The sequence below is a fragment of the Lepidochelys olivacea genome (assembly GCF_965140295.1).
Source record: "Lepidochelys olivacea isolate rLepOli2 genome assembly, chromosome: 28".
NCBI lineage: Eukaryota > Metazoa > Chordata > Testudines > Cheloniidae > Lepidochelys > Lepidochelys olivacea.
Genome location: NC_140438.1, coordinates 4,026,027 through 4,097,294, shown reverse-complemented (window position 1 = coordinate 4,097,294; position 71,268 = coordinate 4,026,027). Strand labels below are relative to the sequence as shown.

Here is a 71,268-nt window from a genome sequence, read left to right as displayed (position 1 = left end):
CCCAGGAGTTCTGATTCCCAGCCCCCCGCCCGCTCTAACCGCTAGCCCCCACTCTCCTCGCAGAGCTGAGTGGGGAACCCAGGAGTCTTGATTCCCATCCCCCGCTGCTGTGACCTGCTAGACTCCCCTCCCTTCCCAGATCTGGGGAAAGAACCCAGGAGTTCTGGCTCCCAGGACTTGCTTTGTTCTAACCACTTTGCCAGGCAGGGACCGGAGTCAGAACTCCTGGGTTCCACATCTGGCTCCACCACTGACTTGCTGGGCAACCTAGGTCAAGTCCCTGCCCTGTTCGGTGCCTCAGTTTCCCCATCTGTACAATGTGGGTGACAGGGAGCCTCCTTGTCCTCTTCCTCGCTCTGCCATCCCCCTTAGTTGATGCAGCATTTGGCGTCTCTCCCACAGGACATCTCTCCGGAGGAGCTGAAGAGCGAGTTGCCAGAGCGCCAGCCCCGATATCCTTCTGCCGTGGGGCGGGGAGGGGGCATCCGAGCCAGCTGGCAGGGCACGGGCCTCGCACATGGTGGCAGGATGCCAGGAGTATGCATGAGGGATGTGTGTGGGGGGGGTGTCCCCTGGGATCATCCTCGCCCCCGGGAGAGGAGGGGTGCCTGGGCTGTGGGCAGGGGAAAATGTCCCTTGTCCCCAGCTTGGATCAGATTTGAGATCAGAGGGGGCTGCAGGGAGCAGCCAGGGGATCAGAGCAGCAGGGGGCAGCGCAGAGAGGGAGAGAAAAATGAGCCCCTCTTGTGCGGGGGTGTACCCCACAGCCCCCCTGCTTGTGGCTCTGCAGTGTGGTGGGAGGCTGGGCAGGTGCCCCAGAGCTTCAGGCTTTGGGCCAACCCGCCCCGGGCCCTGCAGGGCTGGGGTCCTGGGAGATCCCAATGTGTCTGACAGCTGGCAGGGCTTACATGGGTGGGGGCAGCCCAGAGCAGGTATCAGGGCGGGGGCAGGACCAGCCAGGAGGGTGAAGAGATGGAGAAGGATAGAGACAGGAGCATTTCAGTGTGGCCCAGCTCAGCCGAGAAGCAGCTGCCTCCTTGACTGGGGCTACCTTTGTGGTGTACAGTTATAAATACGTCCATGATGATGGGCGCATCTCCTACCCGCTCTGCTTCATCTTCTCCAGCCCCGTCGGTGAGAACCAGGGGGAGTGGGGTCTAGTGGTTAGAGCAGGGGGGCTGGGAGCCAGGACTCCTAGGTTCTCTCCCTAGCTCTGGGAGGGGAGTGGGGTCTAGTGGTTAGAGCGGGGTGGGGATGGGAGCCAGGACGCCTGGGTTCTATCCCAGCTCTGATAGGGGAGTGGGGTCTAGTGGTTAGAGCAGGGGGGCTGGGAGTCAGGACTCCTGGGTTCAATCCCAGTGCTGGGAGGGGAGGGAAGTCTAGTGGTTAGAGCTGGGCACCAGGACTCCTGGGTTCTATCTCTGTCTCTCCCCATGGGGCAGGGTGCAAGCCGGAGCAGCAGATGATGTATGCTGGGAGCAAGAACAGGCTGGTGCAGGCAGCTGAGCTCACCAAGGTACCAGGGCAGTGATGCCCTTTCGGGCTCTTCCCATGGGCAGCACCGGCACCCCATAGCCCCCTCACCCAAGCTGCCGGCCACATACCCATGCTGGGGCTGGGTGGGCTACCCAACCCCTCCCCTCTGGCCCACGTTGGAAGGGGCTGTCGCTTTCCCCTCCCCTGCACCCTGCTCTGCCTTGTCCCAGGGCTGGGGGGCTGCCCTAGGGCATGGGGGTCTTATCGCTTCCTCGCCCCCGGGGCCTCCCACCCATCTGACGGGGACCTGCCCTCATACCTGGGACCTAGCCAGGACCATCCCTGGGTTGCCCCGTAGATGGGATCCCCCAGCCCCTATAGCTGGGATCGGTACCCCCCCCCCAAAGCTGGGATTTACTGCTCCCCCATTCAGCATCCACACCCCTGGATCGAGGCTCCGCTCTGGAACGAACAATGGAACGTGCATGATCAGCAGGAATGTGAAACTGCCGGGCCAAAACAGAGGCAGACTGATGAAAAAAGGCATGGCTTTCAATGGGGTCAGAAAAAAGGGAATTTACCTGACCATGCAACGCGCGATCGGCGCGTGCATTGCCCTCAGTGAGTGGCCCAGGCAGAGGGGTATGACTGCGAATATGAGCAACAAAGTAAGGGAAATGACGAGTGGCAATAAGATGCTGCAAAGACAAAAACAGGCGAAGGAGGTCTGCATCAACCTGAGGGGTAATGAGGGCAAGGGGTAAATGATCAATTACCTGATAAACATAATGGGTATCCACAATTAAATTAAAGGGACAATCAGCAAAAAGTTGAAAGGCCAAAATAACAGCAGCCAATTCTGAACGCTGTGCAGAACACTGAGGCAGTGTAAAACGAGAATGCCAACGAGGGGGGTCACCCAACTGTAAGTGACTACACCTCGGTGGGGAGAGCCATCAGTAAAAAGAGTGACAGCGGAAACAACGGGTTGAGAGCGGCTAAGACGATGAACAACTAGGGGCACCTTTTGGGTAATGACCAACCGAGGATCTTTTGGAGGATTGTAAGAAATCTCTCCCACATAATCACAAAGAGCAACCTGCCAGGCCAAGGAGGTGTGGCACAAAGAGTCAAATTCAGTACGGGACAAGGGGAGCACAATGGCAACTAAATCAGTGCCAGTGAGTTGCACTGCACGGTGGCGGGCTTTACGAACAAGATCAGATAGGGCATCTAAATACGGATAAATATTTCGAGGAGGGGTGGATGAAAGGTATAGCCATTCTATAATAGAGACGGCTGTGTCTGTACGGGGTAGAAACAGAGCCGCAGTTGGCGTATGAGGGGTGGCAAGAAGAACCAATCGTAAGGGACGGACCTCTGGGAGTCTGTCCACAAACTGCTGACTCAATGCTGCATTGATTTGTCGAATGCAGGCAGTATGCTTTTCAGTGATGGCAATAACCGCACCCGGTGCCCGGGCTCCATGCAGGGGCTCAAACAACGGCTGCAGCATTGAAGTGGGGAGACGAAAGTAGGGCTGAATCCAATTTAAATGACCCAAAATCTGTTGTAATTTAACAAGGGTTAGGGGTTGAGGTAGAATTAATTCCGGACGAACCGGAGCAGCATAGGTTTGTAAAACCTTATATCCGAGGTAGTAGTAGGGATAAGAGCATTGGATTTTTTCTGGTGCCACTAACAGGCCATTTTGGCCGAGAATCTGAGATAAAGATTCAAGCTGTTGTGCCGTAACCCGGGGACCACTTAGCAAAATGTCATCCATGTAATGGAAAAGGGGAAAGGGGCAAGGGCCCGATCCACAAAAAGCTGACACAAGCTTGGACTATTTTGCATTCCCTGGGGCAAGACCTTCCACTGATACCTTTGAGAGGGTTGCTGATTATTATATTGTGGCACCATAAATGCAAATTTTTCGCGATCTTGTGGGCAAAGGGGGATGGTGAAAAAACAATCTTTTAAATCTAACACACAAAGTTGATCGGTTTGAGGAATTAAATTTGGATTTGGTAAGCCAAATTGCAAGGGGCCCATAGGTTGGATGCGTTTATTTATTTCCCTTAAATCATGTAACAGCCGCCAAGCACCCGATTTTTTCTTAATAACGAACACCGGGGTGTTCCAGGGACTGGTGGAGCTCTCCAATCGCTGTGCTTGCAAATGCTGCTGCACAAGCGAATGAAGTGCTTTTAGCTTTTCTAGAGGGAGGGGCCACTGGTCAATCCATACGGGCTCTAAGGATTGCCATACCAAGGGTAATGCGGAGGGCACGGTGGGTGAGGGAGGGTTTTGGGCCATCAGATGTTAATATCGAGGGTGGTGTCTAACTTTGTAAGTAAATCACGGCCCCAAATATTGAGGTGGACAGGGAGTACAAAAGGGCGGATAGTAGCAAGGGTACGGCCTCCCGGTTTAGAGACTGTGACCCAAGACAAACTGTGGCGCGGGGGTTTACTACCCCCGATTCCCCACAATTCTTTAGAAGGAACCGTAGGCCAACTAACCGGCCACTCCAGATCACGAATCACCGTAACGTCAGCTCCAGTGTCCACCAGCCCTGTAAAAGGAACATCATTTAAGAGAAGTGTTAACTGAGGTTTCGAGGGGCGGACTGACATTGTCAGAGCAACAAGTGGAGAAGACGCGCTGTGAGACGGCGAGCGAGACAACGTCAATCCAAAGCCTCCTCCGCCCCGAGTTCGATCCTCGGCAGCTGGCACCTGATAGGGGACTAAAATCAATTGTGCAATTGACCGTCCACGCGGGAGCGACTGTGGAAGATGAGCCCACACCTGAACCTTAATAATGCCAGTGTAATCAGCATCAGTGACCCCTGGAATGACAAAAAAGCCCTGTTTCCCAGCATGTGAGCGAGGGAGAACAAGACCTACAAAGCCGGCAGGGAGAGGTCCCGTCACCTGTGTAGGTATGGCACAGACCTCCCCTGGCAGCCGAAAGTCAGTGTCCTCCTGCATGATCAAATCAAGCCCTGCACTTCCAGCAGTCACCGCCCTCATAGAGTCTACGGATTTTAAGGCAGAGGAGCGGTTGTCTGAGTGGGAAACACCCCCGTTTGGCCCTGGGTTCGGGGGGGACCGGTCGCGCGGTTTCCCGACCCACTACAACACTGATTAGCCCAATGATAACCTTTGCCACACTTGGGGCACTTCTTTGAGGGTCAGGCTGGTGCCTTAGATGAGCGGCACTCCCGCTGAAAATGACCCTCCTTACCACAGCAGTAACAACGCTTCCCCTCCTTCCCGGTTTTTCTCAGGGCGGCAGCCAGAACTCCAGCCTTGTGGGCTTGTGTGCCAATGTTCTGGCACGCCCGCAGCATGTCTGAGAGCTCTAAAATACCAGAGGCTTGCGCTGCCTGGAGAGCACGGCGGCAATCCTCGTTTGCATTTTCAACTGCCAATTTTAACAGGAGCTCGTGAGCTGCCTCAGTGTTATCCACCTGTCAGAGGATAGCCTCATGCAATCTGTTGGTAAAATCCAAAAAGGACTCTGAGGCACCCTGACGGATACTGACAAAGCTTTTGGTAGGCTTGCCTGAATCCGGGACCTTCTTGAAAGCATGCTGGGCACAGGTGGAAATAATGGGGAAGACAGCCTGAGGGAGCTGAGACTGCATCTCAATAGTAGCAAACGGGCCCTCCCCTGCCAAATGCTCATAAATGATACCGTGCTCTCTATGTACCTGAGCTTGGCGTTCTGCCATCTGCCGATACTCACTACGCCAAATAACATACTGACTGGGTGATAACATCATGCGCAGCAGCGTTTTCCAATCCTCAGGGATTAGGGAGTACCCAGTACCTATCCCTTCAATGAGACCATGCACAAAGGTGCTAGTCAGGCCAAACTCATGAATTGCTTTCTTTACCTCTCTAACCACTGAGTATGGCAAAGTGGTCCAGGTGCCCACGGGGTTGCCCTGGTCATCATTCTGCCAGGTCACCGGGCAAACTGAGACCAGATCAGCCAGCTCCTCCGCTGTAAGATCTGATCAAGCTTTCGCTGCGTGAACCATTTGTTGCACCAGCGAAAGCTTCTGAGCAGATACAGATGACCCTCCGGGGGGCCCCGGAGCATGGGGCCCCACGGACGGAGGGTGATCACACACCGGCTCCGGTGGGGAAGGCAAGGGAGGCGGTGGTAATGAAGACACTGGGGGCAAAGCAGGGAGAGGGGGGGCTGTGGGTACGGGAGAGGGTCTTTCCGAAGCGACACGCTGGGTTGCATCGGTAGAAGGGGGGAGAGCTGCAACGGGGATGGCTACAGGAGCCGACGGGCGTGGCGAGATCACCAGCCTCGTGAAAGAGGACCTATCCGAGGTGACACACAGTATCGCGTCGCGACAGAGGTGCCAGGCATGTAAAGCCTGCACGGGCGCCCGAGGCTCTTCGTGCAATGTCTGGCCCAATCGCTCCCAGTCCGCTAGCTTAAGGCTTCCGGCTTCAGGATACCACGGGCACTGGGCACGCACCTCCTGTAGCAGGAGAGTAAGTGCTCGAACGGGGCAGTCATGCTGAGCCTTACGCAGCAAATACTGCAGCTCATTGCGGTGTTGCACTTGCAAAGCAGAGAGGGAGCTTCCCATACTTACCACAATGAATTTACCACAATGAAAAATACTCACCGGGATCCACGAAGCAGATGAGTGACGCGCCTGAAACCCTTGCCGGGCGAGGTGAGTGCTGAGGGCCCCACGTTTGGGCGCCAGTTGTGGCAGTTCAATGATGAGACAGAACACAGCTTTATGCAAGCAAGCAGGCTGGTCAGCTGAGATGGGCTGTTCTGCCCCCCGCCTTCCACCTTCTCCTTTTATTATATTTCTCCCCCTTAAGCATTACACACTGCTACCGCAAAAAGATACACAAAGGAATGTATGACGTTGATTAATATACTTATTTACCATCCTTTATCTACTACAATCCTGGTTCTCAGGCCTTGAGCCCAGGCTAAGAAAGCTTCCCACAGTCGCTGTCCCAACAATCAAGTTCTCATGGTTCATATCTAGCCCTTGTCCTTGGATAGAGCAATGTGTGCATTGCTTCTACAAAACAGTCAGGGTGTGCCCCGCCTGCTTCCAGGTGGAATAGCTAAACATGAACCCTTCAAAAGCCAATGGCATTTTGGGTTGTATAAGTAGGGGCATAGCCAGCAGATCAAGGGACGTGATCGTTCCCCTCTATTCAACATTGGTGAGGCCTCATCTGGAGTACTGTGTCCAGTTTTGGGCCCCACACTACAAGAAGGATGTGGATAAATTGGAGAGAGTCCAGCGAAGGGCAACAAAAATGATTAAGGGTCTGGAACACATGACTTATGAGGAGAGGCTGAGGGAACTGGGATTGTTTAGTCTGCAGAAGAGAAGAATGAGGGGGGATTTGATAGCTGCTTTCAACTACCTGAGAGGTGGTTCCAAAGAGGATGCTTCTAGACTATTCTCAGTGGTAGAAGATGACAGGACAAGGAGTAATGGTCTCAAGTTGCAGTGGGAGAGGTTTAGGTTGGATATTAGGAAATACTTTTTCACTAGGAGGGTGGTGAAACACTGGAATGCGTTACCTAGGGAGGTGGTGGAATCTCCTTCCTTAGAAGTTTTTAAGGTCAGGCTTGACAAAGCCCTGGCTGGGATGATTTAATTGGGGATGGGTCCTGCTTTTGAGAAGGGGGTTGGACTAGATGACCTCCTAAGGTCCCTTCCAACCCTGATATTCTATGATTCTATGCTTCCTGGATAAATACCATAAAATCAGTGTATTAGGTGTGGCAAGTTTCTCAGGCCTGAGACAGGAGTTGCTTGTTAACAGCAGTGACGCCTTTGCCAATTGGCACCAAAGAGTTTTTGTCGCACATGCACTGAGCTATATAGTCACACCCTGATATAATAGAAAGGCCAGCACAAAAAAGAGGGAAAGGAACAATAAGATACCGAAATGACAACAGTTGGAACTCTCCATTTCTCTCAGTCTTTGGATGGATGGGTACTAAGAGCTGTAGCTACAGTTGAGGAACCAGGCAATGGGACAGCTGGTTCAGCCCTCCATGATAGTAGCTTTCTCACATACAGGAAGAAAGGTCAAGATTGGAATTGATGTCATGACTTGCTTCCCATAGGGGATCAATCTGTCTAAGGCTATGTCTGCACTTCAAACACTGGAAGTATTCTTCTGACAACCTAACACTGTCCACACTGAGAGATGTGGCCATGTCAACATAGCTTTTCAGCGTAGACCAGCCTTTAGATGGTTTTTTGATATGAAAGGCAATGGACTTCAGCCTTTTCCTTGATATGGATGGTTGACGATTGCAGCTTTCCTACCTGCTGGACACATCCTATGACAGATGTCATGCCTCTCCTTTGCAAATTAGAGAAGTGGGGAAGTCAGTGACCCTTACAGTCTAAGTGGGTAAAAAGTTATACAACTTGTCTCCACAAGTCATTTTCACTAGACCAATATTCTCTTATACACTCTTTTTCACACACATTCTCTCACCCCAACCTTTGGAGTGAGGTTTTCTACCAGAATTCCTTACACTACAGGGGGTAAATTAAATCAAATGAACTTTTCAAGATTAGCCATCATTTCCTGTACAACTACCAAAACAAAAAACAGACAACTTTCAGTTTTCCAAAATAATTCAGATTATCACACGAGTCTCCTACTCTTTAACCAATAACTTCACCTATAATTTCGTTTTCATTGGTAACAACATATTCAAAGATCACAAATTCTTGTCATATATGTTAGTTTTCTTTTAATCCCCATTGCCAACAACTGAACTTGGCTCAAGTTGTGGTTTGGCCCAACGTGGGTCTCAACCACTTCTGTAAGTTCATATATCTTTGGTTCTTCTGCCATGTGCGTTGGTGGAAGGGGTCTCCTAGGTGGGAATGTTTGCATTATGAGGAAAAATACCTCTCTTTTTTCACTTTTTAATCTTTCAAGCAGGAGGAGGTAGAGGAGAAGTGATGTAAAAGCATAAAACACAAGAGAAAACTATCTGGTTCACACGAAAGACATCGATCAGTGTAACTCAGGGGTGTGAAAAATCCACACCGCTGAGCAGCGTAGTTACACAGCCCTAGCCCCCGTGTAGATGGCGCTACGTCAGCGGGAGCGCTTCTCCTGCCAACACAGCCACGGCCGCTTGCGGGGCCTGGACTAATCAAGTCCGACGGGAGAGCTCTCTCTCCTTGGCAGAGCGCGTCTGTAATAACAATGCTAGACCAGCACAGCTACAAATCGGTGCAGCTGCACCAACATCAGCTTTATTGTGTAGCCGTCGCGTCAGACACAAAACCAGAGAATCAGGACTGAAAATGTGTGTATCTGGAAATCTGAAATTGGAGCCTGACACATTCATTGCCTCATTGGTTACCATAATTTCTACAGCCTGAAAGTCCTTGTTACCCAATCAGGCAGCCAGTTTGGATTCAAAGAGACAGTGCTTCATAGGACATTCCTTCCCCTTGGATCCCAAAATGGTGAAGAATGATTGATCTCAATCGAACCCTGGCATCCTTTGGAACAGTAATCAGCGACACTGCACTAGTAAGTGCAGTTGTACAAACAATTTTCCTTGGGTCATTGGTCACCATCGCTTCCTTTACTGGGATGGAAACCAAGAACTGAGTGCGGACTCTTTCAACTCCAGTTCTTTCCAAACCCTTAGCCTTGGTTAGGGTAAATTTACACTTCTCTGAAGTAGAATCCTTTACAAAACCATTCAAAATCTCAGCAGTGTTAGTGAGGAATGGCTTCCAAAAACATGCCCAGTTTTTCTTTAATTTGGTGGCACAGTTCCCGGCAAGGGTCTGGATACAGGAATGGATCAGAATCTCTGTTAGTTACCGGAGCTGGAGTTTCTATTCAAAAATAGCTATTTTTCTGCAGCTATTAGATTTCCAACATTGATTCATTTTATACACATTTTTAGCACCTACAAAGGATAAATTCAACAAAACCTCCACTTCTATTTCCTCAACATCTGAATTGTGAAGGGCAGCATCTCCCATATCATAGGATTAGCTGAGAGAGCTCTTCTGTAGGGACTGGGTTACACATGCTTTGGGAACCAAATACATTGGGCATTTTGCCTACTTCAAAATCACTTAATGTGGAATTCTCTCCCCAAATAATCTGACACAATATTGACTTAAACAGTTGAACTACACTGTGATCATATGCACTTCCTCCAGTTAGTTCGGGTTCTGTTGTTGTTCTCCATTTCCAAGTGGAGATTTTAAATCACTGCTGTTTCTTTGTTAGCATGTCCAGTAAATTGGAGAGTTCTCTCCTGTTGACAGAACTGCACTTGAACTGTCTCCATGTCATCATGGAGGGATGGGGAAAAAGCAAAGCTGAAGTGAGAAATCATGACTTTAGCAAATGGTCATTGGTCTTAAATTCTCCAATAAATCTGAGCTACATCCTATCAAACAGAACTAATATCCAACTGGGTGACCAAACAGCCTTCAGAAAAGATAGAAACCCACATCACAGAGAGATAGAATACATGACTGTGAAAGATTTCAGAGTAGCAGCCATGTTAGTCTGTATCTGCAAAAACAACAGGAGTACTTGTGGCACCTTACAGACTAAGAAATTTATTAGAGCATAAGCTTTTGTGAGCTACAGCTCAATTCCGATGCATGAAGTGAGCTGCAGCTCACGAAAGCTTATGATCTAATAAATCTGTTAGTCTCTAAGGTGCCACAAGTACTCCTGTTCTTATCACAATGAAAGTGTCAAGTGAAATTCCAGAGCAGGTTACATCTGATTATTCAGAATCAGGACAAGAGATTCTCCCATCACATTCTCGTCTGAAACATTCAAACCAGCTTGTGATGTTATTGACTTGAACTGGGACCATATAGAACATTGTTGCAACCAAGGTCCTGTATTGGCACCAAATCTTGTATAAAGGGGATCAGATAAGGTGTCAAAGACAAGGTTATGGTTTGCTGGGTATGATTATTCTGTCTATATGCATGTATCATTTTTGTATTTAAAGTTATAAGTCTTGGCTCTATACGGTCTGTAGTTCAAATTCATGCTATGCTTCTGGGTGACACCCCAGACAAGTTGGTGTCAGCTCTGCTTTGCCTACTTGATGGCCCATTAAGGACCATCAGCGACACAATTGACCCATTGAGAGAAGGCAGACACTCCTTGCCACTCAGCAAGGTGTGAAGGGACCTGGCCATGGACAGAACCCTGAGGTGTTTCCAGGCCATGGGATGGACAGCTTGTCTTTGGGACAAAGAAAGAAAGAGCACATGGCAAGAGACTGTAAAAAGCTGCTGCAGCTCCATCATCTTGTCTTCAATCCTGCTTCTTACCTCTGGAGGGACTTTGCTGCACTGAAGCTTTGAACGAAGGACTGAAAGACCCATCCCAGCTGGGGATGTTCTCCAGAGACTTGATTTGAACCTGCAGTTTATGCCATCACTGCTACAAGCCTGAACCAAGAACTTTGCCATTCCTGTATGGAATTGATTCCATTTAACCAAATTCTAGCTCTCATCTGTATCTTTTTCCTTTTACGAATAAACCTTTAGATTTTAGATTCTAAAGGATTGGCAACAGCGCGATTTGTGGGTAAGATCTGATTTGTATATTGACCTGGGTCTGGGACTTGGTCCTTTGGGATTGAAAGAACCTTTTTTCTTTTACTGGGGTATTGGTTTTCATAACCAATCACTAGTGGTGATACTGAGAAACTGGAGTGTCTAAGGGAATTGCTTGTGTGACTTTGTGGTTAGCCAGTGGGGTAAAACCAAAGTCTTCTCTGGCTGGCTGGTTTGGTTTGCCTTGGTGTGCATAGAAACCCCAGCCTTGAGCTGTAACTGCCCTGCTTTAAGCAATTTGTCCTGAATTGGCACTCTCAGATTGGTCCCGCCAGAACCAGCATTGTTATACAGCTTCACTCAGCACTGTCTCAATAGTCAGTTATGCTATTTACAAAATTTTCAGTATCCTAGCATCCCCCTAATGGGGGACAAAACAGCCACCTTGCCAGAAGTAGCTTTACCAATAGATGGAACCTGGGATTTAAACGCCAAATAATCACACTGTGTTTCATTTTAATTCCCCTTCCAGGTCTTTGACACTTTCATCTCCAGTGATAGCAACTCTGGTATAGGGTTAAGGAAGTCAAAGCGTCATCTCCAAGCACAGACAACTGAGAATGCTTCATCACATGACACTTTGAGAAGTGGAGGGATAGAATGTGATGAAGATAAACTCTGCATGGCTCAGACAAAAGGTAACAGTTCTGCAGTGATGGGGAAGGAGGGAATCTCTGAGTCACCCCACCTCCTTCCAGTGGCAGAGGCTGAAAAAGAATTTGTTTTCTTGCCCCTGCTCCTCTTCATTTAAATATAACTTGAAAAGTTCCCAATATAACTGCTCTTCAGCATAACCCAGAGCAACGTGAGAACAACTGCAATGATACAATCTGTATCATTGGTGACAAACAATAACTTTGCAATAGGAGGAATGGTATAAATGTGATGCTCCCTGGCTCCTGATAGGAAGGGCACACTCAAATTACTCATGAGACAATGGAGTTGATAGAAAGGACAAATGGGTCCACCTCAAAACAGGGCAAACTTCAAAAGGCAAAAATGGGCCACTCATCCAGACAAGCTAAGGGATAATGGTGCTGCAAACAGTTCAAGCAGCTTTAAAAGTTACTATGTGGGAATCAGGAAAAGTAAAGTATTGATAGCCCTAGAGGTTTTTATGGTCTTGGTCTCCCTTGCAGATTCTCCTATGGCTAACATGGGCTGAGTGCCAAGAGAAGGTATTCCCACACTCACGTCATTCATAGGGCCCCTCCCCGTGTGGATTTTCTGATGCCTAATAAGGTGCAAGCTTTTAATGAAGGTTTTCCCACATTCACGGCATTCAAAGGGCCTCTCTCCTGTGTGGATTCTCTGATGTTCAGAAAGGCCTGATCAGTGAGTGAAGTTTTTCCCACACTCACTGCATTCATAGGGCCTGTTAGGGTTCCCTCCCCACTCTGAACTGTAGGGTACAGATGTGGGGACCCGCATGAAAGACCTCCTAAGCTTATTTCTATCAGTTTAGGGTAAAACTTCCCCAAGGCACAAAGTCTTTGCCCTTGGATTAGGTAAAACGCTGCCACCACCAAGTGATTTAACAAACAAACAATCACGGAAAGGACCACTTGGAGTTCCTATTTCCCCAAAATATCCTCCCAAGCCCTTATACCTTATAGGAGACTGCAACACGCCCCTATTGAAATGTCAGAGGAGGGCAGATTGATGATGAGACACTCTAAAGATGAGACAGGCACCTATCAATGGGGACAAGACAGCTGTGACCAAAACCAGTATGGGATAACTCCCTGAGGAACTTGATGAAAGAAAAAGATAAAGGATGAGATGGACAATTTAAGAAAACAAGCACTCCTCATACAATAATTGATTACTGCATGCTGGTGCAAAACTCATTGGTCCCAGTGAAGGAAAATCACTATATAAACAGGGTGCCTTGCCATGAAACTTTGGGTTCGTCCTGCCAAGACTTCCTCAGAGCATCATGTCATGACAGATCTCCTACCTGTGATCAATCTAGCGGGCCATTAGACTGATCCAGACTCTGGACTGGTAACTATAACATCGACTAGCGGGACAGTGTATGTGTGTGGTGTGAATGAATGCATATGCTAATTGATGTAGCTTCAATAAATGCGGCGTATTGCCTTTTCCCCTGAAAAAAGATCCTTTGTGCTTCTTATAAGCATAACACAAATAGGAGAGAGGAGGGGATCAATTTGGCTTTCACATCCCATCCAAATTTGCAGGGTGAAGGAAGGAAGATACTGTCTGGTGTCTGCTAGGATCTACAGGAAGCCATGAGCTATATTTACCCTGAGGATACGACCCCTGCTAGGTGTTAGAGAGCTTATTCCTTCACTCTCCCACTTCCCTGGTCCTTCTCGCATGAACAGAGAGCAACAATACCCAAAGTCCGAAGGTGCAAACAATTTGATGTTTATTGGGGTGAACTTCCAGTAAGCTTAAATACAAGTTCCTTTTTCCTTATTTTTGAATCCCAACTTACTTCCTGTTTGCCCCTAATTTATATAGTAATATTCTTAGCTATACCTTAACCAATCATTCTACTGAGATTTAACTAGCCAATCCTAACATCTTAACATGATTAGCTAACCAATTATATCCCACCACCTTAATTAGTTTACGCCCAGCAAAATTAATTATACAGCAGACAGAAACAATTACAGAACCAGACAGAGACCATGCCAATAAACAATAGCAAAGTGGGAACTACAATGACAAAACAATACAGAAGTGAGGATTTCACAACTACATCTATAAAGACATAAGAGTTTCCCAGCTGTGTCTATTGATAAGTGAGTTCTTACCAGACAGAAAACTATCAACCTCAGTTTCCTTTTACATCTTCTAGGCACTTCCCTTTCGCTGGAGGTGATAGGCACTATCAGGACAGGATTGTATTCCTAACAGCCCAATAGTACCTTCTTTCAATGGGACTACTTTGGAATGTGAGGATGTGACCGGTCGCTTCCCAGCTTATGGCTGCCTCTGTCGCTTAGCCAAAGGCCTTAGCCTAAGAACAGAGCCTCAGACTGTCACAGTAAGAGAAGGACCTTACAGTGGCAGACAATGATTTTGATTCTTTCTTTTATACCTCTAACTAGCCAAGTGATACGAATACACCTAAATTCTTAAAGTACAGGCCTTTGCAGACAGGCCTGAATATCTATATCCTAACACTAGGGACAACAATGAACTGAGAGACCTCCCAAGGGCTTTGTAGGGTGTCCCAGATGTTTCCTTCAGGCACTTACAGATTCTGAGTTAGTTTAAATGTTTCCTCTCAGGATCTCTCTTTCCTCTGAACCCTGGAGGTCTGGGACCCATGACTCTTCCCCTTGTTCCACCTGGGAGATCACATCAGGTTTGGATACTGAAAACCCTGCTCAGATGAAAGAAAACAAAGGAGTTCAGTTGCTTTCATAAGACTTTGTCATAAAAAAAAATTCTATTAATTTAACTTCAGTACTTAGTGTGACCTGGTGTGCCATGGGCAGTCCTCACTGAAAATGCCAAGGTCAGGGCAGGCTGAAAAAGGGAAAGCAGATGCTCCTAAAACTGGTGGTTAACACTGAAGTTAAACTCACTGACCAGTCACAAAGAGTGCTTCCGATCACCCACACTGGTTATTGAGAAGCTGAAAACAGAAATCATACAGCCCCCTTTATTGCATTCCAGTTCTCTGACTCCCAATCAACACCTAAGTCCAGTGCAGTGAGAGGTTATTTAAAAACTCTGCGCAAATAGACAAAACGTTCTTCTGACCCCAAAGGGTCAGCCACATTACCAGGTCAGAATAGGTTTGGATCTTACACAAAATACGATGCTGCCTGCCAATCCTTTAGCATCTAAACTAAAGGTTTATTATAAAAGAAACAAAGAAGAAGGGAGCTGTTAAATGGGAAAGCAGTCAAATACATTCATAAATCTATATATCAGGTTCTTAGGAGTACTGGTGAGTTGCTGGCTTGAAAGTCCATCTGGAACACAGCCACAGCTTGGATGGGTCCTTTAGTCCTTTGTTCAAGGCTTTAGTTTGTAGAAAAGTTGCTCCAGAGGTAGGAAGAGGGATTGAAGACAAAATGGAGTTGATTCAGCTGCCCTTTATATTCCTTTTGTCATGTGGCTTGTACTTCCTGTGTCCCAAACACAAGCTTCACAGCACATGGCATGGAAAAGCCTTGGAGTTCTCAGTACACAGGCATAACCCTGTATGTTTTGCTGACTCAATAGGTATTTCCCATTAGTACTTTCCATGGGTTCATTGTACAGATGATGACCCTGGATGGGCCATCGAACAGGCTAGGCAGTACTGATGCCAATATGTCTGGGTGTGTCACCCAGAAATGCTGCACAAGTCTGGAAATACATGTATACCCTACATTTCTATAATTTACAATACAAAGGTGATACAAACATAGAAACAAAATTATAATGCTTGGAAAATCATAACATTTTCACTGACACCTTACATGGCATATCTAGTGCGATTCATTGCAATTTTATCATATTGGTATTAATAAATAATAAAAATAAAGTATCTCACAATTCCATACGGTGTCACACTTAGTAAACCAGGACCAGCTCCACATGTCCTTGAAGATGCCAAACACTCTGCTTATGAGGGATTGAAATACCTGCTGGGAAGACACACAGACAGAGACTGTGTCAGTCTGTACCCCTATGTTCACTCTTCTAGAAAATTATGACCAATTTTGTACATATTCTGGCTTGTGAGGTATCATTTGAAAATGCATAATCTACTGACTATTATCCTCCTGTTAAAATGTGTAGCAACACTGTACGTAAAGTTATGAGGTTTTACTGTGTGATATTACTGAAAAAGTTACAATGCTGGAGAACACCACAGACCAGTTCCTCAGAGACAGCAAGGCAAACAGCTGGTCAAACAGCCATTCTCCGGCAGGGAGAAGGTGTGAAGAAGACATTTACATTCCATCACAGGGACCACTTGAAGCTCATATCTACAACAGACAGCCTGTCACCATTACTCAACTGAGAACTGAAGTTGTTTCTAGTACAAAGGACTGAATTATAAAAAGAGGGGAGGAAAATGCTTGAGACTCTCTCTCCCCCCTTTCCCTCTGCTCATGACAACTCCTGAAGAACTGAACTTGGGTGGCAGGGGTGGGTTAGGGGGAGTCCTGGCTGAAAGAAAAGTCAGCCTGTCTCAGCATATGGTGAGAAAAACATTGGCTTTGAATCAGTTTTACCTTGTTAAGTTAGATGTTAGTTCGTGTTTTATCTTGCATTCCTTTTGTAAACAATTCTGACTTTTATGCCTCATTACCTCAGGAGTGGCTGTTCTCACAGTAAAGCAGTGTAAAAGGCACCCCAACTTGGGGAACTGAGGGGACACAGCAGTTCACCAGTACAGATTGTACTGTGGTTAATGTCACAGACACTCAATTTCAAAGAGTCTCCTAAAACACAGAGAAAGTAAATCCATGTCCCAGAAATTGAAGACTCCAGATAGAGGGCAAGTTGCCCTGGCACTGCTTCTTGCTGACAGAGAGGTCCAGAGACAATGAGAAAGTCCTGGGGAAGCTGGGAACAGTAAGCATGGGCTGGTGGGGTTCAGTGGAGAAAGGGAACAGGAAGGGCAGAGATATTACTGAATGCAGGATCTCAGCAGTCCTAGATGTCAGGATAGCACATATTGCAGCCCATTGGGAAACATAATCTCAACTATACATATAAAATGATGGGATCTAAATTAGCTGTTTCCACTGAAGAGAGGGATCTTGGACTCACTGTGGATAGTTCTCTGAAAACATCCACTCAATGTGCAGAGGCAGTCAAAAAGCGAACAGAATGTTGGGAATCATTAAGAAAGGGATGGATAATAAGTCAGAAAATATCATATTGCCTCTATACAAGTCCATGGTACACCCACATCTTGAACACTGTGTGCAGACATGGTCAACCCATCTCAAAAAAGATATATTGGAATTGGAAAATGTTCAGAGAAGGGCCAACAAAACAAACAAACACACACAAAACTAGGAGTATGAAACAGGTTCTGTATGAGGAGAGATAAAAAAGACAGGGACTTTTCAGCTTGGAAAAGAGATGAAGGGGGCATATGAGAGAGGTCTATCAAATCATGATGGGTGTGGAGAAAGTAAAGAAGGAAGTGTTATTTACTCCTTCTCATATCACAAGGACTAGGTATCACACAATGAAATTAATAGGCAGCAGGTTTAAAACAAACAAAGGGAAGTATTTCTTCATACAACCCACGGTCAACCTGTGGAATTCTTTTCCAAAGGACGTTGTGAAGGCCAAGACTATAACAGGGTTCAAAAACAGAATATGATAAATTCACAGAGGATAGGTACATCAAAAGCTATTTTTGAGGATGGGCAGGGTTAGTGTCCCTAAACTCCATAAGCTGGGAATGGGTGACAGGAGATAGATCACCTGTTCTGTTCATTCCCTCTGGGGCACCTGGCATTGGTCACTGTTGGAAGACAGGACACTAGGCTAGATGGACCTTTGGTCTGACCCAATCTGGCCGTTCTTATGTACTAGGGAATCTAGTGAGTCCAGTGTAATAGAAAGAAGTAGGAAAATCCCTGGGTGTGGAGAACCCTGCTCACCAACAGGGAAGAATTAGTAGAGGAAGCAAAAGTGGATGGGAACCCTTTAAAGCGCCCCCCAAGCCCCACTGCTGGATCCCCAGGGTAGCGGTGGCAGGGCTCCCGTGGTGGTTTAAAGGGCCCAGAGCTCTGCGGTGGCTGGAGCCCCGGGCCCTTTAATTCACCCCTGAGCCCCGGGGCTCTCAACCGCCTCTGCAGCTGGTAGCTCCTGGGTGATTTAAAGGCCCTGGGGCTCCCAGCCACAGCTGGAGCCCCGGGGCCTTTAAATCTTGGTCTTGATTTAAAGGCCCCACTTCTTCCAGTTGAGGCCATGCCCCACTCAGGACTCCAGCGTACCGTTACTTTCACCCCTGGATTTGCTCCTGCAATTGCTAATGGGAGGAGAAATGGGGGGGGCGCTGTTTCTGTAGAGTCATTTTAATGCCAGATCCCGACATTTTCCCTTGGTTTCTTTTAGTTACCTGGAGTCTCTGGCTCAGAATTTAGTATTAATAGGGCCTATAGGGCTAGTACCATCTGGAGAAAGTCATCACCTGGGCCCGCAGAGAATGAGCTTTAATTAAGGTCACTTTCCAGCACAGAAGCCCCACTGGGGGAGCAGCAGCTGCTAAGCCTGGTCTCCCAGATCACAATAGAGGCTGCAGCGTCTGACCCAGGAAGCTGAACCCCAATATCATGAGCAGAGCGGGACAGAGCGTTTCAGCAGCCTTCCCTCCTTTAGCTCTCTGGGGAGAGCAGCTAATGAGAGCACTTCCGCACAGGGAGACTTGCTAATCTCATTTGCCCCACTGTTCATCTGAAGTCACTCCTTGTCTTTCCATACAGGGACTCTGGATTAACAATGGTCTCAATTAAACCAGATTTCAGAAAGAATGAGTCCAGAACGCTGTGGAAGAGATCATTGTGTGGCAATGCTAATCGCCTTCCCACCTCCCTCACCCCCCCGGATCTAGGACAAGGACTAGGGGCACGAATTTTCGCAACAGTACCGGAAGTTCCTGCAGTTTTCAAGAGAGGAGAAAAGCAAAATCTGTGTTTGATAAGTGGATAGAAAGTTATCACTGTGACTGGGCATGGCCGGGAAACGTTGGGCAATACTTGGAGCCAGGATTCTGGCACAAGCTGATCAGGGAGAAGGAGCATGGTTAGTAGCAGCCCCCAGACACCCCCCCAGTACCCAGACCCCCAGCCAGGATCTCACCAGATATTCCCTGGGACCCAGCCCCCAGAGTCCCTGGCAAGGGACCCCAAATACCACTCAGAGCCCCACCAGACCTTCACTGCCAGTCTGAGAATCCCAAAGGGTTCCCTCCACCAAGAGTCCCCAACAGCCAGGGACTGCTGGGAACTCAGTCCTCAACTGCCTGCCTAGGATCCCCACCTGCCCTTCAGCAGGATCTGCCATTCCATTTGCCTGGGATCCCCTGATGCTTTACAGCAGGACCCCTCACCCCATTTGCCTGGCATCCTCCCCCCGTCCCAGCTCTGTGCACCGGGCATGGCAACGATCCCAGGAGCCAGCAGGTGAATCCCAGACAGAGCCCCTGGCACAGCACCAGGTACCCTCTAACCCCCTGCCCCACCCCTGAAGAAACGCCCACCCCCGCTGTTCTGCAGCCAACAAGCTCCCAGCAATACCCACCACCAGGACCCATAGCCTTAGCACTGGGCACATCAGAACCACCCCCCGAAACCTCAAACCTCCAGAACCCACCAACCTGACTAGGGTACCCCCTGCCCAGTCACCCAAAGGCCTCCCCCTTCCACAATGCCCCTTCAGCTCCAGTTGCAATCTCCCCACACAGACACGCATCCCCCACCCACCAGCAACAGTGTTACCTCACAGGGTCTGATAAATGGACAGAAAGTTATCACCAGAAAGTTATTGCTGGCCAGTCACACAGGCAAAGGGAGCCCTTGGGGATGCTTCTTTAACAGGAGAATGGAAGGCATGGAGGGCCAAAATAGGTAACAGAGTGGCAGCCGTGTTAGTCTGTATCCGCAAAACAAAAAGGAATACTTGTGGCACCTTAGTCTCTAAGTACTCCTTTTCTTTTTGCAAAATAGATAAGAAATTTCCATGCTCTGTCACTAGCAAATAATGGCCACCATGCATCCACCCCAGAGGTGGCTACATCTTAGCATGGCGGGAAGCAACCTCTTACAGAGACCATTTGTCATGCTGTGTGGGATACTTCTAGACCCACGCTGCACCCAGAGTGACCTCCTCATCCCGTGCCAGCTGGAGAAAAGAAAAGGGTCCAACCAACTCTCCTGGTACCAGCTGGGAACCACTGATCCCCCAGACAGGGGGAGGCCTCTGGCTTTGATGTGTATTAAAGATATGCTGGTCTCTTTCATCAGCAAACCTTTTAACAGAGATACAGCGGGGAACAAATGATTCTCAAAGCGGAGGGGAAAGGTGATCACTGGGCAATTTAACCCCCTGCAACCTCCAGGATGAAGAACGACTCAGGGCCAGAGGTTCCCCCCAAGGAAGGAGAAGTTGCTGGGATTTAGAAACATGGGGAACAGCCCCAAACCCAAGAGGATTTCTAATTGACATTTGATAACACAGAAGAGGAAAACCTGAGTTTTGAGATCAATGTTCTGAAATGAAAGAAAAAGGGTGCAAATTGGAGGCATTTTGGATCCATTATGCAAATTATAGAGAGGAAAGTGGAAAATCAGAGGGATTTTATATCAGTTGTTGATATGAGGTAAAATCTGTGTGTATTTCACATCAATATTTGATAAATGAATAGAGAGGAATTGGGCAACATTTGCAAACACTTTATATCCATGTTCAAAAATCTGAGAAAAGGTGGGAGCAGTACTACTTAAAAGGATCTGGGGGTTATAGTGGATCACAAACTGAATCCGAGCCAGCCCTGTGACTGAGTTGTAATGAAGGCTAGTTCAGTTCTGGAATAGGTTACCAAGGGAGGTTGTGGAATCATCATAAATTCATAGATACTAAGGTCAGAAGGGACCATTATGATCATCTAGTCTGACCTCCTGCACAACGCAGGTCACAGAATCTCATCCACCCCACTCCTGCGAAAAACCTCTCACCTATGTCTGAGCTATTGAAGTCCTCAAATCGTGGTTTAAAGACTTCAAGGAGCAGAGAATCCTCCAGCAAGTGACCCGTGCCCCATGCTACAGAGGAAGGCGAAAAACCTCCAGGGCCTCTTCAATCTGCCCTGGAGGAAAATTCCTTCCCAACCCCAAATATGGCGATCAGCTAAACCCTGAGCATATAGGCAAGATTCAACAGCCAGATACTACAGAAAATTCTTTCCTGGGTAACTCAGTTCCCACCCCATCTAACATCCCATCACAGGCCATTAGGCCTATTTACCATGAATATTTAAAGATCAATTAATTACCAAAATCATGTTATCCCATCATACCATCTCCTCCATAAACTTATCGAGTTTAATCTTAAAGCCAGATAGATCTTTTGCCCCCACTGCTTCGCTTGCAAGGCTATTCCAAAACTTCACTCCTCTGATGGTTAGCAACCTTTGTCTAATTTCAACTCTAAACTTCCTGGTGGCCAGTTTATATCCATTTGTTCTTGTGTCCACATTGGTACTAAGCTTAAATAATTCCTCTCCCTCTCCGGTATTTATCCATCATTGGAGGTTTTTAAGGACAGGTTGGGCAAACACCTCAACGTTGGAGGGCTGGACTAGATGACCTCTCATGGTTCATTTCAGCCCTACAATTCTATGTTCTATTCTGAGGAAATATTTGGTCATTTTGTTACACCACTGTCCCAGCCCACCCCACTAGCAGTAAATAGAGACATTTTGAAACCCTCCCAGTAACAAAATCTGCCACTGCCCCATCAATCTCTCTTTCCCTTTTCTCCTTGCGTTTCCCATCTCCTGGCCCTCCCCCTCTGGCAGATGGACAGCCATTCCTGGGTGTTCGCTCTGCCCTCCTATGGCTGGATCGGCTCCTGCAATTCCTAAGGGGAGGAGAGATGTGTGGTGAGGAGGGGCTATTTGTGCAGAGTCACTTTCATACCCAGCACGTTCCCTGAGGTCTCTATCAATCACCTGGAGTATCTGGCTCAGATGCTGGTGTGGGCAGAGCCTAGGGCTGGCACATGGAGCTAATTACAGCTGGAGAAAGTCCTCACCTTGCCTGGGAACAAAGGAAGCTTCACTCCAACTCACTCCCAAGCCCAGACCCCACCGGGGGAGCAGCAGCTGCTCAGACTGGGCTCCCAGATCACAATGCAGGCAGCAGCATCTCACCCAGGAAGCTCAACGCTAACATCCCGAGAAGAGAGAGAGACAAAGTCAAACAGAGACATATCCTGATTTTATTTGCCCCCACGTTAATCTGGAGTCACTGCATGTTCTTCCTTGAAGTGTCTCTCGATTAACACTGGTCTGAGTGAAACCAAAAACACGGCTCAGGAGGGATGAGGACAGAGTCCTTTCCTCCTCCCTCACCCACTTCTTCTGAGAGGGATTCACAGCAGCAGGTTTCCCTCCAAAACCTGCAGTTCCTCCAGTTTTGAAAACAGGGAGAGAAGCAAAGCCTGTCGTGATTTCATATCAGTAATTGATAAATGGATAGAAAGTTATCAGCAGCCCCTGCCACCCATTCACGCAGGTGTGGGGAGCCCTGGGCGATGCTTCTTTAACAGGAGAATGGATGGCACAGAGAAGCCAATTTTTTTTTTAAATTTCCATGCCCAGTGACCGGCAGATAATGGCCAGTAGGGACCCACTCCAGAGATGACTATATCTCAGCACTGGGCGAAACCACCCCTCATGGAGACCATTCATCATGGGTGTTTGGGATACTGCTGGTGAACGTGGTGAGGGGCTAACAGAGCAGATTCTCAGCCACTCTGTGCCTGGCTCCTTGCTGCCCAGGCTGTACCCAGACTGAGCCCTAATCCTGTGACCTCCGAGGAAAAGAAAAGGGTCCAGCCGACTGTCCTGCGAGCAGCTGGGAGACACCGTTCCTCCAAATGGGGGGAGGCCTCTGGCTTTGATGTATATTAAATATGAGGCAAGTTACTTTCATCAGCAAACATTTTAATGAAGATAAAGGGGGAAAGAAATGTGTCTCAAATGAGAGGAGAAAGTTGACCATTTAACTCCCTGCAACCGCCAGGATGGAGAATGACTAAGGCAACAAATTCCCTCCAAAACAGGAGAACTTGCTGCAACTAAACATGGGAACGTCTCCAAACACAAGGTGCCTTTTAACAGACATTTGATAATTACATGGAAAAAGACAAAATCTGACAGCTGATATCCATGTTAAGTCATTAAAGAGAAAAGGGTAGAAATCTGGAGAATTTTGATCGATTTTCACAAATTAGAAAGGAAAGCAGAAAAACGTGAGGGATTTTATATCGATCGTCAATAGTAGGTAAAGAGGTAAAATGAGAGTGAATTTCATATTGTTATTTGACAAATTGAGAGAAAATGGGAAACATCAGCAAAATTTTTCTAAGTATATTCAAAAATTGGAGAAAAGGTCAAAATCCGAGGATATTTTATGTTAATATTTTATTATTAGTGAGACATGGAAAAATCTCAGGGAAAATTAGAAATAGCTAGCTAGAGAGAAAGGAGGGCAATTTTTTAGGCCACCCTCCTAAAGAGATCTGTGTGTAGCTCAGAGATTTGTCTCTCTCACCAAGTGAAGCGGGTCCAATAAAAGATATTACCTCACCCACCTTGTCTTTCTAAATGCAAAGCAATGCACATTGGAGAGAAAAACTGCAGCTACTTATACACTTTGTAGGGTCAAGTAACTATCAAATGTACCCCATAGATCCAGCTTTAGCATTTATTTTATGCAGCAGTAATGCAAAGAACCAACAGGCCTGTATCCTGTACGATACTGGCTTGAACAGTTAGCATAAGGCTTGAGGCCTATGAACTTTGACACAGACAAATGGCCTAACAGTCACCCCTAACATTTGGAGAACTGGAAACAGAGTATCTAAGCGGGAATTTCGTCCGTAAAGACATCAGCCAACCAGAGGAACATGAGCTAACACCGGCTTTTCGACAGAACAGCCGCAGATGTCTGACCACAGGAGCAACGAATTGACACATTTGACCCCAAGATGAGATCATTAATACACTAACCTATAGGAGAAGGACACCCCAACATTAGTAGGAGAGAAACCCCTATGAACATGCATTACACCTAGTGGCATCAGCAGAACATATTATCGGCTACACAACTCAAGAAAGGGATCTGCATGTTGCTGTAGACAGATCAATGAAAAGCTCCACTCAATGCACAGCTGCCAGCAAAAAAGCTAACACGTGCAGATTCATAAGGAATGGGATGGAGAATAACACGGAACATCTGTATATAAATCAAGGGGGCAGCCTCCAATATCCTGGGACCACCATGGCTACTACAGCACTGCACACAGGATATTTTAGATCTATCTTGGAGAACTGGGGAAGAAATAGGTCTAAAAAGAAATATTTGATAATGAGAGAAAAGCACCCGGATCTGAAGAGATTTTCTGTTAAGTGAGAGTAGTTGGACACTTTGACGGGATTGTATATGGAGGTTCATTAAACAGACAGTAATAATTCCCCCCCACACACACACACCATCCACATGGGCAGCAGGGAGCCCTTTGGGGAGGTACTTTAAGAGGGTAGGTGAGGGGAGTATGGAGCAGGAAAACTCCCTGGCAGTGGGGAGGAGGCAGCAGCAGGGGCAGGCAGGCGACTGGGGGCTAGCAGGGGAGCTGTGTTGGGCAGTTGGGGGCAGCAGTAGCCAGGACTGTGTAACCTTGGGCTGGACAGTCTCCCGTGGGTTTTCTTCCCTCCTTCTGTCCCCCCCTTCCTTGCTTTGGTGCTGGCACAGAATGGCCACCCCATCCCACCCCAGAGGCAGCTGGGTCTCAGGGCTCGGCAAGCGGCACCCATTAAGCCCCTTCTCGTTTGGGGAATGATTCAGGACAATTTCCCACAGAAATAAAATTCGCTGCAGGTCAAACCTCCCAGACCTGAGACTGTTACATGAACACTGGAGAATGAGAGAGAAAATGGGGCAAACTCTGAAAAGCAGACGGGAGGAAGGGGCAGGAACTGCTCCCTCCGCACCGGCCCGTCACAGCCCCGGGCTGCTTGGGCCCCGCCGGAGACGGCCTCTCTCGGACTCTGCCCGGGCCGTGGCAGCAGGGGGACCCCGCGAGGGGAGCCGGGCTGTCTGAGGCGAGGGGAGCAAAGCCGAGCCGGCCCCGGGGCGCGGCGGGAAGCCGGGGCGGCCGGGGGGCTGGGCTGGGCTCCCGGCACCGGGGGCTCCCCGCCGGGGGGCGCGCACACCTGGGGGCACGCGGCGGGGTCCTCCCGGGGCCAGCGGCTCCTCCAGCCCCCGGCCTGGGGTACACCAGGCTCCGGGGGAAGCCCCAGCGCGGCCCCGGCCCGGGCTCGCTCGCAGGCCCTGCGGCCGGGGCCGGGCGGGTCGCGCTCCGGGGCCGCTCCCCGGCCAGGCGCGGAGCCCGGGCGCTGGGACACGCGGGGGCGCAAGTGACCGCGACCCGCTGCCCGACCCCGGGACGCGCCCCTCGGGCAGGAGACCCCCGGCCCCAGGGCCAGCCGCTGGGCGGGTCTCCCCGGCCGCCGGGCCGCTCGCCGCCTCGGGGGCCCCGGCGCTGGCCGAGGGGGGCGGGGCGGGGCCGGTCCTAGGGGCGCTGCCCGGGCCCCGGGGAGCAGCCGGGCCGGAGGCCCCGGGGCTGAGGCTCCGGCCGCCCAGCGAGCAGCCCCGGCCCGCGCTCCCCGGCTCCCCCCGCAGCGCAGCGGCCGGGCCCAGGGGCAGGAGAGGTCGCCCGAGAAGCGGGAAGGCGCCGGGGGGCTCCGGGCGCGGCGGGTCTGAGAGGCGCCGGGTGGGGGAGGGGCGTGGGTCGGGGGCGTCTGCGCGGGGGGGAGGGGATGAGAGGCTCGGGGAGAGTCAGGCTGACTCCGGGGCCCTCCCCAACCTGCTCTAGGGAGGACGGAAGCGCCCCCCGGGGCAGGCTGGGAGATGTAGTTTCTGACTCTCCCGGCAGCGGAAGTGACGTACGGCGGAGGGGCTAAAGAGGCGGGCTGCGAACGCGCGCGGCGCTGTGGCTCTGCCTGGCTCGTGCGGGGCCGTTGGAGCCTCTCCCGGAGGAGGAGGGATTCGTGCCGCTGGAGCGCTTGTCTCTGTCCCGTCGTGCTTCCCGGCTCTGCGCACGCGCACATCGGGCGGCGGTGGGGCCGAGCTCACACAGGCTGCATTTCCCAGGGCGCCGGGCACGTGGGCTCCCCCCGGCTTTAGGTTCCGGCCGCCCCGGGCTCCGCCCGCCCGCCCGCCCCCCCGCGGAGCTGCAGCCTCCAGGTACCGGAGCGAGCCCCGGGGCCGGGCGGTGACTCTGCCCCAGTGTCCGGCGGGGGGACCAGCCCCCGCGGGGTCCCTGCGGTTGGGGGCGGCCGGGCGGGGGGGGACCTGGGGAAAGGGGCGGAGGGAAAATGTCGGCGCAGCCCGGACATGGCCGGGGGGGGGGGGAGAAGGGCCGGGGCCCCCCGAGGGGCGGGAAGGGAAAGGGGGGGCTGAGATCCACTGCTACAGACTAGGGGCCGAATGGCTCGGCAGCAGTTCTGCAGAAAAGGACCTAGGGGTGACAGTGGATGAGAAGCTGGATAGGAGTCAGCAGTGTGCCCTTGTTGCCAAGGCGGCCAATGGCATTTTGGGATGTATAAGTAGGGGCATAGCGAGCAGATCGAGGGACGTGATCGTCCCCCTCTATTCGACATTGGTGAGGCCTCATCTGGAGTACTGTGTCCAGTTTTGGGCCCCACACTACAAGAAGGATGTGGATAAATTGGAGAGAGTCCAGCGAAGGGCAACAAAAATGATTAGGGTTCTGGAACACATGAGTTATGAGGAGAGGCTGAGGGAGCTGGGATTGTTTAGCCTGCAGAAGAGAAGAATGAGGGGGGATTTGATAGCTGCTTTCAACTACCTGCAAGGGGATTCCAGAGAGGATGGATCTAGACTGTTCTCAGTGGTAGAAGAGGACAGGATAAGGAGTAATGGTCTCAAGTTGCAGTGGGGGAGGTTTAGGTTGGATATTAGGAAAAACTTTTTCACTCGGAGGGTGGTGAAACACTGGAATGCGTTACCTAGGGAGGTGGTAGAATCTCCTTCCTTAGAAGTTTTTAAGGTCAGGCTTGACAAAGCCCTGGCTGGGATGATTTAATTGGGGATGGGTCCTGCTTTTGAGCAGGGGGTTGGACTAGATGACCTTCTGGGGTCCCTACCAACCCTGATATTCTATGATTCTATGATCCCCTCGGATTTACCGCTGCCCCCTCCCGGGGCTCCCCCTGCTCCCGCCCTGCCCCCTTTCTCTCCCATCAGCGATGAGCAGCAGCCCGGGTGACCCCCCCTTCCCCCACCTCCCTGAGACGGGCTCTGCCCCCCCCCGGACCCCATTTCCTCTCCACTTCGCCCGTGGCCAGTTCAAATCTCGGCGTTGGGGTGTGTCCCCCCCACTTTACCTGCAGTGACTTGTCCTGGTTTAGGGGGGAATCGTTCCCCGGAGTGATTTCTGAAACGGGCAGAGGGGGGCAGAGCCCCGAGACAGGGACTGGGCTGGGGGGGCCCAGGAAGGGGAGGGAGGAGCAAGTGCCCCCCCCATAGAGACGGCCCAGTCCTTGGTTTCACAGCCCCCGCTACTTCCCCGCCCCCACCCTGCCCAACCCAGCAGTCCCCGTCCCCCCAGCCCCGACGCCTGCTCGTCACATTGCCAGACCCCACTGCCAGCCCCTCCCCACAGCCAGTGACCTTCTGACTCCAGTCCCACTCCTTTCCCCTGTGAAAGCCACATCACCCAGGGGTCCCTGCCGGCCATGTGAGTGTGAGGCAAGAAGAATCCATCCCACTCTGTTGTTGATTGAATATCACTGTATAATCCCCTCAAATTTCCCCTCCTTTCTCTTGAACTGTTGAACGGTGACATAAAATCTCCCCAGATGTTGGTGCTTCTCTCTAGTATTCGCAAATATTTAGTTTGTGCCCCATTTTTTCCTCAGTTCTGAAATACTGATATTAAATTCTTGAAAATCTTTCTGCTTTTCTCTCCAGGTATCTGACTGAGGTCAGGGCTCTTATCATACTGAGCGTGGCTCAGGCTTTGCCTGAGATCAGGTCCCCCAGTGTGTTGGGCACTGCACAAACCCTGGCCAAGTTTAGGGCACTTGTTATGCCAGGCACTGCACAGACCCCTACAGAGAGCAGGGACCTTGTTGTGCTGGGTGCTACAGTGACCCTGACTGAGATCTGGGTCCCTGTTCTGCCAGGCACTGGAGAGACCCCAGCAGAGGTCAGACCCCACAGTTGTGACAAGTGCTGTGGAGACCCCAGCTGAGATCTGTGCCCCTGTTGTGCTGGGCACTGTAGAGACCCCAGCTGACATCAGGCCCCCCATTATGCCAGGTAAAACTGAGACCTGGACCAAGATCATGGCCCCCCCTTGTGCCAGGCAGCGCACGACTGCTGCCCAGATTGCTTCCTCCATTGTGCTGGGCACTTCAGAGACCTCGACTGAGACCCGTGTCCCCGTTGGGCCCGGCCCTGCACTGATGCCCGACCAAGATCATGCCCAAACACTGGGCACTGTACAGACCCTGACAGAGATCCTGCCCCCACATTTTGCCAGGTGCTGCAGGGACCCCAAACAAAATCGGGGATCCTGTAATGCCGGGAGTTGCAGAGCCCCCGACTGAGGTCAGGCCCCCTGTTGTGCAGGGCTCTGCACAGACACTGACAAAGATCAGGGTCCCCATTGTGACAGGGGCTGAACAGACACCAAGGGTATGTCTACACTGCCATTAAAACCCTCCAGCTGGCCCATGCCAGCTGACTCAGGCTCACAGGGCTCGGGCAAAGGGGATGTTTAATTCCAGTGTAGATGTCTGGGCCCAGGCTGGAGCCAGGCTGTAGGACCCTGCGAGGTGGGAGGGTGCCAGACCTTGGACTGCATCCCAAGCCAGAACATCTACACCACAATTAAACAGCCCCACAGCCTGAGCCGTGTGAGCCCATGTCAGCGGGCACGGGCCAGCCGCCGGTGTCTTAACTGCAGTGCAGACATGCCCGCGGTGACAGAGAGTCCTTGCCGCAAAAACCTCAAAGGCTAAATAGGCAAATGGTGGGAGGCTACTCTCCATTTTACAAATGGGGAAACTGAAGCTCAGAGAGCTGAAGTAATTTGCTCAAGTTTGCATTGAGAGTTTGGGGCAAAACTGGGATCTGAACCCAAATTGTTTGAATTCTTGTGTCTCCCCTTAACCACAAGCCCAGCTTGTGTGTGTACAGCGTTGTTGTGGCCTGTGTTTGTATTGCATTGGCTTCCAAGGGAGGCTGTGGCATTTCCTTCATTGGAGGTTTTTAAGATCAGGTTAGAGGTACACCAGTCTGGGAATGTCGAGGGCAGAGGTGGGCAAAGTACGGCCTGTGGGACTGTCCTGCCCAGCCCTTGAGTTCCTGGCCAGGAAGGATAGCCCCTGGCCCCTCCCATGCTGTCTCCCATTCACCGCAGCCTCAGTTTGCCACGCCGTCAGTGCTCTGGCCCGCTGCTCCTGCCGGGCAGCATGGTGGTGTGGCTGGCTCTGGCCGGGCGGTGGGGCTATGAGCTCCAGCTGCTCTGAGTGGTATGGTAAGGGGGTGGGGAGCAGGGGGTTGAATAAAGGGCAGGAGGTTCTGGGGGGCAGTGAGGGGACAGGGAGCAGGGTGTGGTTGGGTGGGGCGGAGGTTCTTGGGGGGGCGGTCAGGGGACAGGGAATGTTGGATAGGCGTGGGAGTCTGTCGGGGGCGGGGATGTGGAGGGGTCAGGGCAGTCAGGGGACAGGGAGAAGGGGGAATGGATGGGGGTGGGGTCCTGGGAGGGGGTGGTCAGGGGTCAAGGAGCAGGGGGGGTTGAATGGGTTGGGAGTTCTGAGGGGGGCAGTAGCAAGTGGGCCCTCTGTACAGTTGTGCAACCATGATGTGGCCCTCGGGCCAAAAAGTTTGCCCACCCCTGATCTAGTGATACTTGGTCCTGCCTCATCACAGGAGACTTGAGTAGATGACCTCCCAAGATCCCTTCCAGGCCTACATTGAAATAATTCTGTCTTGTGCTGTGTCGTGTTCTATGCTGAGCTGTTTTGCAGGGTGCCATTTGGAACTGTGATGCACCATGTTGTGTTGCATAGTTTTATGGTGTATTGTTTTGCCTCAGCTTGTTTGGTGCCTGTGTTGTGTTGGTTTGAGTCGAGCTCTTTTCCCTTGTGTACTTTAGGGTGTGTTAGTTTGCATTGTGTGGCTTTCTTCTCCTTTGTGTTGTCATTTTATGCTGTGGAGTGTAGTTTTTTGTTATTGTTTTTCTGAATTGCCTGACATTATGTTGTGGCGGGGATTTTTCTGTATGTTGTGTTTTATATGTATATATTGCATAGCATCATAGAAATGTAGGGCTGGAAAAGACCTCAAGAAGTTATCAAGTCCGGTGCTCTCTCTGCTGAGGCAGAACCAAGTATATGTAGATTATCTCTGACAGAGGTTTGTCCTGCCTGTTCTTGGAAACTTCCAGAGAAAGAGACTCCACAGCCACCCTTGTAAGACTATTCCAGAGCTGAACTACCTTAGCTCTGGGGATTGACTACATGCCATTGTAGGCAGTCCCATCCTACCAATCCCTCCAGAAAGGTATCGAGCTCAGTCTTGAAGGCAGTTAGGTTTTTTGCCCCCACTGCTTCCCTTGGGAGGCTGTTCCAAAACTTCACTCTGATGGTTAGAAACCTTCGCCTAATTTCAAGCCAAAACTTATTGATGGCCAATATCCATTTGTTTCAGTGCCAATACTGGTGCTTAACCTAAACTCCTCTCCGTCCCTGGTGTTTATCCTTCTGATGTATTTATAGAGAGCAATCCTCTCTCTCTTCAGCCTTCTTTTGGCTAGGCTAAACAAGCCAAGCTCTTTGAGTCTCCTCTCGTAAGGCAGATTTTCCATTCCTCAGATCATCCTAATAGCCCTTCTCTGCACCTGTTCCACTTTGAATTCATCTTTCTTAAACATGGGAGACCAGAATGGCCCACAGTATTTCAGATGAGGTCTCGTTGGTGCCTTGTATAACAGTACTAACTTACTGCTTATTGCAAAAATTATTGCACTATTAATTTTCATCCCATTTCTTTTACTCCAGCTTTCAAGGTCATGCAGATCTTCTTGGATGATTTTCCCGTCCTCCATATTGGCAATACCTCCCAGGTTTCTGTCACACTCCTACTTTTTGTGCCAAGGTCACTAATAAAAATGTTGAATAAGATTGGTCCCAGGACTGATATGAGGAACTCCACTAGTAACCCCCCTCCAGCCTGACAACTCACCATTCAGTATGACCCCTTGTAGTCTCCCCTGTAACCAATTCCTTATCGACCTTTCAGTTCTCATATTAATCCCCATCTTCTCCAATTTAACAAATAGTTTCCCATGTGGAACTTACTGACATCCAGGTAGATTAGAGCTACTGCATTTCCTTAGTCCAAAAAATTAGTTACCTTCTCACAGAAGGAGGTCAGGTTTCTCTGGCAGGAGCTACCTTTTCTAACACCATGTTTTATTTATTTATAGTGCTGAAGGCCAGAAGAAACTGTTAGGAATAGGCTGAGAATGGCCATGTGGAGGTGGGGGAGGGGATGGCAGAGAGTGTGGAGCTGGTGGAGGGTAGGGGATGCTGGAGGGGTACCTGAGATTTTCTTTTGAAGGAGTCCATGTCTCTGCTCCCTGTGGCTTTGGTCATTCTGTACCAAAGCAGCACATCAGCAGACCAGATGCACACACCATAGCTCCACCTGGAACACGCAGCATTCACTTCCAGATGGGATTGACGATTTCTCAGGGGCCCAGTTGGATAGGCCTGGCTGGGGTGGATTCAGTTGGACAGCACTCTCGGGCTCTGATGGTTTGGGATGTTCCTTTTTGCATAGCCAGCTCTTTCCCTTTATTGTTTTACCCCACCTATGCCCCATGACACTCTCTTCTTAACTTCCTTTGGTTATTTCAGTTCCAGTTTTTAAATGGGGTCTAATAATTGCAAAGCTGAATGAAAGATAAACAGAACCATTTGAATTTTGGCACATAGCTGGTAGAACGATACCTAGTGAAGGTATGCTCACAAACAAGGAAGAATTAGTGGGGGAAGCAAAAGTGGACGGGAATCTGGGAGGCAGTGACCATGAGTTGGTTGAGTTCAGGATCCTCACACAGGAAAGAAAGGTAAGCAGCAGGATACGGACCCTGGACTTCAGGAAAGCAGACTTTGACTCCCTCAGGGAACGGATGGGTAGGATCCCCTGGGGGACTAACATGAAGGGGAAAGGAGTCCAGGAGAGCTGGCTGTATTTCAAGGAATCCCTATTGAGGTTACAGGGACAAACCATCCCGATGAGTCGAAAGAATAGTAAATATGGCAGGCGACCAGCTTGGCTTAACGGTGAAATCCTAGCGAATCTTAAACATAAAAAAGAAGCTGACAAGAAGTGGAAGGTTGGATATATGACCAGGGAAGAGTATAAAAAGATTGCTCGGGCATGTAGGAATGAAATCAGGAGAGCCAAATCGCACCTGGAGCTGCAGCTAGCAAGAGATGTCAAGAGTAACAAGAAGGATTTGTTCAGGTATGTTGGCAACAAGAAGAAAGCCAAGGAAAGTGTGGGCCCCTTACTGAATGAGGGAAGCAACCTAGTGACAGAGGATGTGGAAAAAGCTAATGTACTCAATGATTTTTTTGCCTCTGTCTTCACAAACAAGGTCAGCTCCCAGACTGCTGCACTGGGCATCACAAAATGGGGAGTAGATGGCCAGCCCTCTGTGGAGAAAGAGATGGTTAGGGACTATTTAGAAAAGCTGCACGTGCACAAGTCCATGGAGCCGGACGAGTTGCATCCGAGAGTGCAAAAGGAATTGGCGGCTGTGATTGCAGAGCCATTGGCCATTATCTTTGAAAACTCGTGGCGAACGGGGGAAGTCCCGGATGACTGGAAAAAGGCTAATGTAGTGCCAATCTTTAAAAAAGGGAAGGAGGAGGATCCTGGGAACTACAGGCCAGTCAGCCTCACCTCAGTCCCCGGAAAAATCATGGAGCAGGTCCTCAAGGAATCAATCCTGAAGCACTTACACGAGAGGAAAGTGATCAGGAACAGTCAGCATGGATTCACCAAGGGAAGGTCATGCCTGACTAATCTAATCGCCTTCTATGATGAGATTACTGGTTCTGTGGATGAAGGGAAAGCAGTGGATGTATCTTGACTTTAGCAAAGCTTTTGACACGGTCTCCCACAGTATTGTTGTCAGCAAGTTAAGGAAGTATGGGCTGGATGAATGCACCATAAGGTGGGTAAAAAGTTGGCTAGATTGTCGGGCTCAACGGGTAGTGATCAATGGCTCCATGTCTAGTTGGCAGCCGGTGTCAAGTGGAGTGCCCCAGGGGTCGGTCCTGGGGCCGGTTTTGTTCAATATCTTCATAAATGATCTGGAGGATGGTGTGGATTGCACTCTCAGCAAATTTGCGGATGATACTAAACTGGGAGGAGTGGTAGATACGCTGGAGGGCAGGGATAGGATACAGAGGGACCTAGACAAATTGGAGGATTGGGCCAAAAGAAATCTGATGAGGTTCAATAAGGATAAGTGCAGGGTCCTGCACTTAGGATGGAAGAACCCAATGCACAGCTACAGACTAGGGACCGAATGGCTAGGCAGCAGTTCTGCGGAAAAGGACCTAGGGATGACAGTGGACAAGAAGCTGGATATGAGCCAGCAGTGTGCCCTTGTTGCCAAGAAGGCCAATAGCATGTTGGGATGTACAAGTAGGGGCATAGCGAGCAGATCGAGGGCCGTGATCGTCCCCCTCTATTCGACATTGGTGAGGCCTCATCTGGAGTACTGTGTCCAGTTTTGGGCCCCACACTACAAGAAGGATGTGGATAAATTGGAGAGAGTCCAGCGAAGGACTTCAAAAACGATTAGGGGTCTGGAACACATGAGTTATGAGGAGAGGCTGAGGGAACTGGAATTGTTTAGTCTGCAGAAGAGAAGAATGAGGGGGGATTTCATAGCTGCTTTCAACTACCTGAGAGGTAGTTCCAGAGAGGATGCTTCTAGACTATTCTCAGTGGTGGAAGAGGACAGGACAAGGAGTAATGGTGTCAAGTTGCAGTGGGGGAGGTTCAGGTTGGATATTAGGAAAAACTTTTTCACTAGGAGGTTGGTGAAACACTGGAATGCGTTGCCTAGGGAGGTGGTGGAATCTCCTTCCTTAGACGTTTTTAAGGTCAGGCTTGACAAAGCCCTGGCTGGGATGATTTAATTGGGTATGGGTCCTGCTTTTGAGCAGGGGGTTGGACTAGATGACCTCCTGAGGTCCCTTCCAACCCTGATATTCTATGATTCTTTGGAACCCCCTTTCAGGTAGTTGAAAGCAGCTATCCAATCCCTCCTCAGTCTTCTCTTCGGCAGACTAAACAATCCCAGTTCCCTCAGCCTCTCCTCATGAGTCATGTGTTTCAGTCCCCTAATCATTTTTGTTGCCGTCCACTGGACTCTTTCCAATTTTTCCACTCCTTCTTGTAGTGTGGGGCCCAAAACTGGACACCGTACTCCAGATGAGGTCTCACCAATGTCGAATAGAGGGGAATGATCACGCATCTTGATCTGCTATCAATGCCCCTACTTATACAGCCCAAAATGCCATTGGCCTTCTTGGCGACCAGGGCACACTGTTGACTCATATCCAGCTTCTCGTCCACTGTAACCCCTAGGTCCTTTTCTGCAGAACTGCTTCCTAGCCATTTGGTCTCTAGTCTGTAGCGGTGCATGGGATTCTTCTGTCCTAAGTGCAGGACTCTGCACTTGAGCTTGTTGAACCTCATCAGATTTCTTTTGGCCCAATCCTCCAATTTGTCTAGGTCCCTCTGTATCCTATCCCTACCCTCCAGCGTATCTACCTCTCCTCCCAGTTTAGTGTCATCTGAAAACTTGCTGAGGGTGCAATCCACACCATCCTCCAGATCATTAATGAAGATATTGAACAAAACCAGTCCCAGGACTGACCCTTGGGGCACTCCACTTGATACCGGCTGCCAACTAGACATGTAGCCATTGATCGCTACCCATTGAGCCTGACGATCTAGCCAGCTTTCCATCCACCTTATAGTGCATTCATCCAGCCCATGCTTCTTTAACTTGCTGGCAAGAATACTGTGGGAGACAATATGAAAACCTTTGCTAAAGTCAGGGAATAACGCATCCACTGCTTTCCCCTCATCCACAGAGCCAGTTATCTCATCATAGAAGGCAGTTAGATTAGTCAGGCATGACCTTCCCTTGGTGAATCCATGCTGACTGTTCCTGATCACTTTCCTCTCCTCTAAGTGCTTCAGAATTGATTCCTTGACGACCTGCTCCATGATTTTTCCAGGGACTGAGGTGCGGCTGACTGGCCTGCAGTTCCCCAGATCCTCTCTTTTCCCTTTTTTAAAGATGGGCACTACACTAGCCTTTTTCCAGTTTCAGCAGCTGTTACTATGCATGCTCAGTGAGAGCTCCAGCGGGGTTTCATGGGCCCAGGCCTGTACAGCGCAGCTCACCTAAAACCAAATTCCATCTTCGCAAAGATTAGGGGCTTGATTCTGTGCCATGGTTGTCGTTTTCCCTCGTACTTTAGTGATAGGCCCTATCTGCAATGGTTGGGTTTGCATAGGTGTGTTGTGGGAGTATTGGGTCATTGTTCACGTCACTCAGATTTAGGGTTACATTGGTGAGTACCTTATCTCTGCATTTCCTGATTATTACAAGTTTGAGTTTTGCTGATCTCTCTTTTGGAGGGGCACCAAACAGCTCTGGGCAACTTTAAATCCTGCATTCATTAAGTTTTTTTGTTAGTGAATTTCCTAGCTTTTTGCGCAGAGCAATGTTGACTGGAGGAGTTAGCAACCCTATAGGCAGTTGTGGGTTTCACACAAGTTTGCAATCAGATGCACAGAGAAGTGCAATGACTTACCCAAGGTCACCCAGCAGGCCTATGGCAGCCAGGAATAGTCTCTGTCCAGTGCTCTCTCCACGTAGGTGCTGGGTGATTCTGAAGTGCTGCTCTCCCCGCCTCCTCCCCCATACTTTTTGTTAAGGTGGAATGGGAATAACAGTCATGGTTTCAAATGTGTCTCTCTCTCTGCCACCTCCTCCTGCTGCCACCAGTTCTAGCTCGGCCTCCCCTTCTTGTCCATCGCCTCCAGCCCTCTCTTAGCTCTGTAGAAGCCAGTAGCTGTCTCCTGTCCTAGGCTACTTCACACATGTATTACAGGCAGCAGTGTAAGGTATGGCGCATGCCACCTTGGTGATGTAGCCTGAGCTGCACACTGAGCTGGGCCCTCACTGCTTCTTCCAGATGGGCTCCCTGCTCCAGCCATGCCCTAGCTCTGCCCCTCCTCCAAACAGGCCCCCTCCCCTATACACTCTGGCATGCCCCTCCACCCCATACACGTGTAACATGTGTAACATGTGCCTTTAAATTATTCATATTTTGGATGATTAAATTTTTGTTACCTTCAGCTTCACCATCTTCCCCTGCCCAGCCCGGTTTCAGGTGTTTGGTGGTGCCCCGATGGTTTTCCATTGATAGTTTGGGAGAGAGCAAGGCTGGTCTCTTGAGCGTTGCGTTACCTTACCAGCTGACTAGGGAGGAGTGACGACCATAGTTCCCTCTAAAGTCTGCACCTGGGCGGCCGCACACATGGGAATGAAGGGCTGCATACCTAATAAGTGGAGCTGCACAAATGTGGCTCCACTAATTAGGTGCCTTCTGGACCGTGGAGAGGATGCGGAAGAAGGTGAGGTGATGGGGGAAATAGGGGTAGGTGGGGGGAATAGGGGGTGAGTGAGGTGATGTGGGGGTCGGGAGTTTGAGGTGTCCCAACTTCCAGCCGGGCTGCAGTGGCAGGGAGAGGAGAGATTTGGACTCTCAGCAGCCCCGGTTGGGCTGCCGGTGCCAGGGAGAGACAGGAGGCTTCCCCAGCGCCAGGCTGGGCTGGGGGAGCAGGCTGCACGGGGGTTTGGGGTGCCAAGATTTTGGGCGGGTTGCTAGCATTTTGGAGCATGCGGGGGATGTGGCTACATGGGAGGTGGGGTGCTGGGGAAACTCCATTGTCCGATTAATGCATCAGAGCAAGGTCAATCCAAGCACATCTTTCCTTTACTTGTTGTTAAGGTAACTATGAGTCTGGGGTGAGGAGCTGGTATTAATTACCACCTGATTATTGATATAATTACAAGATCTGAAATATCCCAGGAATAATCTGATGGGGAAGGAATAATGTGGCACCCCCGCTATTTTCCACTGTTTAGAATTATAGAGCAAACACAAAACAGTGAATCCTCTGCGGTTCTAAACCAAAATATTTTTCACCTAGTATCAGCAGGGAAAGATTAAGACCTTGCTTTTGGCCATGTTGAGTTTCTGTTGACAGCTGGTGGACATCTGCTAGGAGATGTTAGAAAGACTGGGAAAAGATTTAATTTGACTGGAGGGAGACAGATCCAGAGCAGAGAGGTAAAGAGTGCTTGAGGGATTCTGCATTAGCAGATCTTAATGCAGAATCTGACTTATGTTGGTGCTTTTTTTATTGTAAAGCATTTAGGCTGCTTTTGTAGATATGTGTAATTAATCTCTCCTCTTCCTAGAGTTCTGAGGAGGTTATATGAGTATTTTTAAAGAGTGCAGACTGCAGATTAGGTTGCAGTGAGGTCTTCATAAGTGCAGGATCAGGCTCTAAACTGTTGTCAAGTCCACACACTGAACAAACTGAAAAAACACTTTGATCTTTCTGTTGTAGTGATCTGATGATAAATTACAGCAATCCAAGGTTAAAAGAAATACATCTGTGATTTTATTTTGATTGTTGTGGCTTTAAGAAGCTGGTTTCTTGCTATTTACTCTCTCTTAGATACTGATCCTGCAAACAGTTATGCCTCTGGAGGGCATCCATGCATAGGCGTTTGCAGGATTGGGGCTTTAGTGAATGAATATTGGCGCAAAAGCATGTGGCTAGGCCTAGCTCATGACATTGGCATGGTTACATTTCAAACAAAGTTTACATGGGTGTTAATGGCTTAAGGTAAGAAAGACAAGGATTCTTTTAACAACATAATTCTTTTGGAGTGTTGTAGGTATCTGAAAACTGTGATCTTAATGATTTTTTAAAAAAATCCTATGTTTACTAATCAATACATGGTAAATAGTTAAAACTGGAAGAACTTGACAATGGGTGCTGTTTATTTGTTTGGTCCTTCAATTAGAGTTGGATTCCAGAAAAGTTATTTGCATTACGTTTTAGAATTTGTTTGGGGAGAGGTATTGGAAACCATTAAGGCCAGATCTTTGCTATCTGGTATAGTTCCGGATCTTCAGAGTACTCCCATTGACTCAGAAGTAGGAAGCACTAGGTGTGATGTTCGGTGTTTTGTAGGATGAAGACCTTATTGCAAGCTCTTTGACACATGGCTTTGGAGTTTGCAGACAGATCCCTGCTTCAATGTGCTTCAGGGCTTCTACTCTTCAGTTTTTGAGTTGGTGACACACACACAATGTGAAGACAGGAGAACTTTGCCTGTTTCTGCAGGGCTCTGTTGCACTTGCACAGCGTGGGTCCTGGACACTCATTTAAAATACCCATCACCAGCCAGTTGATGTTTTACTTCCCTTCGTATTTTCAGTGTTGTCACTTGTTTGTTTGTGGTTTTGTTTGCTGTCTGTGTTGCTTTATTACTTCTTTTTACTGTTCTCAGTGTGTGATGTATTCATCAAATTAAGAATTGACATCCCACAGATGGTATAAGCCTGAGTGAATACCTTTTACTCTCCTTTCCAGTATCAGAAAATATTGTATTAATATTTGCGATGAGAGCATGACTATTTCTAGTTGACTCATAAATTTGTTTAGCATCTTAAAGCTGGGCTGTGTGTGCAGATAATATGCATGCAAGAGAGAGAGTTTTGTGAACTGCAAAAGTCGGTAGCATGCTAGTGTTTTGGCAGATGCTTCATTTTTTGAGAGCAGCTTTCCCTGAAGATTTTGTGGTCTATGGTAGGAGGAGGTTATTAAATTGGGCCTCTGGTGCATGTTTTTTATGCTTTTGCTTAATGCCCATGACTGTGTTTTATTTCTATAGCTGTTTTCAGTAGGCCACATTTTGTCCCTTGTTTTAATATTCTTTCTTCTTCTTCCATACCTATGAACTGTTTAAAAATATATTTATATCTAGGATTTTTGTTTGAACTGGTGGCTCACATCCACACATTATCTCAATATTGGTGGAGCACATAACAAAATTAATTCCGCACATGGATGGAAAAAATGAGAGGGAACATTGGTGATGACTCCCTCTTGGGTGGATGGGCCAATTCTGGGGCCCATTACCTCTTGGTGATTGATTTCCATTCCAAGTCCATAAAGTTGATTTTCAATATAAATGCTTTGTTCCTTACATACGCCCCATTCGTTGATCTCTCAGTCATTGTGAGTCTTGACCAGTTATGAGCTTTTTGTAGATGCCTCTGTCACGGAGTCACTGGGTCAGTCCTCTGGAACTACTCTGTATGAAGCCCGTTAGGACTCTGGGGGAGCCTCCTCTCTCTGAGCATACTGTTTCCAGGGCAGAAGCTTCCACAGCTTCGACTTTCCTGGGTCTGACCTCAGAGCATTCAGCATCCCTTTCCACAGTGTGTGCTTCCTGCAGCAAGTCCGCCCGGACGGGGCTCCTGGGGAAGCCAGAGGGCCCTACACCCCAACTCTGCAGTCAGACCTGACTCTCAGCCAGCCGGTAAAAGGTTTATTAGGCGACAGGAACACAGCGTAGAACAGAGCTTGCTATCACAAAAATCAGTGACTTTCAGCCAAGTCCAGCTTGGCAGTCCTGGGACAGACGCCCTGGACTCCCCCTCTTCCACTGACCCGACCTTTGTTAAAGCCTCACATGCTCTCCCCTATGGATAAATACCCTCCCAAGAGATGTTTGGTGTGATGGGTTTGTCAGGTCTCAGGTGAGAGCTGCTGGCAAAGACCAAGTGACCCTTTGCCAAGGGATCTCTGTGTCACTGTCTGACCCCCGTAGGCCAGGGAGAGAACAACTTTCTTCCAATGGCCTTCAGGACGGGGGCTGAGTTCACTGCAGTGCCCCCTCATCCCCTCTCCATTTCCCTTCTTGGTGTGCTGTCTGGGATGCTGTCCTGCTTCCTGCTCCCCAGGACACCCCGTATCTACTCCATGTGCCAGGCTTCTGCCAGCCCCCAGTGAGAGGCCATCCAGCCCATCAAACTGATGCCAAAGTGCTGGGCCTCAGGCCTTCTGGGGTGCAGAGAGTCCAATTGCCCCCTGCCCCAGGGGTGCTACAGGGGCATGAATGAGGGAGGCAGAGAGTCCAATTGCCCCCTGCCCCAGGGGTGCTACAGGGGCATGAATGAGGGAGGCAACCTAGTGACAGAGGATGTGGAAAAAGCTAATGTACTCAATGCTTTTTTTGCCTCTGTTTTCACTAACAAGGTCAGCTCCCAGACTGCTGCGCTGGGCATCACAAAATGCAGAAGAGATGGCCAGCCCTCTGTGGAGATAGGGGTGGTTAGGGACTATTTAGAAAAGCTGGACGTGCACAAGTCCATGGGGCCGGACGAGTTGCATCCGAGAGTGCTGAAGGAATTGGCGGCTGTGATTGCAGAGCCACTGGCCATTATCTTTGAAAACTCGTGGCGAACCGGGGAAGTCCCGGATGACTGGAAAAAGGCTAATGTAGTGCCAATCTTTAAAAAAGGGAAGAAGGAAGATCCTGGGAACTACAGGCCAGTCAGCCTCACCTCAGTCCCTGGAAAAATCATGGAGCAGGTCCTGAAAGAATCAATCCTGAAGCACTTGCATGAGAGGAAAGTGATCAGGAACAGCCAGCATGGATTCACCAAGGGAAGGTCATGCCTGACTAATCTAATCGCCTTTTATGATGAGATTACTGGTTCTGTGGATGAAGGGAAAGCAGTGGATGTATTGTTTCTTGACTTTAGCAAAGCTTTTGACACGGTCTCCCATAGTATTCTTGTCACCAAGTTAAGGAAGTATGGGCTGGATGAATGCACTATAAGGTTGGTAGAAAGCTGGCTAGATTGTCGGGCTCAACGGGTAGTGATCAATGGCTCCATGTCTAGTTGGCAGCCGGTATCAAGTGGAGTGCCCCAAGGGTCGGTCCTGGGGCCGGTTTTATTCAATATCTTCATAAATGATCTGGAGGATGGTGTGGATTGCACTCTCAGCAAATTTGCGGATGATACTAAACTGGGAGGAGTGGTAGATACGCTGGAGGGGAGGGATAGGATACAGAAGGACCTAGACCAATTGGAAGATTGGGCCAAAAGGAATCTGATGAGGTTCAATAAGGATAAGTGCAGGGTCCTGCACTTAGGACGGAAGAACCCAATGCACAGCTACAGACTAGGGACCGAATGGCTAGGCAGCAGTTCTGCGGAAAAGGACCTAGGGGTGACAGTGGACGAGAAGCTGGATATGAGTCAGCAGTGTGCCCTTGTTGCCAAGAAGGCCAATGGCATTTTGGGATGTATAAGTAGGGGCATAGCGAGCAGATCGAGGGACGTGATCGTTCCCCTCTATTCGACATTGGTGAGGCCTCATCTGGAGTACTGTGTCCAGTTTTGGGCCCCACACTTCAAGAAGGATGTGGATAAATTGGAGAGAGTCCAGCGAAGGGCAACGAAAATGATTAGGGGACTGGAACACATGAGTTATGAGGAGAGGCTGAGGGAGCTGGGATTGTTTAGCCTGCAGAAGAGAAGAATGAGGGGGGATTTGATAGCTGCTTTCAACTACCTGAAAGGGGGTTCCAAAGAGGATGGCTCTAGACTGTTCTCAATGGTAGCAGATGACAGAACGAGGAGTAATGGTCTCAAGTTGCAGTGGGGGAGGTTTAGATTGGATATTAGGAAAAACTTTTTCACTAAGAGGGTGGTGAAACACTGGAATGAGTTACCTAGGGAGGTGGTAGAATCTCCTTCCTTAGAGGTTTTTAAGGTCAGGCTTGACAAAGCCCTGGCTGGGATGATTTAACTGGGAATTGGTCCTGCTTTGAGCAGGGGGTTGGACTAGATGACCTTCTGGGGTCCCTTCCAACCCTGATATTCTATGATTCTATGTCCTTCTAGTGCATCAGGGCTCCATCCTCTGGCTGAGACCTCAGGGCACTTTCTTCCTCTCTTGGGTACCAGGTGAAACTGCAAAAGAACTGACTGTCAGCAAACAAGAGTAAATAAAGGAATGAAAGAAAAGAAAGTGTGTGTGGGGGGTGGGGGAACTGTGGACAGATCCCATCAGGATATGGGCCTCTCTTACTTCTGGGAGCCCTGGGAGCATCTCAGTCACGTTCTGAGTTTACTGGGTCTCAGCGCAAGTTTCAGCCTGCTCCCCCTTTGAGCTCCGGAGATCCCCACCCTCCCTCAGTGAAGGCCAGAGCCCTGAATGCTGCCAGCCCTCACCTTGGGGCTGGAGATGCTCCACAAACTGTTCCCTTCCCAGTGTTTCCCCCCTTGGAGTAGAGTAGGTCTCTCCTGTTAATTCCTGCTCCAGTCCTGACAGAATCATAGAAATGTAGGGCTGGAAGGGACCTCAATAGGTCATCTAGTCCAGTCCCCGGCACTGAGGCAGGACTAAGTATTTTCTATTATAGGCCATCCCTGACAGGTGTTTGTCTAACCCAGGGGTTGGCAACCTTTCAGAAATGGTGTGCCGAGTCTTCGTTTATTCACTTTAAGGTTTCGCGTGCCAAAAATACATTTTAACGTTTTTTAGACTGTCTCTCTCTAAGTCTATATATTATATAACTAAACTATTGTCACACGTAACAAGGGTTTTCAAAACGTTTAAGAAGCTTCATTTAAAATTAAATTAAAATGCTGATCTTACACCGCTAGCCTGCTGCCGGCCCAGGGTTCCGTTCACCCAGGCCGGCAGCGGGCTGAGCGGGACCCACAGCCAGGACTCCGTCCGGCAAGGGGCTGGCAGCCAGAACCCCAGACCGGCAGCGGGCTGAGCGGGGTCAGAGGCCGGGACCCCAGACCAGCAGCGGGCCGAGAGGCCCAGCCTGCTGCCACCCAGCCCACTGTCGGTCCGGGGCTCCGTCCTCCGTCCCCTGCCAGCCAGGGCCCTGGCCGTCAGCCCCTCCCAGCTCGCTGCCGGCCCGGGGTCCCGGCCCTGTCCACATAGAGTGGGTACCTACCTTCTCCCTGGTTCTAGCCATTCTCCTCTCTCTGCACTGAGCTGAGGGTGGGAGTATGCTGAGAATAGGGCTGGGGGTGAAGGATCAGGCTGGGGGTTGGGGTGTAGGGTCTGGCCAGGAGTTAGAATGAGGGAGGGGGCTCAGGGTTGGGGCAGGAGGTTTGGGTGTGGAGTGCTTACCCGGACAGCTCCCATTTGGTGCGAGGGGTGCAGGTGGGAATGTGTGTGTGGGCGGGGGGGGTGCAGGAGCTCCCATTTGGTGCGAGGGGTGGGGTGGGGATGTGGAGGGTGCAAGAGTCAGGGCATGGCGTGTGGGGGGGCTGGGGATGTGTGGGGGTGCAGGAGTCAGGGCAGGGGGCTGGGGTGTGTGAGGAGTGTGCAGGAGTCAGGGCAGGGGGCTGGGTATGTGTGGGGGGTGCCAAAGTCAGGGCTGGGGTTGGGGGGGCGGGACAGGGGTCAGGGCACAGGGCTGGGAGTGTGTGAGGGGGTGCAGGGGTCAGGGCAAAGTGCTGGGGGGTGTGGAGGGTTCAGGGCAGGGGGCTGGGGGTGTGTGAGGAGGGTTCAGGAGTCAGGGCAGAGGGCTGGGGGTGTGTTGAGGTGCTGGGGTGAGAGCAGAGTGCTGGGGGGTGTGGAGGGTTCAGGGCAGGGGATGTGTGAGGAATCCTAGAATCATAGAATATCAGGGTTGGAAGGGACCCCAGAAGGTCATCTAATCCAACCCCCTGCTCGAAGCAGGACCAATTCCCAGTTAAATCATCCCAGCCAGGGCTTTGTCAAGCCTGACCTTAAAAACCTCTAAGGAAGAAGATTCTACCACCTCCCTAGGTAACGCATTCCAGTGTTTCACCACCCTCTTAGTGAAAAAGTTTTTCCTAATATCCAATCTAAACCTCCCCCACTGCAACTTGAGACCATTACTCCTCGTTCTGTCATCTGCTACCATTGAGAACAGTCTAGAGCCATCCTCTTTGGAACCCCCTTTCAGGTAGTTGAAAGCAGCTATCAAATCCCCCCTCATTCTTCTCTTCCGTAGACTAAACAATCCCAGCTCCCTCAGCCTCTCCTCATAAGTCATGTGTTCCAGACCCCTAATCATTTTTGTTGCCCTTCGCTGGACTCTCTCCAATTTATCCACGTCCTTCTTGTAGTGTGAGGCCCAAAACTGGACACAGTACTCCAGATGAGGCCTCACCAATGTCTAATAGAGGGGAACGATCACGTCCCTCGATCTGCTCGCTATGCGCCTACTTATACATCCCAAAATGCCATTGGCCTTCTTGGCAACAAGGGCACACTGCTGACTCATATCCTGCTTCTCGTCCGCTGTCACCCCTAGGTCCTTTTCTGCAGAACTGCTGCCTCGCCATTTGGCCCCTGGAGGAGGGTTCAGGGAAGGGGGTGTGGACTGGGGTTGTGGGGGTGCTCCGAGCCCCCTACCCTGAGCAGCTCATGACAGGGGACTGGAGGGGATATGCCAATTCCACCCCCTTCCGCAAGCTCCCTGGAGCAGAGCGCACGCAAGGGCCATGGCAGGGAGGGAGAGGAGGAGGGGCAGGAACCCAGCATGCTGGGGGGAAAGGCTGGGGGAGGGGGAAGCTTGCCTGCCCTGCAAGGAGAGAGCGGTGCATGGGGGGGCGGGGAAGAGCGGGCCGGGCCGGGCTTTTAATGGTATGCTGCTGTCCGCCGGAGTCCGGCAGAGAGCAGCGTGCCGTCAAAAATTGGCATGCATGCCATAGGTTGCCGACCCCTGGTCTAACCTGTTCTTAAAAACCTCCAGTGACAGAGATTTCACAACCTCCCTTCGTAATTTGTTCCAGTGCTTAGATATCCTTACAGATAGGAAGGTTTTTTTAATGTCGAACCTGAATCTCCCCTGCTTCAATTTAAGGTCTTTCTGTCCTGTCCTCTCCTCAGTGGTTAAAGAAGAATTTATCACCCTCTTCTTTATAACAACGTTTTACATACCTGAAGACTGTTGTTATGAAGAAAAGAGAGGAAGGGTGGGATGTATAGGAACAGGATGGCTTGTGCGTGTCATAAGGACTGTGCTCATCAGTCTCATGCCCAATGGATCACTGGGGCCTTTCCTCCATTTCATGTTAGCCTGCGGGGGAACTGGGTGCTCATGGAAACAAATGATGATCGCTGGCTTGAGCCAAGCCTACAGCAGACAGCTTCCCAGCTGGATCAATAGAGTAGCCAAATCTCTTCACTCCTGGCCTGCACACACCACATACTTCAGTCTTAGGCCCCCTCAAACAGCTCTGCCAATATAGTTCTGCTCTGACCTCCAACCCTTGAATACTCCAGGCCTGGACCCCTCTCATCAACAGGGCCAGCAATTTGCAGCAAACAGTGCAGTGCTTTTGTGATGTGGATAAAATGTTCTCTAAGAACTAGGCTTAGAATGCTGTACAGGTTTCACTTCATCCCTCCCTACAATGCTTAACCCCACTGCATTGGGTGCCCATATTGACCTATGCTGAATACCGGACACCTAGTAAAATTACTCATATTCAAGCAAGTTTAGTGGCTATCAATCAGAACTATGCAGTACAAACGTTCAAATTAACATCAAGCTGACTGAGCCCCCGTTAAAAAAAATTCTGCGTAATGGGATTCTTTTTATTTACCTTCTTATCTTTGAGGCTTTAGGGTTCACACAGGGAGGGGTGACACTCTTTCCCCCCCCCCACTCCCGTATAACTTCCTCATGTGGGGGGTGACCGACCAACCCCACCCTCCCTGACCAGGGCTCTCCACCCTCCATGCCTGGCTGGGCCCCTGGGACTGACCCACCTCTCCTGGTACCCGGCACCACATCTTCCCGAGGCAACAAGTGAGGGGACACGCAGGGTCACATACCCTACCTTCCCCAGATTTCTGCCAAGGCTCACAGCAGAATGTGGCCAGCAGCAGCCTTTTGGCACACTGCGGGAGGGAAGGGACAGGAGCTGCTCCCAGCCGCAGAGGATGACCTGGTCTGTGCCTTTGCAGAGCTCAACTCTTCCCCGCACCTGTCTGTGTCTGGAAGCAGCTTGTCCCCTCTCGCCCACACAGTGCGGAAAGGCAGTTAACGCCTCCAGGCTGCTGCTGGCCACCGCACCGACATAACCCAGCGGCTTCCTGTCCTCCCCACCCTGGCTCCAGCACAGGCAGGAAGCGGTTGAGCCCTAAGCATGCCTTGTGCACCAGGGCCCTGGGAACTTGACTGCTGGGGGTTCAGCGAACCCGGCCAGAGAGGTGGCTCAGCAGAGGAGGGTGCCATGGGGACAGAGCAGCCCCATGCTCCCTGGGGTCAGGAGCCAGGGCAGTGTGGGAGGAGGCGAGTGAAGAGGGTGCTAAGCCCCTGCCTAAGGGGCTGCGGCGGAGCCTGCAGGTTCAGGGCATGAACAGGCTGGAAATCACTTCTCCCCCGCCCCCCATTCCAGAGCTTAGCTGAGGGGCAGAGGCACTTCCCATGCCAACACTGTACAGGGCTTTGGCAAGTGCAGGGCTCAGCTCCTCCTGGCCAGCGCCCCGGGCTGAAGAGGAAGGGGCCTGGTGTTGGTGAGCTGAGTACTCTGACCAGGGGCTGGTTGTCTGCACAGCATTGGGAGCTGTATGCGCCCCACTAGTGGGGATATGGAGGAGCAGCAGGTCTGGGGTGGGGGGCAGAGGGGCAAAGCAGGGAGAGAACAGCAAGAGGGGAGCACTTACAGGGTTGATGGGTGATCAGAAGAGGTGAGATGTAACCGTCCGCCGCCTGGCACCTGCCCGCACAAACCGGCCACCGCAGTGCGCAGCCAGTGCCGGCTGGAAACGGGCCGGGGCCCTGCTGGCTGAGAGCTGGCATGCAGTGGTGGTTGCGCTGACGGACCAGCAGGGGGAGCGGCCTGCCGCACATGCTGCATCTTCGCCTTGCCACCAGCTTTGCACGCCCACCCCCATCATCAGCCACTAGGTCACCCCACACTCACCGCTGATGGGCGGGCGGGTGGCCGGCGAGCAGAGATCTGGCCAGCAGCAGGACCCACCAGTACTCTGGGGGGTGGGGGGAAGAAAGACAGAAAATGCGGGACGATTTGCCCATTTTTAAGGAAAAGTCGGGACACCTGCAGGAAGACTTAAATACGGGACTGTCCCTTTAAAAACAGGACATCTGCTCACCCTACCACTACACCACCATAATCTCCTCCCCCACCTACGGATCTCATTGTAAGAAGGAATGAAAGCATCTAATCCCCCCTCCTGTTCCCCACCCCATCCCCTTTACATTTCTTGAGAACTGCTGATGCAGTCTGATCTGGCTGTGCTGCTACCTGCTGAGAGAAACAGGCATTGCCTCCCCTTGCTTCACATTTTTACTGGACATATTCCTGTCAGGGCTGTAACAACATGAGATAGCCATATACTGAAGTGAGCCCTGAACCCAGGTCGCCAGGGCTTGTGCATGGATTGCCATACAGATTGTCTTTCCTGCAAGAAGATAAGGACCAGAACTGGTTTGGGGATGCCAGGGTGAAGAGAATTAAAGTACCTTGAAGAGGTGGTTCTCAGTGGTGCTTTTCTTTAGGATCCCCAGCTCTTTCAGCTTCTGTCCCATATGTTTTGCAGGTGTGGAGGGGCTGGGCCAGTCCAGACTAAAGCAGCAATTTAACCCCCTCTATGCCAGCGTGGGGTTTATGTAGCCCTTCACAGGCACCCAGGCCCAGGGAATGGCCCCCTATCAGCCCCATGCCTGATGTGGTGGGGCGACCCATTGGCAGCATTGCCTTTGAGGGTACTGCTCCCTTCTGCTCCTACTCCCTCCTCTCCCCTTTACTACCATCACAATGCCTGTCACCTTCACTTCCTGAGGAGTGACCCACAGAAGGTGTGTTTTGTTATCCCTTTCCCTACCCCCCCAGGATCCATTGTGCACCCTCTGTCACTCACCTCTGTCTCAGGAGATGAGGGAGGTTATGGGGTGTGGGTGATGCTATGCTGGAGATCCATCATCACTGAAGGAGTGGCAGCCTTGACCCTCCTAGAAGGTTGTCGGGATGCCGAAGTGCACTCGAGGAGACCATTTGGCCCACACTGTGCCACTGTGAAGCCTGCTCTGCATTCCTGCACATTTCTGCAGGTGGCGTTGTGCCTGTAAGTCTCTGTAACGCTGTCTTCAGTGACTCGAGAGCATGAGCTCCAGCCTCAGGCAGACTGGTAAGAAGCAGGGCCCAAACCCCAAATTGGTTGTGAGATCTACATGTAGATTTCACCAACCAAATATGAAGTGTAAACGCTTCGGGCACTGTAACAGCATTAACATGGAATCACAGATGGTCCCCTTGAGTCATCCCATAGATCTCACCACGCAGGTGAGCTCACCTTTGTGACAGATGGTCCCTTCCACCAGGGGTTCTCACCCTTTTTGTTTCTGAGGGTCCCCCAACATGCTATAAAAACTCCACAGCCCCCGTGGGCCACAATAACTGGCTTTCTGCATATAAAAGCCAGAGCTGGTGTTAGGGGGCCGCAAGCAGGGCAAGTGCCTGGGGCCCCATACATTGCTTAGGCTTTGGCTTCAGCTCTGGGTGATAGGGCTCAGTGCCCCAGACTTCAGCCCCATGCACTGGGACTTCAACTTTCTGCCCTGGGCCCCGGCGAGTCTAATGCTGGCCTTCCTTGGCAACCCTGCTGAAACCTGCTTGTGGCCCCACAGAGGTCCCCAGTCCCCTGGTTGAGAACCAGTGCCTTACACCTTGAATCACAGCAACATTCAGGTTACTGCCAGTCCCAAAGGACGAGGCACTTAAAGTCAATTGAATCTTAGATCTCAAGATTAGTAGCCAATCCTGTAATAACCTGTATTATTTATTTAAAAGGAAACAAGAGTTGTTTACAAAGTTAAAGCAGGTAATAAAAAAGATGCAGATGAGTTAAATTTCAAAAGGTAATAGAAGCTTCTATAATAGGCAAGATCTATGTATTCTTTAGGACTAATCCAGGCTAAGCAGCTGGGGATCTCTTGCTTATGTCTCGAAACTTTGCCCCCCAGAGTCCAAGCAGCATACAGATAATCCGTTCCTTCAGTCTGGGGTTTTTTAATCCCCTTCCTGCCATGTGCTCTGAGCTGCAAACTCAGCTAATGGAAAGTCAAGAGCACAACAACAGTCTTTTGCCTTCTTTAACATCCCGGAATAGTCTGTCTGGTGTTGATGGACCTTTCCTGCCAGGCAGGGTGTAATGCATTTTGTTGCCAATCAGCACTTCACATAGGTAAAGTCTCTCTCCTGTCTGGTGATTTACAGAGCCACAGAGGCTCACAATGCAGCGAGTCAGATATTAACCCAGGCAGCAACTCACAAACATTCAATAAAGTCTAAAAACATTCTTATAATTCTCAAACCAGTTTTAACAATACTAACACAGGTGAGCCAGACTGATTCCAGCTCTGTGTTTGTCCATGTTCAATTAAGACATGGGGGCTTTTGCAAGAGCTAACACCCCATCTGCCAGTGTCACAGGCAGGATGGGCAGGGATGGTGCCTCTGTTTGCCAGAAGCTGGGAATGGGCGACAGGGAATGGATCACTTGATGATTATCTGTTCTGTTCATTCCCTCTGAAGCACCTGGCATTGGCCACTGAGCTAGATGGACCATTGGTCTGATGCAGTGGGCCGTTCTTATGTTCACTGTCTGTATCAGTTTCAGAGTAGCAGCCGTGTTAGTCTGTATTCGCAAAAAGAAAAGGAGTATTAGTGGCACCTTAGAGACTAACCAATTTATTTGAGCATAAGCTTTCGTGAGCTACAGCTCACTTCATCGGATGCATTCCTGTCTGTATCGGGAGTATCTACTCATTTGGACTTACTGGGGAGCCACAGAAAGAGATACGATGTGCTGAGGCAAGAAGGCCCAGTCTCAGAGCCCCCTTGACAAAAGCTAAAACTAGGCCCAGCCCATGAAAGGGGGCACTCCCAGGAGAGACTGTATAAAGGCTGGAGCATCAAACAACTTTATAAACCTAAGACAGCTGCCTTGGGGAAAATGACAAGGAGAATCCCACAAAGTGACAACTTTGATTCTGCTCTTCTCTGGCCTTTGGTTCATAGAATCACAGAACTGGAAGGGACCTCGAGATGTTATCTAGTCCAGTGCCCTGCACTCAAGGCAGGACTAAGTATTATCTAGACCATCCCTGACAGGTGTTTGTCCCGCCTGCTCTTAAAAATACCCAATGATGGAGATTCCACAACCTCCCTAGGAAATTTATTCCAGTGCCTAACCACTGACAGGAAGTTTTTCCTAAAGTCCAACCTAAACTGTCGTTGCTGTAATTTAAGCCCATTCCTTCTTGTCCTGTTCTCAGAGGTTAAGAAGAACAATTTTTCTCCCTCCTCTTTGTAACAACCTTTTATGTACTTGAAAACTGTGATCATGTCCCCTCTCGGTTTTCTCTTCTCCAGACTAAAGAAACCCAGTTTTCTCAGTCTTCCCTCATAGGTCATGTTTTCTAGACCTTTAACTATTTTTGTTGCTCTTCTCTGGACTTTTGCCAATTTGTCCACATCTTTTCTGAAATATGGCACCCAGAACTGGACACAATACTCCAGCTGAGGCTTAATCAGCACAGAGTAGAGTGGAAGAATTACTTCTCATGTCTTGCTTACAATACTCCTGCTAGTACATCCCAGAATGATGTTTGCTTTTTTTGCAACAGCGTTACACTGTTGACTTATATTTAGCTTGTGATGCACTATGACCTCCACAGTACTCCTTCCTAGGCAGTCATTTCCCGTTTTGTATGTGTGCAACTGATTGTTCCTTCCTAAGTGGAGTACTTTGCATTTGTCCATATTGAATTTCATCCTGTTGACTTCAGACCATTTCTCCAGTTTGTCCAGATCATTTTAAATTTTAATCCTATCCTCCAAAACCCTTGCAACCCCTCCCAGCTTGGTATCATCCACAAACTTGATAAGTGTAACAGAGAGACTCTGTTACTGGGAGGATTTCACCCTGTCTCAGAGGGTTACACCCCGTGGGAGAGGGCTAGGTCTGTATTGGAATAAGGTCACTGTGCTTCACAGTGTGACTGAACCTCCTCCCAATCCCTCTCTGCGCAAATGCTCCCTGAGAAGGAAGGCAGGGACTAGAGAGGGTTCTTACACCAAACCCATTGACTGGCTGATGATGAAGGGCGCCTCTGGGCGGGAGAGAGGCTACATTGAGGGTCACAGCAAACCTCTGAGGCAAACCCTAACCGCCTGGAAGCGCAGGACCCCCCGAGGCAAAGCCAGTGCTCTGCCTCGACAGGCACAGTGAAAGGAAATTAAACTGTTTTCTACAGCAGCATGGCTCAAGGGCATTGGCCAGTCTGGACTATATTGTCTTCTTTGCTTCTCTGTCCTAATCTAAGGAATTTCCAATGCTGTGTTTCAGTTGACAAATAAACCCTGCTATGTTTTAAAAGTCTGCCCAGTGTCACAGCAAAAACTTGCTGAGGTGCATTGAAGCATGAATGAGGAACAGTCTCTGAACAGGAGTGTAGTTCAGCTTGAGCTGCTGGCAGAGCTCACAGGTTGAAATAGGAGTGTTGAAGCCAGAGGCTTGTTAGGATATAGATATTCAGGCCTGTCTGTAAAGGCCTGTACTCTAAGAATGTAGGTGTATTCTTATCACTTGGCTAGTTATAGAGGTATAAAAGAAAGAATCAAAATCATGGTCTGCCGGTGTAAGGGCCTTCTCTTACTGTGACAGTCTGAGGCCCTGTTCTTAGGCTAAGGCCTTTGGCTAAGCAGCAGAGGCAGCCATAAGCTGGGAAGCCAACGGTCACATCCCCACATTCCAAACTAGTCACATTGAAATAAGGTGCTATTGGGCTGTTAGGAATACAGTCCTGTCCTGATAATGCCTATCGCCTCCAGAGAAAGGGAAGTGCCTAGAAGATTTAAAAGGAAACTTGGTCTGATAGCATCCTGTCTGGCAAGAACTCACTTATCAATAGCTGGGATGTGAAATCCTCATTTCTGTCTTTGTTCTATCACTGTAGTCCCCATTTCCCTATTGTTTGTCTGTATCATCTCTGTCTAGTTCTGTGATTGATTCTGTCTGCTGTATAATTAATTTTGCTGGGTGTAAACTAATTAAGGTGGTGGGATATAATTGGTTACATAGCCATGTTACAATATCTTAGGATTGCTTAGTTAAATTTCAGGAAAATGATTGGTTAAGGTATAGCTAAGCAGAATTCAAGTTTTACTGTATAGTCTGCAGTCAATCAGGAAGTGTGTGTGTGTGGGGGGGGGGAAATTGGAATCATAGAATCATAGACTATCAGGGTTGGAAGGGACCTCAGGAGGTGTCTAGTTCAACCCCCTGCTCAAAGCAGGACCAATCCCTAACTAAATCATCCCAGCCAGGGTTTTGTCAAGCTGGGCCTTAAAAACCGCTAAGGACGGAGATTTCACCACCTCCCGAGATAACCCATTCCAGTGCTTCACCACCCTCCTAGTGAAATAGTTTTTCCTAATATCCAACCTAAACCTCCCCCACTTCAACTTGAGACCATTACTCCTTGTTCTGTCATCTGCTACCACTGAGAACAGTCTAGATCCATCCTCTTTGGGACCCCCTTTCAGGTAGTTCAAAACAGCTATCAAATCCCCCCTCATTCTACTAAACTGGGAGGAGTGGTAGATACGCTGGAGGGGAGGGATAGGATACAGAAGGACCTAGACAAATTGGAGGATTGGGCCAAAAGAAATCTGATGAGGTTCAATAAGGATAAGTGCAGGGTCCTGCACTTAGGACGGAAGAATCCAATGCACCGCTACAGACTAGGGGCCGAATGGCTAGGCAGCAGTTCTGCGGAAAAGGACCTAGGGGTGACAGTGGATGAGAAGCTGGATATGAGTCAGCAGTGTGCCCTTGTTGCCAAGAAGGCCAATGGCATTTTGGGATGTATAAGTAGGGGCATAGCGAGCAGATCGAGGGACGTGATTGTCCCCCTCTATTCGACATTGGTGAGGCCTCATCTGGAGTACTGTGTCCAGTTTTGGGCCCCACACTACAAGAAGGATGTGGATAAATTGGAGAGAGTCCAGTGAAGGGCAACAAAAATGATTAGGGGTCTCAAGTTGCAGTGGGGGAGGTTTAGATTGGATATTAGGAAAAAAATTTTCACTATGAGGGTGGTGAAACACTGGAATGTGTTACCTAGGGAGGTGGTAGAATCTCCTTCCTTAGAGGTTTTTAAGGTCAGGCTTGACAAAGCCCTGGCTGGGATGATTTAACTGGGAATTGGTCCTGCTTCGAGCAGGGGGTTGGACTAGATGACCTTCTGGGGTCCCTTCCAACCCTGATATTCTATGATTCTATGATTCTTCTCTTCCGCAGACTAAACAATCCTAGTTCTCTCAGCCTCTCCTCATAAGTCATGTGTTCCAGTCCCCTAATCATTTTTGTTGCCCTCCGCTGGACTCTTTCCAATTTTTCCACATCCTTCTTGTAGTGTGGGGCCCAAAACTGGACACAGTACTCCAGATGACGCCTCACCAATGTCGAATAGAGGGGAATGGTCACGTCCCTCGATCTCCTGGCAATGCCCCTGCTTATACAGCCCAAAATGCCATTGGCCTTCTTGGCAACAAGGGCACACTGTTGACTCATATCCAGCTTCTCGTCCACTGTAACCCTTAGGTCCTTTTCTGCAGAACTGCTGCCTAGCCATTCGGTCCCTAGTCTGTAGCGGTGCATGGGATTCTTCCGTCCTAAGTGCAGGACTCTGCACTTGTCCTTGTTGAACCTCCTCAGATTTCTTTTGGCCCAATCCCCTCCAGATCATTAATGAAGATATTGAACAAAACCGGCCCGAGGACCGACCGTTGGGGCACTCCGCTTGACACCGGCTGCCAACTAGACATGGAGCCATTGATCACTACCCATTGAGCCTGACAATCTAGCCAACTTTCTATCCACCTTATAGTCCATGTTTGGCTAAGGGCAGGAATGGGAACAGGGACACAGCTATAAGGCTTTGTGGTGTCAGAGCTGGGAAGGGCGACACTAAGGAAGGAAACTGGAATCATGCTTGCTGGAAGTTCACCCCAATAAACATCGAATTGTTTGCACCTTTGGACTTCGGGTATTATTGCTCTCTGTTCATGCAGGAAGGATCAGGGAAGTAAGTGAGTGAAGGAATAAGCCCCTTAAAAAGGCTCAGGCCTGGTCTATGCTGGGGGAAGCTAAATCGGTCTGAGTTACACACCTTCAGCTATGAAAATAGCATAGCTGAAGTCAATGTACTTAGAGCTACTTACCACAGTGTCTTCGCTGCGGTAAGTCAACTGCTGCCACTCCCCCATCGACTCTGCCTACACTTCTCATGCCGGTGGAGTACCGGAGTCAACTGGAGAGCATTTGGTGTTTGATTTATTGTGTCTTCACGACATGCGATAAATCGACCCCCGCTGGATTGGTCGCTCCAGAGGTAAGTGTAGACATGCCCTCAGTCTCAGGTGTTCAAGCTACATGGTCTATCCTTATGGAAGAGTGGGACCCCTTGGGGGTCTAGTGCACTCAAGGGGCACCTCCCAAGGACTGTTTAAAGGCCAGGATATTGCACAGATCCTACGGATCCATGACAGTGGGCCAGAGGTTAAGCTTTATGGGGAAAAGATATAAAAGAAGAAAAGCATCTAAATGCGTATTTACCATTACCCCCTCAACAGTTCTCTTGGGAATCCCTGATCGGTTCCAAAGTGTATTAAAACCTTTCTTAAAGGGTTACCTCTTGGTTATCAGGTCATGTCAGTTTGTAGCCCAAAAAGACACCCCTCAGTCAGCTCAAACACAGCTGTTTCTCCCCAAAAAGTCAGTCTGTCTCTTCAGTCTCCTGAAAGAGGTTAAATCCGTCACTGCCCCTTTCTGCATAGGGCAAAGCTTCAAAAGCTGGAGATCTGCATAACTAACCTTGAGATGGGGTATTCATCACGCCTTAGTGACACCAGCTTGAACAGAAGCCCATCCCAGTATCATCTGACCCATCTCAGCATCATAGTCTGTGAAGTATTCATGCTTTCAAGGACCAGCTCAAATATAGAGATAGCAGTCTTAGCTAGGGCCAGTGTTTGCTGACAATGAAAACAGAGTAATTGACAAACATGAGCAATACATAATCCTTTACAGCATGAAAGTGCATTTGGGGGAGGCAGCAGGAGCCAGCTGTATGGAGGAAGGGGGGCCCAGACACTGGGCATAGAGAGCCTAGAGCAAGCTGTGTGCTGGGGAGGTGGGGCATGAACCAGATATGTGCAGGGGAGATGAGCAGGGGAGAAGTGCTGTGGACACAACCAAGAGGAGGTGCGAGTGCCGTCCGCTCCACAGTATGATTAGGGAGCCAGGCATCCCACTGCGAAGTGCCCCGCCTGCCCAGGGGAAACTTCACTGTGGTTTTGCTGAGCCTAGACTTGTATGAGGATGGAAGAAATTGGCAGCAAGTCTCAACAGCAGCCAGCCCGCAGCCTCTGCCCTCTGCCCCGGGGGGTGGGAGTCAGGTGTCTCCAGGCAGAAATCTGGGGGGTTGTGACCTTGCATGCCCCCACCCTCTGTTCAGCAATTCTGGAGAGGAAGGGTGATTCCAGAAATGAAGAGTAATGTCAGGGAAAAAAATGCAGTAATAGCAGTAATTTCCAGAAAACACTGGCCCTAGTCATAAATAAAGTACAATAGTCTCAAGATGTATGCTTGTGTTCATCAGATCTGTCACTCTGCCTTCACATAGTTCACTCTGCTGGTAGGTTCTACCCCTTCCCCCATTCTGTGTCTGCCTTTTCTATTTAGATGGTAAATTCTTCCTGGAATGGGCCATCTACTATTCTGGGTTTGTACTGTGCCAAGCACAACCGACTGTTAAGTTGATCCTTAGGCACTAAGGTAATGAATATGATTTATAATAATAATAAATTTGTGAGTCTCTAAGGTGCCACAAGTCCTCGTTTTCTTTTTGCGGATACATACTAACACGGCTGCTGCTCTGAAACCAATAATTCTCCTGACACTTTGAGCCAAGGAAGATGGCCTTAAAATGAGGCCAAGGAAGATGGCCTTACTTAAAAATGAGCTCGGGTTAAAACCATGAAATATTCCTTGTGACGAGTATCCCACAAGTTCCACTAACCTCCCTTGTTTTCTTTGCTTTGAGCAGGTTTTCCAGTTTCCAAACCTGATCAGATCTCGCAGCTGGAAGAAGGAGGGAAAGACCCATGGGTCCCAGGCCTCCACTGCTCTGAGAAAGAAGTGCTGCTGAGAGCTGCGTGCACAGGTGAGGAATTGGTTAAATCAACTCAAAAACTGTCTGTGAATACAGGAAACATTTGGGATGCACTACAAAGACCTTGTGAGCTCTCCAAGTTCAGGATTGTTCCCTGCAGATGTGGAATCATTAGGCAGATGTCACTCATGGCTTCCCACCTACCCTGACTGACAACTGGCAGCAGGTCCCTCCCCAGTCTCGCTTTCCCATGAGAGTTCTGGTGAGATGCGGACCCAGAACTGATCCCTTCCTCTCTCTCCTATGTGGAAGGGTTTGGGGAAAATCCTCTCCTCATAGGTTTGATCTCTCCCGCACATATTTTGGTTTGTTCATCCCTTTTCCCATTCTTCTCTCTGAGATTTCCTTCTGTCCAGTGCAGGGAGTGATCTGTGTCTGGATTCTCTCTGTCTCCCATCAGGCATTGGGATGGTGAGTGAGAACGAGGAGACACCCCAGCAGGAAGATGCTGAGGAAGTAGAATCCCATGGAATGTTATCAGGAAGATCCAAAGGGAATGATTCCTGGAATTGTGCACACCAAGAAAAAGCAAAAGCCTGTGAGAGTCAGCAAAGGCCAGAGGAAAACTTCAGTAGCCACTCAGATCTTGTTACACGCAAGAGAATCAACTTGGAAGAGACATGCTACACATGCCATGAGTGCGGGAAAAGCTTTGATGGGAGTTCTGCCCTTATGAAACATCAGAGAATCCACACAGGAGAGAGCCCCTACACATGCACTGAGTGTGGGAAAAGCTTTAGTTGGCCCTCACACCTTATCACACATCAGAGAATCCACACCGGAGAGAAACCCTACACGTGCTCTGAGTGCGGGAAAAGCTTCTCTCAGAGCTCGAACCTTTTCACACATCAGAGAATACACACAGGAGATACACCCTACATGTGCTCTCAGTGTGGGAAAAGCTTTAGTTGTCACTCACACCTTAGCATACATCGTAGAATCCACACAGGAGAGAAACCCTACATGTGCTCTGCGTGCGGGAAAAGCTTCAAGCAGAGCTCAAGGCTTATCGCACATCAGAGAATCCACACTGGAGAGATGCCCTACACATGCTCTGAGTGTGGGAAAAGCTTCAATCAGAGCTCAAGGCTTATCACACATCAGAGAATCCACAGTGGAGAGAGACCCTATACATGCTCTGAGTGCGGGAAAAGCTTCAATCGGCGCTCAAGGCTTATCACACATCAGAGAATCCACAGTGGAGAGAGACCCTACACATGCTCTGAGTGTGGGAAAAGCTTCAATCAGAGCTCAAACCTTGTCTCACATCAGAGAATCCACAGTGGAGAGAGGCCTTACACATGCTCTGAGTGTGGGAAAACCTTCAATCAGAGCTCAAACCTTATCATACATCAGAGAATCCACACAGGAGATACACCCTACGTGTGCTCTGAGTGTGGGAAAAGTTTTAGTTGTTATGCACACCTTAGCATACATCGTAGAATCCACACAGGAGAGAAACCCTACACGTGTTCTGAGTGCGGGAAAAGCTTCAGGCAGAGCTCTACCCTTAGCACACATCAGAGAATCCATACTGGAGAGATGCCCTACACATGCTCTGAGTGCGGGAAAAGCTTCAATCGAAGCTCTGCCCTGATCACACATCAGAGAATCCACACGGGTGAGAAACCTTATGGATGCTCTGAGTGTGGGAAACGCTTTAATCGGAGCTCACACCTTATCACACATAGGACAATTCACACAGGTGAGAAACCTTATGGGTGCTCTGAGTGTGGGAAATGCTTCAATTGGAGCTCACACCTTATCAGACATAGGCAAGTCCACTCAGGAGAGAGGCTCTACACATGCTCTGAGTGTGGGAAAAGCTTCAATCAGAGCTCAAGCCTTATTAAACATCAGAAACACCACATGGGAGAGAACTGTAATAAATGCCTTGACTAAGGCCGGCCAAATTTTTTTTTTTAATTCACATTTGTTAATTCCCATATAGTGATCTTTCTGCCATCTTCACCGTGGTCTCTCAGCTCCCCCAGATGAGTTGCCTGCTTCTGCCTTTTGCAGCTCACCCTTCTTTGGGGTCAGTCCTGTGATCTTTTCTATCAACTCCTTTCCATTTGAGACATAAGAGTGTGTGTCCCTCCTGCCAGCAATGTTCATCAGCTCCAGATGGGGGAGAGAGGTTTGATCCCAACAAGCTACACTGCGGCAAAAAACTACCTGTGCCCTACATCCACTAGGACTGTACATGGCGTTTTGGCAGCTCAAGTGAGTGATCTTGGTGTAAAAAGACAATTATAGTTGTAGTGCAGATGCAGCCCTTGTGCAGTGGTTGGCACTAGCTTTCCCCTTGACCTGACCTAAACTCCATCACTTTTCCTTGTCTAAACAAACCCTGAGCATCACGGTTCTACTGTTCCCCCATTTCAAAGCAAACATCAAGTTTCCCCTTCAGGAACAAATTCTTTCATTCCCAGTTGCTCTGATGTTGCTTCAGGTTGTGTTGGAGAGCAGATATTTTTACCACCATTTTCCTCACTTAAAATATATTGAACTATAACAAAGAGCAGGAACAGGGCAGGGATAGGGAAAACTGTCATTTCACCCTCTGTAACAACAGAAGAAGATAGGATAAGGCAGAGGGATTCCCTTATTCACCATCCCAATCCCCCTGTTGTTCAGTTGGTTCGGTCAATATTTTTTCTAAAGGGCTGGGTAGAGGATTCCCTTGTAAATAAGCAAAATACCCATACATTTGGCTCCCAAAGCAGTTGTGACCCAGGCCCTGGAGGAGGTCGCTGCTGAAGATATCTCCTTTCTAATCAGATGCATGATGCCTATTTGGGAAATGCAATCCCTAGCTAGGTAGAGATGGGGAAAATGGAAGTGACATTTCTGTTCAGCTCTCCCCTGGGAAATGCTGCAAATGTGTAGAAAATGAAATCCATGTGGAATGTGATAGAGCTGCAGAAAGAGACCTGTTTTTAATAGATACCTGACATTTGGTGTCTTACAGGGATTCTAAGCCACACCTGAATTTAGTCCCCAATTTAAACCTGTGCCACCAGATTAAAGAAATAAAAGGGCATATTTGGGGGAGTTATACCTCACTATCAGTACTGATATGTTGTGTGGTTGGTGAAGAATTCTACAACAGAGAAGTGTAAAATTATTCCAAGTAAGGTCAATGATTTGACAAGAACTCAGGTAGAAATTGCAGGTACGCATGGTTGATTTTCACCCCAGAAATGGAAGCTATGGTGACCTGTGGCCCAGGTAAACTAGTTTTAGAACGCTGCTCCCTAGTTAAGTACTATTGATCATGGTCCTAAAGGATGCCATGATTAAATTGGTAACAATGTCCTTTACCATTTGGATCCAAAGGTTCATGAAGCACATAGAGAAACAGCTGATTCCTTCAGAGCCATTCCATGCCTATGGGTCCCAGTCTGGCTGCCTTGTTGGACAAGAAGCACTTCCATGCTGCGCAAATGATGGTAGCCAATGAGGGAATGTATCAGATTCCAAGTTCAGACTGCAGGATACATGAATGCTGAGTCCTGACTGTTAGGATATAGGTATGCAGGCCTCCCCGTAAAGGCTTATACTTTAAGAATTTAGGTATATGTTTATAATTTAGCTAGTTATAGAGGTATAAAAGAATCAAAATCACTGTCTGCCTGTGTAAGGGCCTTCTCTCACTGTAACAGACTGAGGCCCTGTTCTTAAGCTAAGGCCTTTGGCTGAGCACTAGAGGCAGCCATAAGCTGGGAAGCATATGGTCACATCCTCACATTCCAAACTAGTCACATTGAAATAAGGTGGTATTGGGCAGTTAGGAATACAGTCCTGTCCTTGATAATGCCGATCACCACCAGATAAAGATGGTTAACGAAAACTTAGTTTTATAGCATCCTGTCTGGCAAGAAATCACTTCTCAATGGTTGTGGTTGTGAAACCCTCATTTCTCTATTGTTTTATCTTTATGGCCCCCAGTTTTCTATTGTTAATCTGTCTGGTTCTCTAATTGTTTCTGTCTGCTGTCTAACTAATTTTGGTAGGTATAAATTAATTAAGGTAGTCGGATTATAAATGGTTTGAGAATTATGTTACATGTTAGGATTGGTTAGGTAAATTTCAGTAAAATGATTGGTTAAGGTATAGCTGAGAATATTACTTTATAAATTAGGGGCAAACAGGAAGTAAGTTGGGATTCGAAAATAAGGAAAAAGGAACTTGTATTTAAGCTTGCTGGAAGTTCACCCCAATAAACTTTGAATTGTTTGCACCTTCAGACTTTGGGTATTGTTGCTCTCTGTTTACGCGAGAAGGACCAGAGAAGTGAGAGGGTGAAGGAATAAGCCCTCTAACATCTTGGTGCCATGACTCGGATGCATCGCATCGGAGAGGTGAGTGGCAGCCTGTAAGTCCCCATCCCCAATAATCCATTCAGCTGCTTGGAGGGGGTATGTCGAACTCTCGTGTTGGTAGTTGCTGGTTCTGGCAAGCTGGGGTAATGGATTTTTTGAACAAATGGATAAGGAACAATCAGGGCCCATACCAGGTGCAGGGGTACAGCTGGGATGAGTTTCAAAAGGAGATAGGGGATGTCAAGGTTCCTCCCCCACTCTGAACTCTAGGGTACAGATGTGGGGACCTGCATGAAAAACCTCCTAAGCTTATCTTTACCAGCTTAGGTCAAAACTTCCCCAAGGTACAAAATATTCCACCCGTTGTCCTTGGACTGGCCGCTACCACCACCAAACTAATACTGGTTACTGGGGAAGAGCTGTTTGGACGCGTCCTTCCCCCCCAAATACTTCCTAAAACCTTGCACCCCACTTCCTGGACAAGGTTTGGTAAAAAGCCTCACCAATTTGCCTAGGTGACTACAGACCCAGACCCTTGGATCTTAAGAACAATGAACAATCCTCCCAACACTTGCACCCCCCCTTTCCTGGGAAATGTTGGATAAAAAGCCTCACCAATTTGCATAGGTGACCACAGACCCAAACCCTTGGATCGGAGAACAATGAAAAAGCATTCAGTTTTTTACAAGAAGACTTTTAATAAAAAAATAGAAGTAAATAGAAATAAAGAAATCCCCCCTGTAAAATCAGGATGGTAGATATCTTACAGGGTAATTAGATTCAAAAACATAGAGAACCCCTCTAGGCAAAACCTTAAGTTACAAAAAAGATACACGGACAGAAATAGTTATTCTATTCAGCACAATTCTTTTCTCAGCCATTTAAAGAAATCATAATCTAACACATACCTAGCTAGATTACTTACTAAAAGTTCTAAGACTCCATTCCTGGTCTATCCCCGGCAAAGACCCAGCATACAGACAGACACAGACCCTTTGTTTCTCTCCCTCCTCCCAGCTTTTGAAAGTATCTTGTCTCCTCCTTGGTCATTTTGGTCAGGTGCCAGCGAGGTTACCTTTAGCTTCTTAACCCTTTACAGGTGAGAGGAGCTTTCCCCTGGCCAGGAGGGATTTCAAAGGGGTTTACCCTTCCCTTTATATTTATAACAGGGGAGGTTTTGGGAGACCCCAAGGGAAAGGAGTGTAGGAAATAGGGAATGGTATTACAAGGTTTGTGTGCTGGGATGGCATACTGGGTAAAAGGGGAAGCCGATCTCCTCCAACACATTAAGGATTTGGAGGTTATTGTGGATTAGCAATGGATTTTAACAGAAAAATCCATGTTAGTGGTAGAGAGAGCTGCTTTGAAGGCACGAGATGCTGCACGGACAGAGGAGTCTTGTGAGGCAATCCGGCGAGAGAGGGATGAACTGCTGGGAAGAGTAGGAGACTTACAGGAGGAATTGTATCAATGTAAACATGGGGGCAATGGACTTGGGGACCCCAAACCATCCACCCCACAAATGGAACTGAAGGAGACACCTCTGCCATCCTACCCTGAAAAAACACTGCATCCACCACTGCCAGTGGACATTGTAAGCCAGCAATCCACAGTTACAGTCCCTACGAGAGAGGCTACACAGGAGGAACTGCAGGAGATAGGAATAGAGGCCCTGGTTGCAGGGTGGGGGACCATGCCCCACAAGTAGAACAGGCAGAAATCCGGCCCTGGTCCCTGGAGGACCGGGAGGCAGTACTGGGCTGTTTGGGAAAGGTACCCTGGGATGATTGAGATCAGTTTGTGCTGTGGCTAGTGGAGGTGGGCAGGGAGAAGAAGGGTCTAACTCGTGAGGACCAGGACTGGCAGGAGTGGCACACCCATTTCTAATCCTCAGACAGGTGACAAAACAGTTGTTTGGGGTGTACTCTCATACTGCGGGGATGAATAAGGTGAAGCAAATCTCTGGGGAAACAGGGCAGGATACACTGAATCACATACAGGCATGGGCACAGTGCTGCATGGATCCCCTGGACAGTCCATGGGTGATGCCCCAGGCAGGGACGCTGGGACCTGGTGGGGGTGTGAGATTGCTGGATAAATGTTTGGAGCTGAGCGATCCACAGTTCGTGGAGCATTTAAGCTTGCAGCACCCTGAACTTGCTCCCAATCAGCTACCCCAATTTCTGGAACAGGCAGATGTATCGGGGGCAGAGCCAGTCCATAGTGTTACTGCAGGGGATCAGCACAAGGTGGAAAGGGGTGGGTCAGCCCAGAGGAGAGGATGTACAGGGAGAGGTGGTGGCTTTGGGGGGCGTGGTAATCGGGGACGAGCAGGCAGCTATAGAGCCACAGATCCAGAGACTGCAGGCTAAGCTGACTACCCAGGATCTTACCAGATCAGGGGGAAAGTGGCCCTGGAGGCCAGGGGAGGGACTGCCGGAAATGCCAGGCACACAATTTTGCTTGAAGACAGGAATGTCTTCGGTGCCAGGACCACAGCCCCCCTGTGAAACAGTGGGAGAGACAGAGGTGGGAGCTGCGACTTAGGGGTGCCCTGGGAGGCCTCCTGTCCATGTTCTCAGTTTAGGATGGGATGCATCTGGTCGCCCCATGCTGCAGGGGGTGATCGAAGGGAGTCTCATGAGGGATTTTTTGATAGACACTGGAGCAGCCATCAGCTTAATCCCATGGGGCTAGGGGAGGCCCTCAGAAGGGACTGTGACAATTGTAGGGGCAACGGGAGGGGAGACACAGTTAACCCTGAGGCAGGGACAGATAAAGGAATCTGGAGGGAAGGGGAGATTATGTGGGGTTGTAATGATGTGCTTAATCTGTTGGGGGCAGGAGATTTACACAAGCTGGGACTTGTACTGGATTTAGCCAATTGGGTGTGTTTACTGGGGCAGATGCAGGACGGTCAGGGCTATACCATTCCCATGGGGATAGCCACTATGACCATTAAAGCCTCACATGCCTTCCCACCATCCCCGGCAGGGCGGGAACACATCCCTGTGTGGGCAAAGGATAACCTGGATTGCGGGAGGGGCCGCATGGAGGTACTGCTGGAGGGAGGGGACCCTCCCCCACAGAAACAGTACCCTATTCCTCGGGAGACGTTGGCAGAGGTGGGGGCAACGATTGAGGAATTGGAACAGAGGGGACTGATCAGAGCAGTTGCATCCCCTTGTAATGCTGCTGTGTGGCCCATGAGAAAGCCAAACGGTACCTGGTGCCTCACTGTGGCTTACAGGGCACTAAATGCTCTGGCCAATTCACCAGCCTCAGTGTGGCAGCATACCCTGAAATGTAGCCCGTATGGGACCCCAATTTTGAATTTTCAGTTTTGGACATAGCGAATGGGTTTTGGTCTCTGCCACTAGCTACCTCGTGTCAGTATAAAACTGCATTCACATGGGAGGGCAGACAATTCTGCTGGACAGTCCTACCCCAGGGATATTGGGACTCCCCTGCAATTTTTCACAGATACATGAGACAGGCTCTGGAGGGGGTGGATTCAGCAAGGTGCATACAATATGTAGACGACCTGTTGCTAATGTCAGGGACAGAGGAAGAAGACAGGAAACTAACCAAGCAAGTCCTGCAAGCTTTGGCAAGAGCAGGGTTGAAGGTCAATGGGGAAAAGGCTCAGATGGGACAGACAAGAGTAACCTACTTAGGAGTGGAAGTGTCCCAGATGGGAAGGGAAATTGATAAGGGATGAGTGCAGTTGATCCAGTCCCTGCCACTGCCTACTGATGTTAAAAGCTTGCAAAGTTTTCTGGGTCTAACTGGATTTTGCAAGGATTTTGTGGCCAGTTATGCAGAAATAGCCCAGCATCTATTTGACCTAACCCGAGCCTCAACTTGGGAGTGGTCAGAAGAGTGCACTGAGGCAGTGAGAGTGCTAAAGGAAAACCTGGCCAGTGCTCCAGTGCTGGCCTCCCCAGATGGGGAGAAATTCTTTTATCTGTACCCTTTGGTATCGGACACTACCGTTGGTTGTGCGTTAACACAGGAGTATGGAGCAAAGGACCGACCTGTGGCCTTTGCCTCTCGACTTTTGAGTGTTGTGGAACTGAAATATAGATGGTGTGAAAAGGTGTTCTTGTGCACCTACTGGGGGGGTAGGGAAATTCAAATACCTTACAGGAATGCAGAAAGTAATAGTCTGATCTCATCATGACCCCTGTGGCTATTAAACATGCATACTATCTTACAGGGACCAGTGAGTGGGCAGTGTATTGCCAAATGGTTGCTGGCTCTACAAACAGAAAACATTAAAGCAGAAGTGTTAAAGGAACCCATTTTCTGGGTAGCCAGATTACATCTGGCTGGCACCCCACACCACTGTGAAGCAAATCCAGATAAAACCCAACTTCTGGCGTTTCGGGCAGCTAACCCCAATCAGGTAAAGGAGGGGACACTGGTATGGTTTTTGGATGGAAGTTGTAGGTATCAGGGGGGACGGAAAACTGCAGTCTTAGCTGTTGTGGGAATCAGAGGCAATGAGACAGCCAGCACCATTGGTTTCTCACTAGAAGCAAGGTCAGCTCAGGAGGCAGCCTTGCTAACAGCTTTAAATGAAGCCGTCATAAATATAAAGGGAAGGGTAAACACCTTTAAATCCCTCCTGGCCAGAGGAAAAACCCTTTCACCTGTAAAGGGTTAAGAAGCTAAGATAACCTCGCTGGCACCTGATTAAAATGACCAATGAGGAGACAAGATACTTTCAAAGCTGGAGGGGGTGGGGGGGAAACAAAGGGTTCTCTCTGTCTGTGTGATGCTTTAGCCGGGACCAGGGCAGGAATGCAGGTCAGAACTCCTGTAAAGAGTCAGTAAGTAATCTAGTGAGATATGCGTTAGATTCTGTTTTATTTAAATGGCTGATAAAATAAGCTGTGCTGAATGGAATGTATATTCCTGTTTTTGTGTCTTTTTGTAACTTAAGGTTTTGCCTAGAGGGATTCTCTATGTTTTGAATCTAATTACCCTGTAAGGTATTTACCATCCTGATTTTACAGAGGTGATTCTTTCACTTTTTCTTTAATTAAAATTCTCTTTTAAGAACCTGATTGCTTTTTCATTGCCCTAAGATCCAAGGGTTTGGGTCTGTGGTCACCTATGCAAATTGGTGAGGATTTTTACCAAACCTTCCTCAGGAAGTGGGGTGCAAGGGTTGGGAGGATTTTGGGGGGAAAGACGTTTCCAAACTCTGTTTTTTCAGGAACCCAGATAAAGTTTGGTGGTGGCAGTGGAAATCCAAGGGCAAAGGGTAAAATAATGTGTACCTTGGGGAAGTTTTAACCTAAGCTGGTAAAAGTAAACTTTGGAGGTTTTCATGCAGGTCCCCACATCTGTACCCTAGAGTTCAGAGTGGGGAAGGAACCTTGACACAAGGGTTTGGATATGTGGTCACCTATGCAAAGTGGTGAGGACTTTTATCAAGCCTTCCCCAGGAAAGGGGGTGTAGTGCTCGGGGGGATATTTTTTTTGGGGGGAGACGTTTCCAAGTGGGCTCTTTCCCTGTTCTTTGTGTAACACTTTGGTGGTGGCAGCGTTTAACCTAAGCTGGTAAGAATAAGCTTCGGGGGTCTTTCATGCAGGTCCCCACATCTGTACCCTAGAGTTCAGAGTGGGGAAGGAACCTTGACAGAAGCGGATCCCAAATTTGAGGCAGAATGTTGGGTGGTGGTAGATTCATATTAAGTATTTTGTGGGGTCACATTAATGCTGAGATGGTGGGCAGATAATCATTTCAGGGCAACAGACGGCTCCACAATCAAGCATGCTACCTGGTGGAAGCGAGTGGAGGCGCTCAGTCACTGTTTTACGCGGATCAGTGTGGTAAAGGTAAAGGCACCCAAGAAAACAGGACCCCTAAGCAAAGGCAATAATCTGGCCGATGTAGAGGCCAAGCGGGCTGCAACAGAGGCACCCCCGTGGCCCTGGGGGCCAGAAGAGAGAGTGCCTGTAGCAGTGATAACAGGAAGTCGGGTGGGTACAGATCGGGGAGGGCGAATTCAAGAGTTGCAAGAATCTGACCCAGGGCTGGAAGGCAGCATGAAAGTTGGGGACTGGCATGTGCCAGAGGTGGAACTAATGGAAGGGATTTGGTCTGATGGACCAGTCATGCTGTGCCCTCAAGGAAGCTGGATGGCTTTCTTAAGCTGGGTGCATGGGAGCTTGGCAGGGGGACACCCCGGGTGTGAGGAGGCACTGGGAACTTTAAAAAGGTTGTGCTGGAGGCCAGGAAAGGCAGCTGATTAAAAATCACATCTGGAACGTTGTTTGGACTGTGCCAGGCACAACCCACCACCTCACAAGGTGCTAAGGGGAGAATTAATGAGACAAGCCCCAAGGGGACCATGGGAAAGAATACAAAGTGACTACACAGGACCCCTACCACCAGATCAAAGGAAAAATCAATTCATGTTGGTGGTAGTGGATGCTTTCAGCAGCCGGGTGGAAGCTTTCCCCACAAAGTATCAAACTGCCTGGGTAACTGCTGAAATACTGATAAAAGAGGTATTCATAGAATCATAGAATTCCAGGGTTGGAAGGGACCTCAGGAGGTCATCTAGTCCAACCCCCTGCTCAAAGCAGGACCAATCCCTGAGGTATTCACTTGCTGGGGGGTCCCAAAGGTGATTGACTCAGACCAAGGAGCTGCTTTCCAGTCCGATCTGTTAGGGGAGCTATCAGCCCTCACTGGAATCACACACTTGTTCCATATTGCTTAACACGCACAGGCTGCGGGGCAGGGGGAACGCATGAACCGCACCATTAAAAGTGAGCTAAGAAAGGGAGTGGAAATGGGAGGAAAAAACTGGTCACAGTTACTGCCCTTTGTCTTAATGAGAATAAGGGCCTGAGAATCAAAGGGCACAGGATTTTCTCCATATGAGGCTCTCATGGGAAGGCTCATGGAACGGTGGGAAAATCTACTTACCCCAGCACCTGGGGAAGTCACTACACACGGCTTAACACAAGAATGGATTTTAACTCTAATTGACCATGTAAAACAGGTACAGCAGGCAGTGGCCTGGCGAGACAAACAAGGAGCAGCAAGAGTCAAAACATGGTATGACCTTCCCAAGGAGCATGATCTACTCACGGTGAGAGATCTAGTGATGTACAAGATTCCAGGTGAACACCATCCATTCCCAGCTCCTAAATGGAAGGGCCCCTATCTTGTCCTTGACCAATTTGGCCCCAGTCTGCTACTATTGGGTACAGAGAATGGAGGGTGAGAGTGGGCTCACTGCACGCAAATAAAAAGGTACAAACAGGGGATTGGGAAAGGGGTCGTGTAAATTTTGTTATGTGTATATTACAGGTTAATTCAAAAAGGAGAAAAGGATGAAAATCCCCTGGCTCTGGATGGAACAATTCCTAGTGCTAATCACAATTGTCACATTTACAAATTCTATTCAGATCCCACAATGTGAAGTGTCAAAAGGAGGAAACACATGGATGGCTACACATGCAACCTGTGGTAATAAAGCTAATGAAGACTATGAGAATCTCCCCATAGAAAGATGTACCACTAATACTCCAACAGGAATTTGGCAGTGTCAGTATATGGTTTATGGATTAGATGGGGGAATCCCAACCCAGAGGAGAATATCAAATTTATCAGGAAATATTGCATGGTACTCCCTGGGTGCTGCCATGATTAAGGATAGTGGAAAACACAGTTACCCAGCTATGGTGGTTTGTTACAGAGGGTCCACAGAATATAACCCTCTGGTCTCCTGGAGCAAATGAACCCTCTTGGGAAAATAGGGCCCCACATTTAGGGTGTGATGTTACCATATGTAACCCCAATGGTACTTCCATGGAAGATAATCCAGAGGGTGTGATTGTTACATATTACATTGGGCGTAAAATCCCCTTTGTGATGCTGGGGGTATGATGAGTTAACTATTTTACAGAATGTAACCCTACAGTTGATATGGATGCCAAGTTGGAAGAATGCAAATTTAAAGTGGCCACAGCCTGGAGCCGAGAATATTTCCTGACGAGCAAATGTGTGGGAGCCATTGTGGGAGTGGGTGCAGCGAGCACTGTTTAACTTGTCCTTTCACTCTATTCCAGGGGTGGGATGCCCCAAGGCATGGTGGGTGGATCAAATTCATCCTAATTGTAGTATGTACATCAAAGGATTGAAACAACAATTCAATTGGTGGGTGAGGGGACACACCTGGAATCGTCGTTGGAAAAAGGGATTGTGGGCAGCTGGGAACATTATGCTGGGCACATGGAATCTATGTGACGAATGGGTAACCAAGCAATTAGTAAGCCAACATGTGAGATTTCAACAACAAATTAATGAATTAATGGCACAGCAGCTGCCACAGGGTGGAGGATAGCAGAGAGGTAGATTTCAGAGTAGCAGCCGTATTAGTCTGTATCCGCAAAAAGAACAGAAGGACTTGTGGCACCTTAGAGGTAGACTTGCAGTTAACTCATTGGGTAGGGGACCTGGTGATATGGGTGGAGGTTGGCTTCAGAAGAGTAACATGGGGAGAAGTGTGTGTAGGTATTCAGAATGCTCAGTTAATAATGTTAATGGATATTATGAGAGATGCTTGGTCAGAACAATGGCCTTCAGTACTAAATTGGGAGGCTAGCCCATAATTGAAAATAACATCCCCAACCTGTGGGAACAGTTCTTGTGTAATTGTTACTATGATACCCTGGGAAGGAAATGCAAATAAGGTGGTCCCCTTGTACCCTATGGGAGTAACTAGGGAAGGGGGAGCGCGTTGGGAGCCACAAGGAAATAGGTGTGGGGGGGTGGAATGGGGTAAATTGGACTGTCATCACATTAAGCAGTTGTATATCCAGAGGAGGAATATGGATGTGCCCCTCTCCTATGACTATGGAGGAGCAGGATCAATGGCCTATTGCAAAGGGGGGCATTTAGGGGTAATGTATATGGGGTACAGTGTATTCTGTTGGGAATGGATGCAATCCTGCAATATAACACTAGGAGACAAAATCCTTCCACTCTGTGACCAAATTATGAACTTCTATACACTGCCACCTGGACTATAGTGCACCAGTGGATCAGTGGACTTAATCGTTGTAAACAATCGAACTAGCACCTACTACCCCATGTCGTACCAAGTAGTTGAACTGGTTTGGACAATACCAAATTTCACTGTGGATATTCAATGGACACACAATATGGACAAAAGTACACAAAGATTACAAGAGCAACTTCCTGCAAGCACCAACAGTTGGACACACTTACAATACACACTACAGGCTGGTGCTGACAAAATTTTAACCCTCTCAAGGGAGGAGAAGCAGTGTTTTTGGTGGTGGCCAGGATGTTGGACCATACTGCAGTGGTCAGGACTTTCTGTGTTCCTGTGGATTATCATAGCAGCTGGTGTATTGTTAACAGTATTTGTGTTATGTTGCATATGGAAACAACCAAGGGGGGCATAATCCCCTAGAGAACAGCCACTAATGATAACCTATAAGTAGTGTAGTAAGCCCTCCCCCTCAGAGTACTAGACAACCCGGACCCAACCTTCTCAGGCCTACTATACTGGAAAGTCTGGAACACTAATTGGAATAGGTGTAGTATGCCCGTACGAGAGAAGGTGCAGAGTACGGAACTACACAAGGGGCAGTGGGACAGATGGAATATCGACACCTTGATGCCTGGCCCTATCAGGAAGTGTGTCACCATATGTCCTATGCTTTTCCAGGGGTACCTGGGCAGGAGGATCCCAAAAGGAAAAAAAAGGGGGTGGAGTGTTAGGATATAGATATTCAGGCCTGTCTATAAAGGCCTGTACTTTAATAATTTAGGCATATGTTTGTTATACCAATAAATTAAAAACCAGCAGGATCTTATTAAAGAGGAAAAGGCAAAATACCACATTTATTGTGAATACAGAAAGAATCATAGTAAGCAGTTAGTTATAGCTATAACATTCCATTCAATCTCATATTTATTCACACATTCATTCCTACAAACACACACACACAGGTTCTGCAAGGTTGTTATCATCGTTACCAGCCTTAGAGTTGCTCATGCCAAGCCATTGGCCAGGTGGCCTGGACATGAGGAGGGAGCAGGGCCTTGTCAGATGCTCATCTGATGTTCCTGGAAGTTGGTTTGCAGAATCAGACACCCCAAAGTTCTCACTTTCTAGAGTCCATTTTTATAGGAGCTTCTTCTTATGCCAGTCTATGGGAATTGCTTCATCATGCTGTTGCTGAATCAATCAGCAGATAGCATATTCCTGACAGCTCCGTGCTGCTAGATGTTATCTTGCTCTTTGGTTCTCCCATTCTTGAGGCTGTTGGGCGGATTCCAGTCTGCCCTCCGGGGGCCCTCTGGTTATTTCCACTTGATGCCTTTTTCAGCCGATGGACACTGGATTCTTAGGCTGGCACCTCCCTGATCATTCAGTTATTATCCACACCAAGCATCCATCCACATACATCCTCTATCTCTATTTTAATCACAATTGTTAATACAACAAAAGGACGGGGAGTCTCTGGGTGCTGTTTCTGTTGTTACAGAGTATTGCTTTGAGTCTC

The 71,268-nt window shown here is 49.1% G+C and overlaps 2 protein-coding genes across 3 annotated transcripts in view; both read left to right on the top strand.

Moving 5' to 3' along the window:
- The window catches only part of LOC311514004 (glia maturation factor gamma-like), a gene marked incomplete at its 5' end in the record, with an annotated part of 7,930 nt that extends 6,169 nt beyond the window's left edge, over positions 1–1,761 (top strand). Inside the window, 3 exons of the mRNA XM_084616260.1 lie at positions 403–453; positions 1,053–1,134; positions 1,443–1,761. Coding sequence (XP_084472386.1) covers positions 403–453; positions 1,053–1,134; positions 1,443–1,531 — 222 coding nt within the window. The 3' untranslated portion in view covers positions 1,532–1,761. The remainder of the gene's footprint in view (positions 1–402; positions 454–1,052; positions 1,135–1,442) is intronic.
- Positions 1,762–25,892: 24,131 nt separating this feature from the next.
- Positions 25,893–60,626, top strand: LOC311513998 (uncharacterized protein). 2 transcript variants are annotated; one of them, XM_084616240.1, is made up of 3 exons: positions 25,893–26,112; positions 56,249–56,365; positions 56,775–60,626. In XM_084616240.1, exon 3 carries the CDS (start codon positions 56,783–56,785, stop codon positions 58,274–58,276), a length of 1,494 nt encoding a protein of 497 aa, XP_084472366.1. In that variant the 5' UTR covers positions 25,893–26,112; positions 56,249–56,365; positions 56,775–56,782; the 3' UTR covers positions 58,277–60,626. The 2 variants fall into 2 exon arrangements, with proteins under 2 accessions (XP_084472366.1, XP_084472367.1); XM_084616241.1 differs by lacking the exon at positions 25,893–26,112 and adding an exon at positions 53,868–54,532.
- The last annotated feature ends 10,642 nt before the right edge of the window (positions 60,627–71,268 follow it).

What these genes read in the sequence shown, in the direction of transcription:
- LOC311513998 (XM_084616240.1), top strand. Translation starts at nt 56,783, where the DNA reads ATGGTGAGTGAGAACGAGGAGACACCCCAGCAGGAAGATGCTGAGGAA.